A 72,089-nucleotide genomic window follows, 5' to 3' on the forward strand; every position below is an offset into this window, starting at 1 on the left:
TAAGATATGCCCCTTGGCAGCAAATATGGTTAAAGTAGAATTTATTTCTATTGTTTAAAAATAACTTTTAATTATATTTTTTATTTTATCATATCATATCATATAAATGCATCATTTTATTATTCTTATTAATCTCTTAGATATGTCAATACAATTTTACAGTCTAAAAGTTTTTCTGTATTATATTTAGGGCACTTGTGATATTTTATTCATAGATATTTAAATTTGTGGCATTTTAAAAAGTTTATAATAAAATCCATATCCATGGCACCATATATTTTAATTTCAATTATTAAACTGTTATAAACATAATCGCATAATTGTTCTGAACAATATTTTGCATTTATTTAAATAAAAATTTATAATTTAAATAAAATTAATTATATTTATTTGAATAAAAATATATATTCAGATAAATATAATTATTACTTTATTTGCTTTATAAAAATAACAATTAATTTTGGACTAATATAGCAATATACTATGAATTTTTTTAAAGGCATTTCAATTCTGACATTACTTAAAATAAAAATGAACTTTTAATATCATAAATAATAATTCTTAGTCTTATTTTTAAAAAATTTGTTATATAAAACTTAACAAAATTTAAAACTTTACATTAATGGTATGGTTGTTAACTGAAAGAAAATTTAAAGACTAGACTTGTAAGTTAAATATTTTAAAAAATGAAAATCAGAAATGATGAAATCTTACACATAGACAAAGTTTAATTTTTAATTTTACTGTAGCAGTTTAAAATTTTAAGTACCTAATTGTATTTTTGCCAGAACTATTATATAGTATTTCTACTTGTAAATAAATATTTTTGTATGTGTGTTATTAATATTCTTATCATATTGCATTTTAATAAATATTGACATTACATGAAAAAAAGTAAATTCACTTTTTTTTCTTGCATTATTTCTTTATATTCATATCCACTATGAAGTAGTTTCAAAATTTTCTTTTCTTCATAAACTTGTCAAATATACTATATTACAAAAAAAATATGATTTAAATATGTTATATTTTTTAATTGCAATATTGAAATTATATAGTTACAAAGAAATTTTTATAACAACAGTTAATAAGTAGAAAATAAAACAATCTTAAAGTGTAAAAACTCAACAAAATAACTGTTTATGCAGGAAGCCAGAAATATTAACAACTGAAATATTTTTGCAATTATCGGGTCAGTGCATATTTTTGGAAAATTTTGAAACAAGGCATATTAAAAAAAAAAAAAAAAAAGGAATTATGTTTTATCAGTGATATATGTTCCTTTATTATCAACTTGTTGTGCTATCGTATTGGAAATTTTAATGCCATTTTAATAGGTCTCTGATTTTGTTTTTTATTTCATCTTTTAATTTTTTCCTGATGAAAAATTCTGAAGGCTTAGAAATAAATGGTAGTCACTTGAGATAATACCTGGCAAGTAAGGAAGATGAGGCAGAGACTCCCAATTAAAGTCTAATTTTTTTTCTAACTTTAAGTGTTATGTGCAGTCTAGCATTAAATAGTTTTTGTTCCACTGACATAATGTTTGCTAATTGCAAGTGTTTTTTAATCAATTAAGAATGAAAGCTGTTGACAACACACACCTGCATTTTTATCGAGTTCTAACAGTTAAAGTAAAGTAAATGATACCATACAGATAAGAACATCCTTTTTTTTTTTTTTTGTACAACCCTCCATTTACTGTTGGTGAGGACTTTTTATCCTTATCTGTCTACAGTCTTTTTCTTGTGATAGTGTGATACATTATCCATTTTTCATCGTCTGTCATAATGCAGTAAAGAAACAGCATGTTAAAAGAGAAGTGCTGATGTTTATTCACTGCAGACAATTGATTTCTAATAGTTTGTGTGCCACCCACTTTCCAAGCTTTGATACTTATAGGTGCCAAAATACAGTTCCAAGATATGAATTTAGTTTTTCTGTAATCTGATCCACCATTAGTTCCAGCTCTGCATCGATAAGACTACATTCCAAACAGCCCAATATTTTGAATAATTTCATTTTTTTACCACCAGAGGGATTAGTTGTAATTTTACCCACCAATTTCATTCTAAATCATATTGTCATTACATATTTTAACAGTTGACATTTCAAGGCTTATTTGTAAAAAATTTTGTTTGATTCTTTACAGTTGTTTTTTTTTTGTGTCCCATCAAACATGGAAAATCAAAAGCAGCATTTTTGGCATATTTTGCTTTTTTATTATCGAAAAGGTAAGAATAATGTTCAAGCAAGAAAAAATTATGTGACATATATGGAGATGATGTGTTAACAGAACAACAATGCCAAAACTGATTTGCAAAATTTTGTTCCAGTGATTTCGATATTGAAGATGCACCATGTTCTGGAAGCTGATGCATCAGTTGAAGCTGATGAAAACAAAATAAAGGTATTGATCGAAGCAAATTGACAAATAACAACACAAGAAATCACTAAGAGATTTAATTTGTCGAATTCAACTGTTTATGATCACTTGAAACAACTTGGTTTCATTTCAAAGCTTGATATATGCAGTGATGGGCAACCTTTTCCTATGTAAGGTTGCATTTTAAGACTTAGGCTGCACACAAGAGAAAAGAGAAGAAAAAATATCGGTAAATCACAATTATTTATTCGTATGCATATGTATAATTATAAATTAGCATGGGTATATTTAACATGATGCAGGCCGCAAAAAATATTAATGCAGGCCGCAGGTTGCCCATCCCTGGATATATGGGTTCCATCTAGTTAGTGCTGTAAGACAGAAAGAGTTAAAATTTAGCAGAATTTGGCAGTTTGTTTGATTTGTACCTATCTATATTAAATGTAGGACATATTTCTGAATAAAGAGGCTTTTGATAACAAAATCATTGTGATAAAACATGATTAAAAGGCAATTGATGGTTATTTCAGAATACTGCAGAAGATAAGGATAACTATTACAGATATTCAATAGGGAAACATTTACAGACAAAGGTTTCTATTAAAAAAATGGGCCCAACATATCTGAGACAGACTACCTCCAAAAATTCCTGGAGTATTTTGACCACTGGATTTGTTTTCAGTTCCCCAAACTGATATGGTTGAGGTGGTAAGACCTATGGACAGCTATGATTAATGTTATCTCTCTCCAACCCATACTCCACCCCATACCACTCCAAAAACTTAAAACTGAATGTCTCTTAGATTTTGATTTATGGTAAACCATAGTTTTCTATGGAGAAGAAAATGGATTGTTGGCACAGGCATTGAAAACTTAAGGAACAAATTACATCTTTTCTCATTTCAATAAAAGACAAGGACAGTTTAGTTAAAATAAAGGAATATAACTTTTTTAACTAAATAAAACATATTTTACATTACCACATTTCACAAAATGTAGATATTTCTGAACATTTACTTTGTTGATTACCGTTTCAAACAAAGTATGCAAATGAATATTATACTATTCTTAATTTCTTTTCTTTATAATTTTATACTTTTTACTTAAAATAAAATGAATGATGTATACCAATCAGGATTTTACTGTTAAACATCGTCACAGTGCTGGGCTGCAATTTTTAATCATATTTTAAATTTATTTATCTTAAAATGTATGCTCCCCACCTCAACTTAGTAGTGGCTTGCCCCTGTACTTCATACTTTTCCTTTAACAATAGAGTTATGCCAATCATCAATCTAACACCTTTCAGGGGAAAATTTTTGAATTGAAATAACATGATTGCCAGTTTGCATCAAAATTTCATATATAGTTAATCAGGGCCTCCTGCCCCTAAGGTTTCTATATCTGGTCTCATCTTTCATCTATCCAACTTGGTTTTTAGATTAAGGAAAGACAGACAGATAACAGAGAGAATTTATAGGTAGAGGAAATCTATTGTTATAATACTTTCCTATTGTAATTGAAAATAAAATAAATAAATAAAATCTGTCAATTCTAGTTTATCCAGACATTTTAAGGCTATCCTATAATTCTAATATATCAAGAGTATTTTTGCCTTTACCAAATCTAGAAATTTTTAGATGTGCCTCAGAACTTGTTATTAAACAACCCAAAGCGTGCTCAGCAGAAAATAATAAACTATAACTAAATCAACACCTGTTCACTCGCTGAGAGATTTATTCTTAACACAAACGTTTTCAATCCAATCAATGGATCATCGTCAGGTAAATTAGAACATTTCAAAAAATAGAACAACAAGTTCAAAATACAAAAAATATAAATATTAATAACGGATAACCAATATATTACTAACAGCAATTATAATTTTAGCAGCATTTGTATTAATTATATTATTTAAAAACGTTATTTTGCTGTTAGTAATATATTGGTTATCCGTTATTAATATTTATATTTTTTGTATTTTGAACTTGTTGTTCTATTTTTTGAAATGTTCTAATTTACCTGACGATGATCCATTGATTGGATTGAAAACGTTTGTGTTAAGAATAAATCTCTCAGCGAGTGAACAGGTGTTGATTTAGTTATAGCTTGTTATTAAAATTATGTATTTTTAAAATTTGTTTGTTGCATATAAGAAACTAATAATATTCATTAACTATTGTCCAAGAAAATGCCTGTTTCCCTTAAGTAAAGAAAAAGAGCCCTTATCTAACTTGTTTGAGATTGAAGATTGAGAACCACTGCAAGGGGGAAAGAAAAAAAATCAATACTTGAATGCAGGTTAGATATATTAAGTGAATCTAAATGTCCACTAAATATATTTAAGATTTAATATTGTATAATAATTATAAAGAAACATAACATAGAACCAGAATATCCAGGAAAAAAGTATTTTAATCTCAAATTAACATTTTCAACCACTTTAAATGGTTATCATCAGATTAATTACATTTTATTAAAGAATAGAAATTAGAACATAAATTTTAAAATAGATAGAAAACATATGTTGTTAGTTGAGGCAGTGAATGTCACTGTGGCTGTTTACATATCAAAAAAGGATTTCCAGGCCTGTGAGATAATATCAGCATCTTTATAATTTTTGGCCATAGCTTTTCTTGTTGCTTTGTACATTTCAAGTCTTTCTAAACATTTCTATCTTGGTTGGATGTAATATGAATCTCAAATACTACACCCGAACAGGGACAGGGCCCACATTCAACATTCTAATTTGTGTTCATTAATAGAATGTATTTAACTTAACTATGACTATTTAAAGCAGTCAAATTGTTAGTTTTATGATTAAAATATTTTTTATGGATATTCTAGTTCTATGTTGTGTTACTTTATAATTTCATCCAGATCTTGTGCTATATAGCATTTTTATGTAAGATAATTTTTTATAATATAAAATGCATTATTGCTTGTTGTTATTTTGATTTTGTGATTAGTTAAAATTTCAAATATACAGTGGGTGATTGGTTAACAAACAGTTCAGACAACAAACACCTCACAGAACAAACATAAGAAGTGATGCTGTGTTTAAGATTTGTAAAACTATATTTTAATGGCATCTATACATGGTTTATGAAATGAAACTTTCACAGGTGTATACATAACCTTTTTTGCACTAGTTAATTTCTGTTCTCTGAATTTTTTGTAAGTGCTTATCAGTTTTTTTAAGTAAAAAGTTTAGAAAATATTATGGGCCTAAAAAGAGTGGAGTGTCAAGAACTACATTCACTATAGAAACTAAGCAAGAGATAATAGCCATGGTAGAGAGTGGGCAGATGATGTCTGATATTGTAAGCAGATGACTTCAACAAGTCTATAGTAGATACAATCTTAGCTAAGAAAGATATCTGCTTGAGTCTTTTTGATTAATGAGAAAGAAAAATTGCATCTGAGAAACACAGATGATACCATTTCATTCTGGAGACCATTTGCCAGTGGTCTCCAGAACGAATTAATCAAATTCCCACAAAAATCTATGGTAAATTCATAATCAGTTAATAAACAATTCAGATAGCAAACATGGTCTTGGAAAGGATTATGTTCGTTAACTGATCACCCACTGCAGAGTAATGATGTTTTTTTATTTTTGAAATTGAAAGTAAGGTAAAAAAACAAAATTCAACAAATTTAAATTATTTATACTTATTAATATAAATATATAGAATTAATTACTGTAATTATAAAAATTTTATACCAAATACTGTTTAGCAGCCAGAATCACGAGCCAGGTTCTTTTAAAGCTTTTCTGCAGTTATAAAGCCATTTGATTACTCTTGCATTTTTTTCCACAATTGATGTTTCAATAGGTCCATGTTCTCGAAGATCCCTATTAGTTAAACCTTCTCGTGGAATTTCAGAAAATGAATCTTCACTACAGATACTTGATCGATGATCATCTGAATTAATGGAACTAACACTGTCAAAAAATCGTGGAGGACTTGATAGGTGTGTTGGAGATGTAATGTTATGCCATACCATTGTATCAAGTCCCATCATGTCAAAAAACCTTTCAAGTTCTGCTGTACAATAACTATTCCTCCTTGGCACATGTTCTGTCTGAATTTTAGAATACCTGTGACTTACATCAGATTTTGATCTACTAACAATGTTTCTACGAATAGTATCACTATTCCATTCTCTCCTTAAAGACTGTAATGTATCAGCACCATTATTAATTTCAGTTACAGGACAATCATTTCGAAGACAATCTACATACATTTCTTCCTGATCAATTAAAGAGTCATATTTATAAGATGAATTATTTGAAATAGGACATGATGATAAATTCATATCTAATTCTGCTTTATCTTGCCAGAAAAGAGAATCATCTGAACTTTCAGAAGATGGTGTTTCTTCTTTATCAAGTGGTTCATGTAATGATGGAGACAAATCAGGTAAACTTTTATGAATGTTATAATTTCTTTCTTGGGCATGTCTTGGCATAAGATTACTATCTTTTTTAATTGGATCTGAAAACCCACGATGGACTTTTGGTCCCTCTGTGTGTATTTTGGATGGAATGGAAAAATTTGAAGTTGAAATTAAATTAATATTTTCTTTTGAATTTGAAGATATGAGACGTTTTAACTGTGATTCCAAATCACCAAATTCATCGTTAGATTTTCCACTGCCATGACTAAGAAAGGAAAGTTTCCTCCTGTTTTGTGAATCTCTAACCTCTGATTGAGATTTAGCTCTTGCCCTAATGGGACCTTGTGATTTTGAATATATAATCATTTGCTGATGTTCTTGTGAATTTAAACTTTGGTTCTGATCAGGATCATGGATGGAGAAATTAGTTTGTGACTTTAGAAGAGATAAATCATGACTATGATAATGTTTTAATGGTCCCTTTCTCAAAACATTTAGTTGTGGCCCAATGCTTACTTGCAGATGTGAACTGTTTTTAAATTTTTGTTTTGAATCTAAAACACATTCTGATTTAACATAATTAGCTTTGCTTTCTTCAAGACGTTCAACAGCACTTTTCCGATGAGCTGAAAGAAAAACATAATTATGAAATTCATAAACTACAAAAGTATTATGAACAACTTATTAAAATTTCAGTTAGTTAATCGTAAACAATGAAAATATTTATAGAATATGATTTCTCATTTTAGCAATCAAAATAATGAACAAAGATTTTAAGAAATTTAAATAAAAAATTTTATTGATCAGTATATTTTATAAATTCAAATTATCATCTTTAGATCAACAAGTATAATTTTTATAGAAAAGAATAACTTTTAAAATATCATTTATATTGAACTGGATACAAAAGAATTTAAAAACAGTATCAAAGTAACTTATAAAATCATAATTATCTTCTAGGACGGGTGGCCAACAGTTTTTGCCCGGGCCAGATTGGAAAGAAAACTTTTTCCACGGGCTGAACCAGAGGCTGCCCTAGGAAGATTTTGAGATGGTGCAAGATCTCATCGTGGTGTCACCCTGTAGAGACTAAATTGTACATAGAGATTACAGATACATTTTTCACATTATCTTGCTTTATCAACATTCTATGCTGTACTTACAACGATTTGTAATGGAGGATTAACACTCTAAATGCACAGTGAGTTGTTGTTGTTGACTTTTTTTTTTTTAGGCGTCAGAATTTTTTATCGAGCTATTCGGACTTCAGTAGCTAGTATCGAAAGAATGTTCGCGGGCCACATAAATTCATTAGACAGGACATAAGTTGGCCATCCCTGCTCTTTCCTCTTCAAAAATTTTAAAAACAGTTCTTTTTTATGCATATTATTGTATTCTTTTGCCTATACACTATAACTTGAACTCATCAATAAGTGTTTTCAATTCAAATTTCTTAAAAACATTTTTTTTATTCATTATGTTGAGGTGTTGAAAGTCATATTTTGCTTTTACCTATTTTATGGTACGCATTGTCTTAGAATATTCTGAATATTAATTTGTATCACATTGTAATAAAATTTTGATATTTTTAGCATTAATTATATTAGTAATTATTTTAAAAAATTCATAAATTAAATTATCAAATATTCTTTTCTTGTAGTTAAATTTTCATGACTAAAAATAATAATTATTTAACTTATTTTTTTTATAACAAATTAATTTTTGGTATGCATAAAAAAAAATAACTTTGAAATACAAATATGATAATCAATTGATTTATCACTCACAAAATTGTAATCTTCCAATCAGAATTATATATTATGAAGTTCATAAGAAAAATGTTAAAAATAAATGTTGTTTTTTCAAATTTCTTAATATAAAATAAATATAATATATAAATGTCTTGCTTTGTGAAATATAAAACAAAAGAAATAGTGTGTACTTTTTCCTTAGGAAGTATCAATATTTTATAATAAACTACCTAAATTATATTAATCCAAATTGATTACAATAACAATATTAAAAGTAGTTTTCATAATGAATTTTGCAACAGAAATATCTATCTTTCTACAGCATTCTAAATAAACTAATAAAATATACTCTTATCAACAAAATTTGTTTGGCTTAATAAATGTTTCAGCTAAAAACAAAAAATAAACCACAGATTATTTTTAAAACAAGAGGAATTTGTAAAATTACACATATTTTAACAAATACAACCATGTGTGCTCAACAGAGTATTCTTTCATGTTCCTGATTTTCTCTTTTATGTTTTACATTAGCAGGACTCCTGTTAACAAAGAACATTTTGCAGAACACTCAGTTTAATCGAGCATCATGTCAGTAGCATTTTTAGAGTAGCAGTCTGCATAAGGAAGATTGTAAGGAAATTCTAAGGACTATTCTAAAGAAGATTTATATAAGGGTGTATTCTTACATTCCATCACTGTCTAGGGCACATGGTGATAAAGCTCTCAACAGTATGTTATGTTATATTGGGCAAATCCTGACCAAAATTTTTGGGCATGCTGAAAGTTATAATAAGAATAATAGGCCTATCTCTAACATTAAACAATAAGCAGAAACGTTATTTGGTGTGAATAAAAAGTATGGACTATTATAAAGCCCATTATATCTACTCATGAAATATATTATAATGAAAAAGTATTAAAAATTTATGATAATCAATTTTTGTGGGCAAAGAGCTTAAGCCCTATTAGTCACTATGTAGATCTGCCCCTGTACACAATACATGTATGCTGAGTGGGTACCACGAGCTTTCAATACAATCTAGCTGCGTTAAATGCTTTGAATGACGTTATGCACGTGCACTTGTTTGCTGTGAAAAACCGCCATGTGAGCAAGCAATCAAGTTCCCGCAAGCATTGCACTGACTTATAAAGGCTAGCCGCTAGCTGCCAGTGTAAAAGGAAACAAATGATAAAAGAGTTTACATATTAGAATAAATTATTATTAACATATTTGTTCTCATATAAAAAATATATTGACAGTCAAAACTTAAGAAGATNAAGTATGGACTATTATAAAGCCCATTATATCTACTCATGAAATATATTATAATGAAAAAGTATTAAAAATTTATGATAATCAATTTTTGTGGGCACAGAGCTTAAGCCCTATTAGTCACTATGTAGATCTGCCCCTGTACACAATACATGTATGCTGAGTGGGTACCACAAGCTTTCAATACAATCTAGCTGTGTTAAATGCTTTGAATGACATTATGCACGTGCACTTGTTTGCTGTGAAAAACTGCCATGTGAGCAAGCAATCAAGTTCCCGCAAGCATTGCACTGACTTATAAAGGCTAGCCGCTAGCTGCCAGTGTAAAAGGAAATAAACGATAAAAGAGTTTACATATTAGAATAAATTATTATTGACATATTTGTTCTCATATAAAAAATATATTGACAGTCAAAACTTAAGAAGATAAAAATATGAAGAAAATAAGCAAGATGAAGAAAAGACTGAAGAAACTATACTGCAATATTTCACCAAAGTTAAGATGCAGCATATGCTAAGCAAGCCCAGAGAATTTGCCGGTGTTATGTGGAGATTTCTAATACATGGACAGTCAAAAGACCTCTTGCAGATATCATAATGAACAGGTTTTATTAGACACGCACATCATTTTCTTCTTCAAAAAAACTGGTTGTGTGGAATGAAAACACACAAAGCAAGTAAAAGGAATGTGTCCAATTGTTAAACATTGTTGTTCTGTTTGGTATTCATTATGGCATACCTGATGATGATAGAAACAAATGAAAACATTCATATCAGAAAATATTTTTATTCCTTTTACTGGTTTTTGGTATATTTGTGTGTTTTCATATGAGAAGCAAGCAATTACATATTAAAAAGGTGTCATAAAATATTCATATATATATGAATAAAACAAATACAGATCACATATATATATTATCTTGAAATACAAGGCAAGAAGTGATTAGCAACTAATTTTGGAGGTCACATGACTTCACTTTAAGGTGACATGTCACTTAATTGTTTTTGTACTGTGTGTCCAGTAGACAGCAGTCAGAAATTTGGAGCAGGGATGTTTGCATCTGTTTAGCTAGTCTGTCTACTGTATTTCTGGAAAGTGATAGTAGTAAATATACTGGTATTTACTGATTATTTGATAGGACAATAAAATTAATGATATACAGGGGATTAAACTTTCCCACTAACACAAAATAATAATTTCAATAAAGATCTAACTGCAGTCATAACTTCTCTGACTAATAATTGTAGATATTTGCAAAGATTGGATTATTTTGCTTTTTTATATAATTAACTGTAAAAAATATTTCCTATAATTGCATCTAAATGAGAGAAACAGATTACATGGATAAGAAATTTTAAGTTTTGTAATATTTCTCAATTTGTTTAAAGTAAAAATTCTATTAGATTTGAAAGCTTTTGTTTTTATATAACTTTATTAAACATTGAATTACTTCTCTGGGACAATTGGCATGATTTGAAAATCATTTCATTGATATTATAAGAATGTGCAGTTTCCATTCATTGTTAATGTTTCTGCATTGTTTCTCAAAAAATCCAAAAGTACTAGATAAAATATTAAACAAATTTTTTTTCATAATATTTATTACAACTATAGCATTATAGTATTAAAAAAATGCAGTAAAGTACTACATTTGGCAGCATTAATCACAGCTCTAAATTAAATATTCTCGTACAGTCAAGTGCCAACACTTAGGACAATTTTCAAATTCTAAGCTAAAGACCACACACGAAAAATAAAATTGAATAATAATAAATATATGTACAAATATCGGTCTCTGCCATTAGCTTTGGTAACACTAACTAAACATTTTACATCCCTATTATTTAAAAAAAAAAGTACAGTATTTTAAATGCCTCTTGTTGCAAGTTAGGGGAAATATCCTAACTTGGGACACTGTTTTAGCTTTTGTACCATGTTAAAGTGGCTATTTGACTCTTATACACAAAAATTAATCATCAGTGAAGAAACATGATATATAAGTTTTTAGAATTCATAAGAATTTATTTCTTAAAGAAATTTACTTTATATCACTTCTTAATTTTACAATATCCCAGAAAATACAGCCATTCTCTGCACAGAGAAATGCCAGATTACTGTGTATAGGACCAAAGCCTGCATAGTAGAGTAACCAGAATCAATATTAGGAAGGCCTGAATTAGAAGATGCAAACCTGCATTCACCCCTATACTATTGTGGATATAGCTACTACTGCTATGGATGATGAGTAAATTCTTAGATATTGTATATACATGTGTATAAATGCATTTATTGCATTCAAATCTTTACCTTTATTAAGAAAAAAAATCCAAATAAATTACATGAAAGAGAATCTAGACCTTTTTGGCTCCTTCCTAGTTGTACTACTAAACCTATCTAAAGGCAATGAATGATAGTACTGAAGAGCAATGACTCTTCTGGAGCTGTTTTGTTATTGTGAAATTATGTACAGCAATATATAAAATGTAAGTTTTATTTCTGTGTATAGTATTCTGTGCATGTTATAATAAATAAAGAATTAAAGTTGTGTAAACAGGAATACAGATGTGTGACATAACTAACATTTTCATGGAAATGGAAGCATATATCCAACACATTCCCCAGTATGATTGTTTAATTGAGAAGCTGGATTAGCAAGTGTTCTGTATTCATTTCAGACTATTGTCCTCCATTTTTTTTCTAGATATTAAAAAATATATTTCTAAGATTAACAATAATTAAATAGTTGAAATTCATCTGATTGACAAATTATACTGAAAAAAAAGTATGATTTTCACAATTAATGTCCTTCCAAGATGACAGTATTTTTAATGACTGTCCAATGTCAAATATATTTAAGAAAGTGTTGACTCTAATAATTGTAATGAAACACACACAAAAAAAGAAAATCTTTCTTATTGACACTTACAATAACTTAACTTTATTTAATTTTTTTTTATTAATAATTATAATCAATCTACAAGTAGTATTGAGAGTGAATGTAAAGGAACAGTAGGCTAAAATATATAATTATTTATATGGTAAATCTAAAATTAATCTCCTTTACAAATAACAAAGTTTTAATAAATTTATTGAATTTACTAGTTCTTAATTGACAATTAATTTAGGACTAGTAAATACAGAAGCTAGAACTAAATAAAAGCAGTTCCAATATCAAATATTGCTAGTATTTGATTGCTTGCTGTTCTCTCAATTAATTAATTTATGCTAAGTTCCAAAGAACATACAAGTTGCTATTGAGAACAAATCATACTGGAACACTGATTTTGATGGAAAAAGATGATTTATTTTCTATAATTTATTTATAATAAATTATAGAAAATAAATCATCTTTTTCCATCAAAATGAGTGTTCCAGTATGATTTGTTCTCAATAGCAACTTTATGTATGCTAAGTTCCAAAGAACATACATCAAATTTTACTTTACATTGATAAATAGTAATATTAAAGTTGTAAATTAAAAATACAATCATCAAAAAAAAATTTATGCATCCAGATATGTATGTCAGATACTGTAGTTAAGTGAATGATTACAGTTATAGTCCAACTGCACACCAAGTAATGATGTCAGAATGTCTTAAAATCATTATCCTTAGTAAGTATCCTGTAAAAAAAAGCTTGCAAAGATTTACAATGTTCAAGATTTTTGATGTCCCTATTTAAAGGACTTCAAATGCAATGCATGTCTAAATTATACTGTCGTCATATTGGCAAAATGGCAATTCTGTATCTGGGCTATTTTGATCTGACTGAGGTGATGCTAGGAACAGTGGATATGTCAGAGCACATAAGTCTGGAAGACCACTAGTGAAATCCCACCTTTACTATTGAGTAGTGCACTACACCACTATTGGAATGCTAGTCTGGGGAGCCATCTTATGTGACAGTCACACCTAATAGTGGTATGAAGGATATTGACAGTAAAGTGGTACAATTTTGCTCCCTCGTGTATTGCCTTTCATAGCAGCGTGGTAAACAGCCATTTTTCATCAAGGTTGTGAACTCTAGCCATGTGTGACCGAGCACTAAGAATATATGTCATGTTTCCACATTTTTTTGGCCTACCTGGTCTCCAGATTTGATTGGATGAGATGCCACCTTTGATCATCTACAATGCATGAGGAATATGAAATGGTAGTTGCAATATCTGTCACCAAATAAAACAGGGTGCCTGTATACTTCTATGCCCAATCATATCACCACATGTATCTGGGAAATTGTCCCTTTTAATTACAATATTGTATTCATTTAATACCATTGTCATTATGTTTGCACCAATAAAGTTTTATTTGAATCCAATACCTCATTCTTAATGAATAACTTTTTTTTTGTCAATGAATGTATATTGTCATATCTTGTTTAATTTTACTAACCAAAATTTTTCTATAATAGCAACATTAGTTTTAATATATTTAGTATGTTTAATATATAACTTCATTAGTTTTATATTCAGATTTAAAATAAATAATTAATTATATTTTTAATTAAAGTTATAACTACAAGTTAATTAAATAATACAAATATTAATAAATAAATGGTATCTATAGTGTAATCCTATTTAAAAGCAAATTAAAGAGAAGAAAGTAATGTCCATCAAAAGAATGAAATCTAGATTCATATAGAAAAACATTTATCTCAAATGCAAACTGAATTCCTTCCTCTGCTAATATGCTAAATACTCTATTTATTTATGGTATGACTTGGCCAAGACAGCTGTTGCACCAATAAAATTTCAACTAACTCTAATAGTAATTATCATGACATGCATATTCTTTTTGTATTAAAGATAAAATATTGATTTATTTTAAGCTATATTTGTAATCAAAATATAGAAACCAAAGGTTTTAAAACAACAAAAGTCATTTAAAAATCATTTAAAAATACAATATAGTTAAACAAGTTACTTTTCAATTTTGATAAATTATAATCAAAAACTTAACAAAAATACTTCATTAAAAGTTACTTTTTTTTGCCTCTTATATTATTTTGTTACAATATTTATATAAATATTGTATCTATTTAGTTTAATAATTCAAAATAATTTTTCTTTCCCGTTTTAAATTATCATAATTCTCAGTATTACAAACAGATATATTTTTCTATCATTAATATTTAGTATTGTTATCGTCTTATCCTATAATATAACAAGGAAAAACTTAAATTTACATGCAAGAATGTCATGATTTATAGATATTTATTCTGATAAAAATAATTTATATAAGAAAAACTCAATGGCTTATAGCAGAAATATCACATTTCATATTCATTATATTTATTATATTAAATATTTACATATATAGTGGATAAATAATTTATCATCTCATTAATTATATGAACAGCATCAATTATGCAAATTATTCCATACTGTAAAAAAACAAGTAAGTAAAACATAATATAAAATAAATTTTATAAATTAATATCTACATCTTAGATTAGAATTTTAAAATTATATTGTATAAATGTAAAATAATTCTACAATTTTACATAAATAATTTCATCATTAATTACCATCTTACTTTCATATTTATCATCAATGTAAAAATCTGAATTTTTCTATGGCAAAACAAATGTTCTAAAATTACCCTGTAAATTAAGATGAGTAAAATGCTATTGATTAGAAAATATTAATAATTTAGTATTAATAAAACGCTAAAATTTATAAAATCCAGCATATTTCAGCAGGAGATTTATTTAAAAAAAACGATAATTCTATATATAATTTGATCAATTATTTCTCATAAACCAAAAGCCCACCTTGATATAAGAACATGACGCATCCAAAATGCTACTAAACAAAACATACGCTGTGTTACTGACTCAACACGTGTTCCGCTAGTAGTACTATTTATTCCAAGACGATACTTCTTCCGGTCCCGTGACCTATACAAGGTGATCTGTAAGGTGCGAACTGGTTCGAACTCCACCCGTCACGCTTGCGTCGGCATGTCTTTAACGTGAATCACGCGTGACGCAATCATAGAAGAAATTGGAAGAGAAGAGAAGGGAAAAAAAAATATTGTAGAAAATGAATTCTTTTTATATTGAAACGATACAAATCAAGTCGTACAGAAAATCTATTGTAGGTGAGAAAAACCAATGAAAGTCGTCAAATAAGTAAGACAGAAGTAACGAGGTGTAAAGTATTCTTAACCACGCGAAACGTACTGACGAAAACTAGTTACTAAAAATTTATTATAATAAAAATAACAACTAGTAAATAATAATAAACGATATGCAAACTGTTTATTTATTATTAATTAAATTTTTTAGCCAATAAAATCCGATTTAACAAAGTAACCTTGCGGGATACGGTCATAAACCGCAAAAAAATTTTTAATCCCTCCTATAACAATCTAAATACATTTCTAGACGTATTTCGAAATCGGAATCAAAATTTATGAACGTCTGTACTAAGAGTTTTCGTGATATACGGACATTTACGTGGTTGCTAAGCGACTCTTTCATTGAACAAATGGAATCAATGAGTTAAAAAAAATGGAACCGGTCGTCAGTGCGGCGCACTCTATTTGTATGTCTGAAAATTTTTGTTCATTAAGTTCGTTACGCTACGCTCTATCAAGTCTATCATAATGACCAAGAGTGTCAAAATAAAAACATTCTGAAGGATTCATAATTGGCTATGCTTATTAATTCGAGATCAGTTCCTATCAAGAGCAACACAAGGTGATATTTCTGTATCAAAGGACAATAAAATTTGTACCAAACTTTTCTCAAATAATTTTTAATAAATCAACTTGACTGTTATGCCGAGGTTTTATATTAAAAATTGTGATTAAAAAAATTTCTTAAATTCTATATAATTTTATCCTGATCAAATTTTTGGAATAAAATTTAATAGAATGCTTGGAAAGGTCAAGTTTTGTAACATACAATGGCAACTTTGCCATTTTGAATAACGTTGACTTCATTAAATACTGTGGTTGTCTTTTCTGTGTTAAGTCTGTGTACAGGTTTCGATTCTTCGTGCAATAACTTTTTAATTTTTTGTGGTTTTTACCTAGTAGCCGGTTGCAGTTTTACGTATTCTATTAAATTCTCAGGAAATCTCTTTCACACATTCTGCTTTTGCTCCTTCCACGATTACATCTTTCCTTATTTAGAAGTGAGATAAATAAAGAATTATGTTGTCTGGAGATAATATCACTAACCAAATAAAACGTGAAGTAGTAGTCGAACAGAAAGTAATTTTTTTTAACTTAAAGCTGATCGCATAAATTTTTAATTCGTACATTAATATACGAAAACATGAAATGATTTCACAGTCCAAAAAAAGCTAACGAGAAGAAGAAGGCGCCAAACTTAAGAACTTTCAGACAGTTAACAAATTATGTACAGTTCGAAGACGTGCTACATCTGTACACCTTTCGTTATAAATAACGAAGTGTTAATAAAATACATAGAACTGTGGACGGAAACTTTATTTCGTTAACTCTGTTTAGCTATAAGAATAATTATATTTTTCATAAATTTTGAATTTAAAAATTATAAAGAACGGCCAAAATACAATATAGAACTTGAGGGGTGGGTCAGCGAACGCGTAAAAACTGGTTGAGTCGCCTGGGTCGTCGACTCGTCTCGCAGTGGACTTACTAGCCAGTCAATAAATAAATCGCCCGACTGTAATTTATTCTATCAATGACTTAATCGTTAAATAGATAATAATTACCTAAAGCAGTAATCATTGTAATTTATTACGTAAGATTAACAGGACTTCCAAGACTTTTATTGTAGTTAATGCTATAAAATAATTACTGTCGATTATATGAAAAAATTTTTCTTCTTTCAATTCTAGAAAGCGAAAATGAATTAAGTTTTCTCTATCGGGAATATAGAAATATTCTATAAAAACTCTCAGCCAACGAATAAAAATTTATTCAAAAACTTTACTGCAGTATAAATATAATATTGAAGAGAAGAAGAAAACTATAATACATAAATTAATGGAATTAGGCAAATTCGGACTTGTGTGTTAATGCTGGACAGTTCGTGGATAATTTAACATCAAAAATGCATTAATTCGTCAAAATTATAATTAAATGAGCTAATTTATTTAATACACGTGTCTTTAGTACGTATATATAACTCAAAGAAACCGATAACATGATATATTGAAAGGGGAAGTATTACAATTACATTTATGTAACAAAAATAGAACGGATTACAAGAAATATTATTCCCGAAATACAGCAGAAAGGAAATTTTTATTATATTGTAATATATTAACCTCTATAAAAATAAGCTTTAGTCACAATATATGGTTGGCCACATATTACTTGATCGATATTTATGATTTTAACGTGAGAACGATTTGGCATCAAACCGGTGATATCGAACAATGTTAATATTACGCGACTCGTCGACTCCGATTTTCAAACATGATTTGTTAATTTAGATTTTTCGCAAAGTTCTATGTATTATTAATTATACGTTAATAAATTTAATTGCATTTTAGTCGTTTGTTTAATTTTCATTAAAGCGATTTTCAAATATCTACGAGTAAGTGAAAAACTGAAGTACAGTCATTTTCGTGTGGATTTTATTGTCATTGTCATGAGCAAAAAAAAGAAGAAAAAAAAAAATCGGATAAATGACGTTTTATTTCGAAATTTTTAACAGTTGCTTCATCTCGGCTATTTGGATACGAAGGGTGCTTCCGTCGTTTCGGCTAATTTACCATAATTATCATCTGCAAGATTCGCATCTGTACTTCGGTCCGTTACATTAGTGGGACAGTTCCGCAAAAAAATACCTTATTTTCAGATTTTAAATTCCTTTTATAAATAAGTATATATATATATATCTTCGAAATCATAAAATTATCTGACGTTTTTTTTGGAATGTAAAAAACGCGCTTAAGCCGAAAATCAAATGAAGATCTATGATGGTCGCGATTAGCTAAAATATTTTATCGCATTGTTTTGCATCAGGCAATAAACTATTTTTTTTTTTTTTATAAACAAGGTTAAACATTACTCTTGATATGTAGAGCGCATCTAAATTAACTTTAAAGACCGAACGATACTAAAAGTTCATTTCGATTACTTGATAGGTTAAAATATCGTACGTCATAAGTTTTGCATCACAATTCCGGGCTAATGTATCTAAAATACAATGAGAAAATCTGCTTATTGCAATCGCAAATAAACAGGTTTAAATCCGAATATCATTACAAACAGATTTTTACACAAGTAATACTTGATGATTAAACAAAATTGTGTAATATAATTTCCTAATTACAAAACTAAACTCTATTAAAATTAATTTTGCCTATTTTCTAATTAAAAACAAAAATGGAGATCGTTTAGTATTAATTTAAATGAGAGTAAAAAAAAAATTAGTTTATATTAATTAGCCTACTTTAATTCACTATTTAGTTAAATCCAGATAATTTTTCTTCTTAAAAAGAAGAGATTCATTTTTAAATATATTTTTCTTATTTAAATTATTAATGAATTTTTTTTTATATTAATCATTATTCTCTTCTTATGATTAAAACCTGATGTATATCAGTATTTACAACCAATAATAACTGAAAAAAACAATAACCAATGAGAATAGTTTTAATTAAGAGAACACTAATTAATATCTAAAACTATTCTGGTTAAACGCAATAAAAAAAAAGTTATATCAACTTTAATTAAATTGTTTATTGATTTTTAATTAAATTAATTTAATTAAATTTAATAAATTTTAGGTAATTATTAATTTTAAAAATAATGCTAAACACTAACTACATGATAAATTCTCAATATAATATATATATCTATATTTTTTAAATATAAATTAGATTTCAAATTGTATGAATTAATTTAATATACTATTATATGATAGAAACGCATTACAATGCACAATAAAAAAAAACATATTTTTTTATTGTACATTATAACGCATTCCTATCATATAATATAATACTAATATATGAAATAAATGGTTTATTATTCCTAATTTTTAAAAATCTTCAAGGTTTTAACTTAGCCTTACTTAAAATAATAAACCATTTAAGTTAAAACCTTGAAAATTTTTAAAAATTAGGAATTTATAATGACTTGTAGGAAAGGAACAAGATCCTTTCCCCGAAAGAAAAAATTAATATGAACTTGAAATCGAGAACTTTTTTTAATTTCTTCAAAGAGCCAAAAAGATATTTTTAGCTTTTTAAATCCTTACTTATAATGCTAAAAACATCTTTTGTCTTCTCCCAATGCAGACGTATAGAAGGAAATAAAAAAAAACAAGCCAACCAACTGGAAAATCAAACTATCCAGTGTAAAACTAAGTCAAAAATACGCCTTCAGGGTTTATGTCAGTCTAGTTCTGGAAGGCTTGTTTCTAAAACTCAAATATAGTTTATATTTCTAGGCTTCGAAGGCGACAAAATTTATTTATTTATTTTATTATTTACAAATTGCTAAAGGACAACTGAACACCATCCCTAACGTTTTAACACAAAAGCGTTTAACATTTAGTAGTTTTACTTTAATTCTAGAGTATTCTTGTCAACAGGAAACACAATTAAAATATCTAAATTAATCTATTTCGCAGTATTTCTTAATATAATTATAAAAAAAATTTTGTGTTTAATTATTTTTATTATAATAAATATAATTAAAATTCTTATCTAAATAATTTCCGTATATACAGTAGAAAGAATATTTAAAGGTCGTAGTAATATATTAGAAGTACTGTACATTAAAAAAGGAATAAGCTTCGAGAAGATTTGTTATACTGTTATATTTATTATATAAGAGTATAATAAACAATCTTCCTAGAAGTCTGTCCTCTGGGAAACATAGAAATGGAAATAATTTATCCAAGTATTTTTAATTTCAAAGAAACAGAAGCTATTCCAGAGAATAATAGTAATAACAAAAGTTCCAGTGTACGGTATATCGATTATTTTAAAAATATTTTATTTAAATAATAAAATATGATATAACTATAAATAATTATTTACCCACTAACACAAAATTATTTACAAATAATCGTAAAAAATTTTATATAAAGATGATAAAAATATTTTTCGTTTTTACATAGAACCATCTTCTCCAAAGATTAATTATGTTCATATATGGTCCATATTTCCTAGTTTAATACTAGAATTTTACACGTTTAAAATATGCACATTAAAAATTAATCTAAACTATAAATTATAAGAGTAATTCACTTCTCTTACGATCAATATATTAAGTACGGAAAATTTTTTCTTGTACGATTCACTAAAAATTCTAATTAGAAGTTTTAAAAATTCGGCATCTTAAAATTTTATTTAAGGGTTGTTATTTTTAGCTCTTCCATCCAGTACAAGTAATTTAACGTTCATCCGGTCAAGTAATGTAACGTTATTTCAGAGTTAACAATCATTATTCAAGTTCTGATAGTTTTAATAATGGAATTAGATCAAATATCTATCTTAGAATTTGTAATCACAACATTGACGCAGCCAGGAATTAAGTTTGGTAGGGACTAACAAACTTAAATTACAGTAATCATGTGTATTCTTATAATACAATATCAAGCTTACAAGACTTCTGTTGGATTATATTTAGAATATCTTCTCCAGAAACTTTTTTACCGAGACTTTAACGCCTTAACTCCCCCATAGTTACACCATTGGATCGTAAAAATAACACAGCAAAAGTATTTTAATCGAAATTTCGGAAGTGGCGGATCGATTTTGTTTTTATCAAACACTAGTTTTCTTTTTAATCATGTAGAAATAAATTATTTTTTAATGGTGCCTGTCTATTTATCAAATTTGTTCATAAATCACTTCAACGCAATTTTTCGATTTGTGTCGTTGAATTATTATTTACAACGGGGGGGGAAATAAAACAACCAAAAATAATCTGATTAAATTACAGAAATGAAATCCTTCAAATGCTATTTTCCCCACAATCGATGATTCTTGGAATATTGTCGCATTTAATCAGTAGCATGTGAAAATAACCATTTTCGTTACAGTTATGTTCAAGTAAAATCTTTTTAATTTTTTGTTAATGAAATTCGCGACGATAATGAGTTTTGATGGACAATCAGTCAGGCTTGTAAGTTTTAATTTGTCAGTTTAATCTCCGTTCAATAATCAAGTATGTTGTCTCTTGTAAAAATAACCTCTACGTAAATCGATAATAAGTCAATTAACGTTATGCTTAGTAGAAGCTGTAGATGATTAATTTAATTCAATTAATGTTAATTGCTATATTAATATCAACGTTAAAAAATAAACAAACAAACTGATGGTGTAAATTGTTCATTCAACGTAAAACTAACGTAAATAAAGCTTAGTATTGAAGCCACTTTTATACGATTTTCTCCAATCTATAATATTGCTTTTTTTTCTATTTTTATTTGATTTCTAAACTGAATAAAGTGTTTTGTCGATAAATAATACGTGATATCGTAGAAAAACTCCCATGTTTTATTAATTTTAACGCACAAGTTTTCAAATCTCACAGATAAATATTTAAACAGAAACATAAAAAAACCACACAACACACACACACACAGAGAGAGAGAGAGAGAAAGAGAGACACACACACGAAATTTATTGATGCATGTTATGTTAAGAGGACAAATTATTATTACTATTTTATTTGATCCAAAATAAAAAAGCAAAAAACTTCAATAATAAAAAAAACAATAATTATCACTGCGTGAAAATAATGAATCATTTTTAAATGAAACTTGTTTCATACTTAAAAATGTTTTCAATTAAGTTAACTGTAGTGAGTTTGGTCTCATACATTAGAAGTATCTTCAATTATCTAAATTAAAAAAAAAATGTTTAAAATATTTAGAAATAAGTTTGCCACATGATTTTTTAATGTGAATCTCAATGGAAACCATTTCGTTACTATAAATCAGGTGCGAAAAATGTCAAAATCAATTATATAAATACAAACAAAAACAATGCATAAAATAGATTTTTTATGATGCATCAAATGGATCGCGATAGGCCTATATTTTAACACAAAAATCATGCATATATAAATATTTGAATCTGTACTTTAGCAATTAGATTTTAAATACATTTTGATAAATTTATTTTTATTTTCATTTCATTTTCATTGAATTAAAAACGATAAAAGTGGAAAATGTTATAACAAATTTGCAAGAAATATTCGAAGTGTCTAAGATATGTATATATATATATATGTCCATTCTGACGATCTTTATAACATATATAGGCCTATAATACTGTAAAGATCGTCAGAATAAAAATTCTGAAATTAAAAAATTGAACTATGTAAGAAATAGAATTTAATTAATTGGAAGGCTAATTGTTAACTGACGCTGATGAAAACTAAACTGTGACAGCAATTATATCTCTCATATAATTCTTTTATATGATTAAAATGTGAAATCTGAAATATGGATTCTAGACAGGATATGATTAGCACATTTTCACATGAAGTTTGGCATTTGAGTATCATGAATGATGAACTCTAAGTCTAAATATATTGGATGGGCTCAAAATGGGACTAAAAAATAAATATAAATCAATCAAATCCGGGGTTAATATTATACATTCACGTAAACATTTAGATTAAGTTACGAAATATAATTGTCTAATACCAAAATATTATAAATACCAAATGTTTTTCAGTACAACGGTTAGTACAGTTTTAAATCGCTACTAAAACAATGTGGTACTCTAAAGAAATGTTCCACAAATTAAAATGTACTTGTAACTTTTGCATCTTTCTTTTACTAAACTAGGATATTCAAACTATAAAATCATTGATTAATAATGTGCTAAAAACGATTAGTCGCCATTAAAGAGCGCATTGTGTTGCAAACTGTATTTCTTCTAAATGCATTTCTTATAAATTCGTCAAACTTCTTCCAGATCCGAATTTCTAGCGTGGACCTCGTGCACATTCAAAATAGCTACGTGATTCGAAAAAAACAAACGGCGGGACAATATTGTTGAAGTACGCTACCAAACCTAAATTACAAAGAAATAAATTATCCTGTGAACTTAAATTATTAGGTGGGTCCGAGCCCCAAGAGCCCATATAAGTTGGCGCCACTGAAGACAGTGTCGTCATGTATGAAATTATAGTGTATTACATATTATAGTGGACAGTATCGTCAATTGCAGATAGCACACATGGATCGTCATTCAATGAGGATTACAGTATAATATAGGGTACTCTATAAAGCTAATAATCTTCTTAGCACAGCTTAATATAAAAAACAAGAAAGAACTCATAATTCAAACTTTATCCAAACATAACGAGATTTTCTTCAGATAGATTTCGTGAACATTCGATCAAATAAAACAGTCTCCTATTTAAATCACTGGAAATCAAAACTTCTCTAACAGCTGAGGGATGGTCCAATATAGATGATAGAAAAAAAATCAAGTAATGAAATCGTGAGGGACCATATCAGATTCGATACTGCTCTCTATAGGAATTTTTGCATGATTTCATCGATCGATGTGTTTCTTCAAATGATTAATTAAGTTAAACATAATGCGTACTCTTAGACAGTTCAAACCATCTCATCCAAGCTGGATCAGTTTCGGTTTCGGTTCAAAACTCTAGGCATTTTTTAAACGTTATATTTAAAAATTTGAAGAATAATAATCCAGATAATGGACAAAAATATATACGTAATACTAATTAAATTTTCATTTTATATTGTTAATTCGTTGTTCTGAAAATTAAAACACGAAAACCAAAAGCTGTGAATCATGCTGTATATTACAAATTGACATAAATCTTTGAATGAATTCATGTTATCAGTTCCTTATACGAATTTTATCTTTTCTTTTTATTCTTTCCGCCCTATAGGCACCAAGAAGACAAGTTCTATCTTCTTTATCAATTTAACTAGTTTAAAAAGACTTGATATTGTAGCGAGATAAAAAAAAATAAAATTTCAACACTAATTTTGTGCGCGCTCAAATGCAATTAATTTAACAGAAAAAAAACTAACAAGATGTCTAGAACTCAAAAACTCGTTGAATATGACGAATAAAGACAATCAAATTAATCAATTTTTCATCTCAATATACCATTGAAATTTAAAAAAATCCATCGAACTCAAATGGAATAAATGTATCCTCTAATATAATAAAGAGCTACAGACTATCTTTTGATTCTTATTTAAAAATTGTATACCATATCTTTCATGGTGTAAGTGTCTGTGCGGAAGTCTATAAAACGTCGTGAAGTTTTCAAAATGTTTCATGATTATTAATTAATTAACAAACATTACATAAAAATATAAAGCTGGTTAACTATTTAAACTTCTTGTCAGCAGCTAACTGCAATAAAGAGAGAAATGAATATTTAATAAGATTATTAGATTTGCGTGTTAACATTTGCAAATTAGCGGCTTGAAGCAATGGAAAGTCTACCAAGAATATTCTTTATCGGATCATCGAAACAATACATTTATGAAAAAATAATAATAAATCTATTCAGATCCGCTTATCATAATTTTTCCAATGAACTTATTATTCATATTTTTTTCTTTAATGATTTTTCTTACATTTTGATGTATATCTCTCCTTTGTTTAACTACTTCCTTCCAGCTCTTTCGACTTCCTAACAAAGTTTTATTAGTTCACTATTTTGAAATTAAGATTTAAGAGAATTAGCGCACAATCTTTAGTAATTTCAGCGTTACTAAAAATAACATTAGATTAAATGATAATGTATTTAAAGTATATACACTGGATTCATTATTTAATCTAAATAATGCGTTTGGAAGTGTATCTATCGTTACATAATATTCAAATTTTTATTGTATCGAAACAATTTAATATATGTAAAACATAATGATCTAATTCCGAAACCTATGTTATCGAAGTTTTGTAAATAGGATATAGTTATCTATGTATGTCAATAACTTAAGCGTTACAATAAATATAAAATAAATTTAGGATTATAATTAATCATCAAATAAAAAATAATTTACTAAAGTAAAGTTTTAGCTTCCAACTTGCAATTTTTTTTCATTCTAAAATAAAGATAAAATTAATATTTAGCCTCAACTTTCAATAGCTTTTTTAATACAGAGTATGAATAAATTAAAGTTAATAAAAATTGGGCACTGTTTCCTTAAATAAATTTCATTCATTAACTCTCACAGATTTCATTATAATTAATCCCAAACATTTCAGTTATATGTAAATAGAACATATAAACAGACACCACCATTAATAGAAATTTCAATTTTGATACTAGAATGAAAATTTGTTGCCATCAGTCATTTTATTGATATAGAACAGCTTAAATGTCAGAAATATAGCTTAACAAAATCCATAAAAATAAACTGAAATGAAAATCAAATTACAACGGATCAAATTTTCGTTAATGACCGATGGTAACATTATCGCTAAGTCAATTGTCAATAGATGAATTTGTTACGATCAATTAAAGTTCATCAAAGTTCAAATATTTCATTCAAAGTTTAAATACTGTATTAATTTTAAGCATTTTATTTTAAGAAGTTGAAAGAAAATATAAATTAGAAATTATTAATAATTTTAAGATTTTGGATGCTTTTCTATAGTAGTATTTTATTAATTCCACAAAAAGTCGGCATTCTGTTATTAAATTACAATTAACATAGGATAAATGTCGTTATAACTATAATTACAAAATATACCTATCAAAATAAGTTTTAAAGTTTTGAAATAATTTGCTTAATAATTCTGCTGATTTATGCTGTTAAAAAGTTATCCTTATTTGAACTATCTAAATTTTCAGAAATATTTTTAATATTTTTATTAAACATTTAAATAATACATTATGATATTTTCTAATAATCTTATTTATTTAGTTTTAATTTAATCTACAGTTAAAGAATAATTATTTCGATCTNATTGATTAGAAAATATTAATAATTTAGTATTAATAAAACGCTAAAATTTATAAAATCCAGCATATTTCAGCAGGAGATTTATTTAAAAAAAACGATAATTCTATATATAATTTGATCAATTATTTCTCATAAACCAAAAGCCCACCTTGATATAAGAACATGACGCATCCAAAATGCTACTAAACAAAACATACGCTGTGTTACTGACTCAACACGTGTTCCGCTAGTAGTACTATTTATTCCAAGACGATACTTCTTCCGGTCCCGTGACCTATACAAGGTGATCTGTAAGGTGCGAACTGGTTCGAACTCCACCCGTCACGCTTGCGTCGGCATGTCTTTAACGTGAATCACGCGTGACGCAATCATAGAAGAAATTGGAAGAGAAGAGAAGGGAAAAAAAAATATTGTAGAAAATGAATTCTTTTTATATTGAAACGATACAAATCAAGTCGTACAGAAAATCTATTGTAGGTGAGAAAAACCAATGAAAGTCGTCAAATAAGTAAGACAGAAGTAACGAGGTGTAAAGTATTCTTAACCACGCGAAACGTACTGACGAAAACTAGTTACTAAAAATTTATTAACGATATGCAAACTGTTTATTTATTATTAATTAAATTTTTTAGCCAATAAAATCCGATTTAACAAAGTAACCTTGCGGGATACGGTCATAAACCGCAAAAAAATTTTTAATCCCTCCTATAACAATCTAAATACATTTCTAGACGTATTTCGAAATCGGAATCAAAATTTATGAACGTCTGTACTAAGAGTTTTCGTGATATACGGACATTTACGTGGTTGCTAAGCGACTCTTTCATTGAACAAATGGAATCAATGAGTTAAAAAAAATGGAACCGGTCGTCAGTGCGGCGCACTCTATTTGTATGTCTGAAAATTTTTGTTCATTAAGTTCGTTACGCTACGCTCTATCAAGTCTATCATAATGACCAAGAGTGTCAAAATAAAAACATTCTGAAGGATTCATAATTGGCTATGCTTATTAATTCGAGATCAGTTCCTATCAAGAGCAACACAAGGTGATATTTCTGTATCAAAGGACAATAAAATTTGTACCAAACTTTTCTCAAATAATTTTTAATAAATCAACTTGACTGTTATGCCGAGGTTTTATATTAAAAATTGTGATTAAAAAAATTTCTTAAATTCTATATAATTTTATCCTGATCAAATTTTTGGAATAAAATTTAATAGAATGCTTGGAAAGGTCAAGTTTTGTAACATACAATGGCAACTTTGCCATTTTGAATAACGTTGACTTCATTAAATACTGTGGTTGTCTTTTCTGTGTTAAGTCTGTGTACAGGTTTCGATTCTTCGTGCAATAACTTTTTAATTTTTTGTGGTTTTTACCTAGTAGCCGGTTGCAGTTTTACGTATTCTATTAAATTCTCAGGAAATCTCTTTCACACATTCTGCTTTTGCTCCTTCCACGATTACATCTTTCCTTATTTAGAAGTGAGATAAATAAAGAATTATGTTGTCTGGAGATAATATCACTAACCAAATAAAACGTGAAGTAGTAGTCGAACAGAAAGTAATTTTTTTTAACTTAAAGCTGATCGCATAAATTTTTAATTCGTACATTAATATACGAAAACATGAAATGATTTCACAGTCCAAAAAAAGCTAACGAGAAGAAGAAGGCGCCAAACTTAAGAACTTTCAGACAGTTAACAAATTATGTACAGTTCGAAGACGTGCTACATCTGTACACCTTTCGTTATAAATAACGAAGTGTTAATAAAATACATAGAACTGTGGACGGAAACTTTATTTCGTTAACTCTGTTTAGCTATAAGAATAATTATATTTTTCATAAATTTTGAATTTAAAAATTATAAAGAACGGCCAAAATACAATATAGAACTTGAGGGGTGGGTCAGCGAACGCGTAAAAACTGGTTGAGTCGCCTGGGTCGTCGACTCGTCTCGCAGTGGACTTACTAGCCAGTCAATAAATAAATCGCCCGACTGTAATTTATTCTATCAATGACTTAATCGTTAAATAGATAATAATTACCTAAAGCAGTAATCATTGTAATTTATTACGTAAGATTAACAGGACTTCCAAGACTTTTATTGTAGTTAATGCTATAAAATAATTACTGTCGATTATATGAAAAAATTTTTCTTCTTTCAATTCTAGAAAGCGAAAATGAATTAAGTTTTCTCTATCGGGAATATAGAAATATTCTATAAAAACTCTCAGCCAACGAATAAAAATTTATTCAAAAACTTTACTGCAGTATAAATATAATATTGAAGAGAAGAAGAAAACTATAATACATAAATTAATGGAATTAGGCAAATTCGGACTTGTGTGTTAATGCTGGACAGTTCGTGGATAATTTAACATCAAAAATGCATTAATTCGTCAAAATTATAATTAAATGAGCTAATTTATTTAATACACGTGTCTTTAGTACGTATATATAACTCAAAGAAACCGATAACATGATATATTGAAAGGGGAAGTATTACAATTACATTTATGTAACAAAAATAGAACGGATTACAAGAAATATTATTCCCGAAATACAGCAGAAAGGAAATTTTTATTATATTGTAATATATTAACCTCTATAAAAATAAGCTTTAGTCACAATATATGGTTGGCCACATATTACTTGATCGATATTTATGATTTTAACGTGAGAACGATTTGGCATCAAACCGGTGATATCGAACAATGTTAATATTACGCGACTCGTCGACTCCGATTTTCAAACATGATTTGTTAATTTAGATTTTTCGCAAAGTTCTATGTATTATTAATTATACGTTAATAAATTTAATTGCATTTTAGTCGTTTGTTTAATTTTCATTAAAGCGATTTTCAAATATCTACGAGTAAGTGAAAAACTGAAGTACAGTCATTTTCGTGTGGATTTTATTGTCATTGTCATAAGCAAAAAAAAGAAGAAAAAAAAAAAATCGGATAAATGACGTTTTATTTCGAAATTTTTAACAGTTGCTTCATCTCGGCTATTTGGATACGAAGGGTGCTTCCGTCGTTTCGGCTAATTTACCATAATTATCATCTGCAAGATTCGCATCTGTACTTCGGTCCGTTACATTAGTGGGACAGTTCCGCAAAAAAATACCTTATTTTCAGATTTTAAATTCCTTTTATAAATAAGTATATATATATATCTTCGAAATCATAAAATTATCTGACGTTTTTTTTGGAATGTAAAAAACGCGCTTAAGCCGAAAATCAAATGAAGATCTATGATGGTCGCGATTAGCTAAAATATTTTATCGCATTGTTTTGCATCAGGCAATAAACTATTTTTTTTTTTTTTTTATAAACAAGGTTAAACATTACTCTTGATATGTAGAGCGCATCTAAATTAACTTTAAAGACCGAACGATACTAAAAGTTCATTTCGATTACTTGATAGGTTAAAATATCGTACGTCATAAGTTTTGCATCACAATTCCGGGCTAATGTATCTAAAATACAATGAGAAAATCTGCTTATTGCAATCGCAAATAAACAGGTTTAAATCCGAATATCATTACAAACAGATTTTTACACAAGTAATACTTGATGATTAAACAAAATTGTGTAATATAATTTCCTAATTACAAAACTAAACTCTATTAAAATTAATTTTGCCTATTTTCTAATTAAAAACAAAAATGGAGATCGTTTAGTATTAATTTAAATGAGAGTAAAAAAAAAATTAGTTTATATTAATTAGCCTACTTTAATTCACTATTTAGTTAAATCCAGATAATTTTTCTTCTTAAAAAGAAGAGATTCATTTTTAAATATATTTTTCTTATTTAAATTATTAATGAATTTTTTTTTATATTAATCATTATTCTCTTCTTATGATTAAAACCTGATGTATATCAGTATTTACAACCAATAATAACTGAAAAAAACAATAACCAATGAGAATAGTTTTAATTAAGAGAACACTAATTAATATCTAAAACTATTCTGGTTAAACGCAATAAAAAAAAAGTTATATCAACTTTAATTAAATTGTTTATTGATTTTTAATTAAATTAATTTAATTAAATTTAATAAATTTTAGGTAATTATTAATTTTAAAAATAATGCTAAACACTAACTACATGATAAATTCTCAATATAATATATATATCTATATTTTTTAAATATAAATTAGATTTCAAATTGTATGAATTAATTTAATATACTATTATATGATAGAAACGCATTACAATGCACAATAAAAAAAAACATATTTTTTTATTGTACATTATAACGCATTCCTATCATATAATATAATACTAATATATGAAATAAATGGTTTATTATTCCTAATTTTTAAAAATCTTCAAGGTTTTAACTTAGCCTTACTTAAAATAATAAACCATTTAAGTTAAAACCTTGAAAATTTTTAAAAATTAGGAATTTATAATGACTTGTAGGAAAGGAACAAGATCCTTTCCCCGAAAGAAAAAATTAATATGAACTTGAAATCGAGAACTTTTTTTAATTTCTTCAAAGAGCCAAAAAGATATTTTTAGCTTTTTAAATCCTTACTTATAATGCTAAAAACATCTTTTGTCTTCTCCCAATGCAGACGTATAGAAGGAAATAAAAAAAAACAAGCCAACCAACTGGAAAATCAAACTATCCAGTGTAAAACTAAGTCAAAAATACGCCTTCAGGGTTTATGTCAGTCTAGTTCTGGAAGGCTTGTTTCTAAAACTCAAATATAGTTTATATTTCTAGGCTTCGAAGGCGACAAAATTTATTTATTTATTTTATTATTTACAAATTGCTAAAGGACAACTGAACACCATCCCTAACGTTTTAACACAAAAGCGTTTAACATTTAGTAGTTTTACTTTAATTCTAGAGTATTCTTGTCAACAGGAAACACAATTAAAATATCTAAATTAATCTATTTCGCAGTATTTCTTAATATAATTATAAAAAAAATTTTGTGTTTAATTATTTTTATTATAATAAATATAATTAAAATTCTTATCTAAATAATTTCCGTATATACAGTAGAAAGAATATTTAAAGGTCGTAGTAATATATTAGAAGTACTGTACATTAAAAAAGGAATAAGCTTCGAGAAGATTTGTTATACTGTTATATTTATTATATAAGAGTATAATAAACAATCTTCCTAGAAGTCTGTCCTCTGGGAAACATAGAAATGGAAATAATTTATCCAAGTATTTTTAATTTCAAAGAAACAGAAGCTATTCCAGAGAATAATAGTAATAACAAAAGTTCCAGTGTACGGTATATCGATTATTTTAAAAATATTTTATTTAAATAATAAAATATGATATAACTATAAATAATTATTTACCCACTAACACAAAATTATTTACAAATAATCGTAAAAAATTTTATATAAAGATGATAAAAATATTTTTCGTTTTTACATAGAACCATCTTCTCCAAAGATTAATTATGTTCATATATGGTCCATATTTCCTAGTTTAATACTAGAATTTTACACGTTTAAAATATGCACATTAAAAATTAATCTAAACTATAAATTATAAGAGTAATTCACTTCTCTTACGATCAATATATTAAGTACGGAAAATTTTTTCTTGTACGATTCACTAAAAATTCTAATTAGAAGTTTTAAAAATTCGGCATCTTAAAATTTTATTTAAGGGTTGTTATTTTTAGCTCTTCCATCCAGTACAAGTAATTTAACGTTCATCCGGTCAAGTAATGTAACGTTATTTCAGAGTTAACAATCATTATTCAAGTTCTGATAGTTTTAATAATGGAATTAGATCAAATATCTATCTTAGAATTTGTAATCACAACATTGACGCAGCCAGGAATTAAGTTTGGTAGGGACTAACAAACTTAAATTACAGTAATCATGTGTATTCTTATAATACAATATCAAGCTTACAAGACTTCTGTTGGATTATATTTAGAATATCTTCTCCAGAAACTTTTTTACCGAGACTTTAACGCCTTAACTCCCCCATAGTTACACCATTGGATCGTAAAAATAACACAGCAAAAGTATTTTAATCGAAATTTCGGAAGTGGCGGATCGATTTTGTTTTTATCAAACACTAGTTTTCTTTTTAATCATGTAGAAATAAATTATTTTTTAATGGTGCCTGTCTATTTATCAAATTTGTTCATAAATCACTTCAACGCAATTTTTCGATTTGTGTCGTTGAATTATTATTTACAACGGGGGGGGAAATAAAACAACCAAAAATAATCTGATTAAATTACAGAAATGAAATCCTTCAAATGCTATTTTCCCCACAATCGATGATTCTTGGAATATTGTCGCATTTAATCAGTAGCATGTGAAAATAACCATTTTCGTTACAGTTATGTTCAAGTAAAATCTTTTTAATTTTTTGTTAATGAAATTCGCGACGATAATGAGTTTTGATGGACAATCAGTCAGGCTTGTAAGTTTTAATTTGTCAGTTTAATCTCCGTTCAATAATCAAGTATGTTGTCTCTTGTAAAAATAACCTCTACGTAAATCGATAATAAGTCAATTAACGTTATGCTTAGTAGAAGCTGTAGATGATTAATTTAATTCAATTAATGTTAATTGCTATATTAATATCAACGTTAAAAAATAAACAAACAAACTGATGGTGTAAATTGTTCATTCAACGTAAAACTAACGTAAATAAAGCTTAGTATTGAAGCCACTTTTATACGATTTTCTCCAATCTATAATATTGCTTTTTTTTCTATTTTTATTTGATTTCTAAACTGAATAAAGTGTTTTGTCGATAAATAATACGTGATATCGTAGAAAAACTCCCATGTTTTATTAATTTTAACGCACAAGTTTTCAAATCTCACAGATAAATATTTAAACAGAAACATAAAAAAACCACACAACACACACACACACAGAGAGAGAGAGAGAGAAAGAGAGACACACACACGAAATTTATTGATGCATGTTATGTTAAGAGGACAAATTATTATTACTATTTTATTTGATCCAAAATAAAAAAGCAAAAAACTTCAATAATAAAAAAAACAATAATTATCACTGCGTGAAAATAATGAATCATTTTTAAATGAAACTTGTTTCATACTTAAAAATGTTTTCAATTAAGTTAACTGTAGTGAGTTTGGTCTCATACATTAGAAGTATCTTCAATTATCTAAATTAAAAAAAAAATGTTTAAAATATTTAGAAATAAGTTTGCCACATGATTTTTTAATGTGAATCTCAATGGAAACCATTTCGTTACTATAAATCAGGTGCGAAAAATGTCAAAATCAATTATATAAATACAAACAAAAACAATGCATAAAATAGATTTTTTATGATGCATCAAATGGATCGCGATAGGCCTATATTTTAACACAAAAATCATGCATATATAAATATTTGAATCTGTACTTTAGCAATTAGATTTTAAATACATTTTGATAAATTTATTTTTATTTTCATTTCATTTTCATTGAATTAAAAACGATAAAAGTGGAAAATGTTATAACAAATTTGCAAGAAATATTCGAAGTGTCTAAGATATGTATATATATATATATGTCCATTCTGACGATCTTTATAACATATATAGGCCTATAATACTGTAAAGATCGTCAGAATAAAAATTCTGAAATTAAAAAATTGAACTATGTAAGAAATAGAATTTAATTAATTGGAAGGCTAATTGTTAACTGACGCTGATGAAAACTAAACTGTGACAGCAATTATATCTCTCATATAATTCTTTTATATGATTAAAATGTGAAATCTGAAATATGGATTCTAGACAGGATATGATTAGCACATTTTCACATGAAGTTTGGCATTTGAGTATCATGAATGATGAACTCTAAGTCTAAATATATTGGATGGGCTCAAAATGGGACTAAAAAATAAATATAAATCAATCAAATCCGGGGTTAATATTATACATTCACGTAAACATTTAGATTAAGTTACGAAATATAATTGTCTAATACCAAAATATTATAAATACCAAATGTTTTTCAGTACAACGGTTAGTACAGTTTTAAATCGCTACTAAAACAATGTGGTACTCTAAAGAAATGTTCCACAAATTAAAATGTACTTGTAACTTTTGCATCTTTCTTTTACTAAACTAGGATATTCAAACTATAAAATCATTGATTAATAATGTGCTAAAAACGATTAGTCGCCATTAAAGAGCGCGTTGTGTTGCAAACTGTATTTCTTCTAAATGCATTTCTTATAAATTCGTCAAACTTCTTCCAGATCCGAATTTCTAGCGTGGACCTCGTGCACATTCAAAATAGCTACGTGATTCGAAAAAAACAAACGGCGGGACAATATTATTGAAGTACGCTACCACACCTAAATTACAAAGAAATAAATTATCCTGTGAACTTAAATTATTAGGTGGGTCCGAGCCCCAAGAGCCCATATAAGTTGGCGCCACTGAAGACAGTGTCGTCATGTATGAAATTATAGTGTATTACATATTATAGTGGACAGTATCGTCAATTGCAGATAGCACACATGGATCGTCATTCAATGAGGATTACAGTATAATATAGGGTACTCTATAAAGCTAATAATCTTCTTAGCACAGCTTAATATAAAAAAACAAGAAAGAACTCATAATTCAAACTTTATCCAAACATAACGAGATTTTTTTCAGATAGATTTCGTGAACATTCGATCAAATAAAACAGTCTCCTATTTAAATCACTGGAAATCAAGACTTCTCTAACAGCTGAGGGATGGTCCAATATAGATGATAGAAAAGAAATCAAGTAATGAAATCGTGAGGGACCATATCAGATTCGACACAGCTCTCTATAGGAATTTTCGCATGATTTCATCGATCGATGTGTTTCTTCAAATGATTAATTAAGGTAAACATAATGCGTACTCTTAGACAGTTCAAACCATCTCATCCAAGCTGGATCAGTTTCGGTTTCGGTTCAAAACTCTAGGCATTTTTTAAACGTTATATTTAAAAATTTGAAGAATAATAATCCAGATAATGGACAAAAATATATACGTAATACTAATTAAATTTTCATTTTATATTGTTAATTCGTTGTTCTGAAAATTAAAACACGAAAACCAAAAGCTGTGAATCATGCTGTATATTACAAATTGACATAAATCTTTGAATGAATTCATGTTATCAGTTCCTTATACGAATTTTATCTTTTCTTTTTATTCTTTCCGCCCTATAGGCACCAAGAAGACAAGTTCTATCTTCTTTATCAATTTAACTAGTTTAAAAAGACTTGATATTGTAGCGAGATAAAAAAAAATAAAATTTCAACACTAATTTTGTGCGCGCTCAAATGCAATTAATTTAACAGAAAAAAAACTAACAAGATGTCTAGAACTCAAAAACTCGTTGAATATGACGAATAAAGACAATCAAATTAATCAATTTTTCATCTCAATATACCATTGAAATTTAAAAAAAATCCATCGAACTCAAATCGAATAAATGTATCCTCTAATATAATAAAGAGCTACAGACTATCTTTTGATTCTTATTTAAAAATTGTATACCATATCTTTCATGGTGTAAGTGTCTCTGCGGAAGTCTATAAAACGTCGTGAAGTTTTCAAAATGTTTCATGATTATTAATTAATTAACAAACATTACATAAAAATATAAAGCTGGTTAACTATTTAAACTTCTTGTCAGCAGCTAACTGCAATAAAGAGAGAAATGAATATTTAATAAGATTATTAGATTTGCGTGTTAACATTTGCAAATTAGCGGCTTGAAGCAATGGAAAGTCTACCAAGAATATTCTTTATCGGATCATCGAAACAATACATTTATGAAAAAATAATAATAAATCTATTCAGATCCGCTTATCATAATTTTTCCAATGAACTTATTATTCATATTTTTTTCTTTAATGATTTTTCTTACATTTTGATGTATATCTCTCCTTTGTTTAACTACTTCCTTCCAGCTCTTTCGACTTCCTAACAAAGTTTTATTAGTTCACTATTTTGAAATTAAGATTTAAGAGAATTAGCGCACAATCTTTAGTAATTTCAGCGTTACTAAAAATAACATTAGATTAAATGATAATGTATTTAAAGTATATACACTGGATTCATTATTTAATCTAAATAATGCGTTTGGAAGTGTATCTATCGTTACATAATATTCAAATTTTTATTGTATCGAAACAATTTAATATATGTAAAACATAATGATCTAATTCCGAAACCTATGTTATCGAAGTTTTGTAAATAGGATATAGTTATCTATGTATGTCAATAACTTAAGCGTTACAATAAATATAAAATAAATTTAGGATTATAATTAATCATCAAATAAAAAATAATTTACTAAAGTAAAGTTTTAGCTTCCAACTTGCAATTTTTTTTTCATTCTAAAATAAAGATAAAATTAATATTTAGCCTCAACTTTCAATAGCTTTTTTAATACAGAGTATGAATAAATTAAAGTTAATAAAAATTGGGCACTGTTTCCTTAAATAAATTTCATTCATTAACTCTCACAGATTTCATTATAATTAATCCCAAACATTTCAGTTATATGTAAATAGAACATATAAACAGACACCACCATTAATAGAAATTTCAATTTTGATACTAGAATGAAAATTTGTTGCCATCAGTCATTTTATTGATATAGAACAGCTTAAATGTCAGAAATATAGCTTAACAAAATCCATAAAAATAAACTGAAATGAAAATCAAATTACAACGGATCAAATTTTCGTTAATGACCGATGGTAACATTATCGCTAAGTCAATTGTCAATAGATGAATTTGTTACGATCAATTAAAGTTCATCAAAGTTCAAATATTTCATTCAAAGTTTAAATACTGTATTAATTTTAAGCATTTTATTTTAAGAAGTTGAAAGAAAATATAAATTAGAAATTATTAATAATTTTAAGATTTTGGATGCTTTTCTATAGTAGTATTTTATTAATTCCACAAAAAGTCGGCATTCTGTTATTAAATTACAATTAACATAGGATAAATGTCGTTATAACTATAATTACAAAATATACCTATCAAAATAAGTTTTAAAGTTTTGAAATAATTTGCTTAATAATTCTGCTGATTTATGCTGTTAAAAAGTTATCCTTATTTGAACTATCTAAATTTTCAGAAATATTTTTAATATTTTTATTAAACATTTAAATAATACATTATGATATTTTCTAATAATCTTATTTATTTAGTTTTAATTTAATCTACAGTTAAAGAATAATTATTTCGATCTTTAATTTTATTACTTCTCTAAATAAGCTTAATATATTTCACAGTAAAAAACTATTTTTGCTCTACATTAATTTTTTTTTTTAAATTTTACATATAAGAATAATAGATATATATATGTGTATGCAAACTGCATTTGACCCTGTATTTTCCCACTTAACCGCGTGTTGAAACTGAACGAGATAATTTCTATATATAACCTACATATAACTAGCATGTTCTGTCGCGTATCCTCGCTTCCTGAAAAACTATAAAAGATACTTTATAAAACATACTTTTAAACCTATATAAAGATATGTTTTATATAAAATAATGTCATTTCAAAGATACTATATTATTACTAAAATTTTAATTTAGCAAGGGTATTATAAACAGTATAATTTTAATTATTATTTAGTTAAGATTTCAAATGCGTATTATTTAAATTTTATTATATATATAGTTTCAAAGATAATATCTAATTTTTTTTCATTTTAATTAAATTTGTTTTTTAATTTATATGATTATTTATAAATTTTTAAGCTTTTAATTAGTATAGTGTTAATTAAGAAGAGGATATAAGTAATAAAATAAATTGTATTTTGCATACTATTAATTGCTATTATATTAATATATCTATATTTTATTACTCATATCCTCTTTTGGATTAAAAAAAAGTCATTTTCAGTAAGCACAATTCGTGGAAAATACAAATGATATTCAAAAAATAAGCACAATTACCATTGCATGTATTTAACGAGATTGCAATATGATACAGAGAATCCGGTAATTAGCATTATTTACGTTTCGAAATATCCTTAACCAATTACTTATTAAAAATTCAGATTGTTATAATAACGACTACAGACATCAAAACATTTTAAATTAGAATAAAAACATAATAAATATTTAATGATTAATTTACTGTATAAGAATTATCAGATTTTTAAAAAATAGGAAAATATCTTTATTGCGTGATGTAAGTTTTAAAATAATAATAATAAAGCTGTACTGTTAACGGATAAATTATGAATTTTTACTGTTAAAATAATTATGTCTAACCATGTTAATAAAAAAAAATCAATTTTTATTTTAAAAAATAACCTAACCATAAATAAGGAAATTAAAAATTTTTTATAACATTTTTCTCTCTTTTTATAATCTAAAACGACAGATAACATTAATTAATTTTAAAATTATAGTACTGAAATTTTTACCTTAAAATTATTTAGATTAATTAAAGATTAATTTCATTTTTTTTCCTTTAATTTTTAGAGAAACAATTTCTTCTTCTTATTTTCTTCAAAATCAGGAAAAATATTTCTTCGGAAACATAATAATACAGGAAGACATAAACATAATCATTATTCAACCGGCTGATCGATTACAATAGAAGAAAATTTGTCATATAAATTTTCATTCAATGTATCTGAGTAGTTGTAGTAAATGAAAGTTTTCATTATACAACTTTTTTTTTTCTTGAAAATATAAAAAAAGTTTTACTACTAGTATCTTCTATACACTATTTTCTGCAATTTACTTTGCATTTTTTGTTGTTATTTTATTTATTTATTGTAAAATTATCAAAAAATTCCAACTAAAATATTAATTTAAAATAATTACTTTTATAAATAAATAAATAAGAAATAAGATAAAAGAGGATCAGATCACTGTTTTAATTTTTAAAATGATCCATAGTACATATAAACATTATTATATTAATAATGTATAAAGTTTTATTAAAAATTACAAATAAAAGTTGAGCTTTTAATAGTTTTTTTTTAAAAAAACACTAAATTTTATTTTATTTTTATAATAATCCAAAAACAATTTGCGAAATTTCAAAAATTATTATTTTTTACCTGAATTAGGTCTTGGCATACTCGAATATCCATAACGTAGGAAGTTTGGACTCCTGGTAGATGACTTGAGAGGTATCTCGTGTTTACAAGTGTTGCTGGGAAGACAAGTTTGGATGGAAGTTGCCATGACTACGAGAAATCTTGTTGCTACGGCAAGAGCATCAAAATCTCCGATGCGGTTGAACAGTCGTTAATGTTAAACTGTCAAAAATTAAAAAGGAAAAGAGAAAAAATTACTTTCAATTCTTTTGAGAATTAAATCGAAATTTATACACATTGTTACGAGAGTCAATAGTAGACATTCAAAGTATAGGATCGCATGACAAAGCGCTACACACAACCAGCTGCTTCTTTTGAATTTGTGCAGATGTTCTGTATCGGAAGATCCTATATGTAGACAGTAACACATTACTTTCTATTATTATATCCACTCTTCCTTAATATAAATTTTCGTCTTCAAATATACCATAATTAGATTTAATGCTGAATTAAAGTGAATTATAAATCTGTCGGTATTCGTCTATATTATTAACTTTATTACCGCACTTGAATAAGTAAAGCTAGCTTATCAGTAATATACTGACAAGTATATTTCATTACAAAATTAATATAATAAAATATTTATGGAATTATAACAAAAAACACAATTGCGCCTGTTGGACTCACTAAGAATTAACAAGACGCACCGTAAGGTAAATTATCAATGTTTACGCTTATTAGAAAAATTAGTAAAATATATTAGAACATATGGCGGTTTCTGTTACAAAAAAGCAGACAAAGAGCTAACATTAAAAGGCTGATAACAACGTTAGGACAACGACATTAATCCGGGTCACATCAAATATTCTAACAGATTATTATTTATATTAAGCTTATTAAATTGTAACCTAATCAAAATGATATATCATTAAAGCATAAAAATTTTAACAAACCATAACTAAACATCAAAAGAATTTAAAATATTTTATTGTTTGACATATTGAGATGTAGCTTTTATCAGTGTTTCAAGTGGATCATTTGATAAGTCTTTCATAGCCAATTATAGTTAAGTGACATTTCTGTTATAAAGAAAGCCCTTTAACACTTTTCTAAAGGAGTAATTCGTTTATTTAAAGACAGATTCGAATAAAAAATATGTTTTTTCCCCTTTCTTTTCAATTATTCTTCAAAACATTTCAATAAATATATTTTATAGATGTCTTCAGTAAATAGAATCTATAGAAATCAACGTAAATACTTTATTATTTCGCATCAAAATGTAAAATTTTCTAAATAGAAAAAACAATAAAGGAAATAATAGATTTCTAAACAATTCTAAAATGTATTGATATATATTTTTTTATCATTAACGTCAATACAATTGGTTACGTGAAATAAGCATGCGAATCAATAGAATTTTCTTTAAATTTGTAGAAATGCGTTAGAAAACTTTGAGAATTTACATTTTTATTCAATTCGATAAAACGAAACAATGTAAAAGCGTGACGCGCATTTTAACGAAAAATATTCAATAAACAGACTAAAATTTTATTCAATATCATTCAGAATTATCGAATTTACATCAATATTAAAAACTGAAATAACTGCCATTTATTTTTTGTTGTAACAAAATGAAATGATTATATTAAGTAACGCTTATCTACAGAGCTAAATATAATCTTTAATTCACGTGTAAAGGATTCACGGTTAATTGGAAGCGGATTACTCAAGAGAGTCATGAAATTGGCTAGAATATTTTAATCTCAAATACAAATTTTACACAAAAATATTTTTTAAAAAAGAAATACATACAAATCTAAAACATTGTATTTATATTGTTAAGAAATATCCTTGTTTAGTTTACTTTTCTTGAAACTAGGAAAATCAAACAAGCGTAATTTTCATAATTATCAGTTACGAAACACGTAGTTTCAATAAAACCAAACTCAAAAAAAAAATAAATAAATAATAAAGACAAGGAAAATGCCCGTCTTCACAATTGCATACGCACATATAAATCCTAAATATCTTAAAAATTTAATACAGTATATTTAAATTCTTTGGAGTTTCAATTATCAATAGGAGTCATTTATTACCATTCTAAATACTCGAGAATCTATAATACATTTAAAACATTAGAATTAACACTAATTTAAAAAACTGAAATAAGCACGGTTTTAATAATTAGTTATTCCAATCGTCACTATAATTATTTTTAGGTAATTATTTTTTAAAAACTTATGAGTTACGCGTATGTTAAATGTAAATAATTATTAAACACATTCTGTAATTTCTTATTTTATTATGTAAATCAGTAAAACTATATAAGAACTGAAGAGGGGCATAGAGCCCGAAATGCATATACGTTCTAAATTATAAAAAATATGAGGAACACTCATTTTCCATGAAAATGAGTGTTCCTCATATTTTTTATATATTTGTATATTATCCTCATATTTTTTATATATTTTATATATTTTTTATATATTTTCCTCATATCATACAGGAACAAATCATACAGGAACACTCATTGAGAACAAATCATACAGGAACACTCATTGAGAACAAATCATACAGGAACACTCATTGAGAACAAATCATACAGGAACACTCATTTTCCATGAAAATGAGTGTTCCTGTATGATTTGTTCTCAATAGCAACTTTATGCTAAGTTCCAAAGAACATACAACTAATTGAGAGAACAGCAAGCAATCAATACTGAAATAAGCAGTTTTCTGGTCAAATGCTGCGAGAAAAATAACTTTTAAATCATTAATGTTTATCGCTCCAACACACATACTCCAACAGTATCAGAATATCAAAATCAAACCTTAATGATACAGAAATTATAAATTTCGCTCTAAGACAGTATCTTTACGTAATATAGTCTGATTATTACATTTCTGGTAGCTATTTATTGCCAGTAACTATACAAATGAATACAGGTGATAAATGAATGTGAATGACATTGTTAGTCATTAGCATTCATTTATTCATTTGTTCCAGTAATCTTTAGTGTTTTAAAGATATGGAAATTGAACTGTCAACGGATTCAAAGATGTACTGTTAAAGTTCTTATTATATAATCATTAATTAATCGAATGAAACAGATAATTTGACAAAAGTTTCATTACAAAATTCTAATATATAGAAGTGTCTTCTTTATTTCATGACGTCCTTTTCACACTTCGGGAACAAACAGTCCTTATGGCGAGTCGACCTTTCTTTCCCGAAGTGTGAAAAGGACGTCATGAAATAAAGAAGACACTTATGTGGTACTTCTATGTATTAGAATTTTGTAATGCAATATTTATCGTCTTGGAATTTTAATTAATTTATTTTCAATAATGTTTAATTGACAAAAGTTATTCGTTTCGCCCAATATAAATATACCTAAAACTTACATTTAAATTCAGCGTAAAATAAAGCTAAATACATTATGTCACATACAGTATTATTTATTTTTTAAAAATTTAGGATATCATTCGCATTACCGATGAACTAATGACGACTGGATTTTTTTCAATATCACAAATTAATCCTTTATCTAGTTATTAAATAAAAAAACTGACTTATTTATAAATGAAATGGTACACAGCTCATTCATTCAAAAATATATGTATGATAAATAAGAAGTTCAAAACATTTATATAAATTTCATCTGAGGGCTGTCAACGCATTATTTTCAACAGATAGATAAATTATATAACTTATAGGCTATTATATCCGTATAAAATACGAGTATAAATTAATTAGGTATAACAATATTCAAACTCACTAAAAATTATCTAGTTAATACTAATATCTAATATTAAAAATTACTCATTTCTTTAATTACGGTAAATTTTCGTCAGTATCCTTCTTACAATAGAGTTGATTTCATAAACTTTTTATTACTTTTCCGGTTATTAAAGTAACAGAGAAAGTATTGTAATCGCTCAAATTTTGGGTTTTTTGCATTTCTCGTCGTTTTAAGGTCCTGATTCCAAAACATCAAATAACGGGAAAATTTTGCATGCAGGTAGGTACCATTATGTATGTATATATGTTCTGGCTTGTATTTCGCTTTATATCTTTGGAACACGTGGATAAAAAAATTTTGAAAGCTGGCAGGCGTACTTCTATACTGTATAAGTTATGGAATATTGATGGTATTACATTTCGACGATTCGACGAGTATATCAAGAAGAATGCGAGAGACATGGCCATCGAAAGGTAGTGAGAGTTGGAGATTTTCTCCTAGGGTCTAAAGAAAACTTAGGGCTCGTAGTGGTTCATATATAGTAAATGTTATTTTTACGACGACTTTTTATTAAGAAAGAAACATTCTGTGTTTTATTTGTTCAATAAAAAATATGGCGAAATGGGCCTGCTTTACCCCCATATAAGCTCTGTACGACTCTGGAAAGGGTCATATCTCGAGTAAGATCCATAGAATCGGACAGCTCAGTTCAAAACCGGACGGTTGGTAACTCCAGCTACTACAGGCAGCGGCGGCCTTATCCATTGCGAGGCTCTGGGCGGCAGATCTTTGCGAGGCCCTTGTCCTTTGTGCAAAGTATGTGAATTGAAATAGTAGGCACTTATTAATATTAATATATACTGCATTATAAATTAAATTTATTTTATTGTTATAACTAATAGCCAAGGATAAAATAAAAAGTTTTAAATATCAACTTTTTTCTACTTGGTTGTTGCGCGAGGCCCCGGGCCATTGCCCTGCTCACCACCCCCTAAGGCCGCCACTGACTACAGGTACAGTACAGTACGTTATGTTAGTTACACTGATAACCCGACAATAGGAGACCAACTGCTGGAAGCATGAAGGGAGCAGAAGCGAAAATGCATAGCTCTCAAGCATTTTTAATTTAAGAATCCCATTAGTCAATGAACGTAGTTGTTAAAGCTGATTCAAATTGCACATAAATAAGACAATTACTGGTAGTCCTCTTATAACGCGGTAGTTAGGGTTCCGTTATGCGAGACTCACATATAAAAAGTGAGTTTACGTTCCAAAACAATTTTCTTAATATGAATTTTGTTTATCTTGTAAGAAAAAAGTTTTATTTCATTTAACAAAATACGAATTACAAAACGAAACCAAACTTAATAAAATTCGTAAAATACGAGTTTGATCATTCAGGATTGATATACACTTACTGTATGTCTTTAACTAACTTGTCCACTTTAACTTATCTAATTTAATGCTATTTTCAAGAACGCAAGTGAAAAAGAAAATTATAGGCAGCATGCAGCTTACACAAAAAATGCCAAAGGGAATTTCCGGTGTATAAAATTACATAGTTGTTAGCATAGAATAGTATTTTGAATTTTTCTAACTAGATTCCCATGAAAAATTAAAAACTTTCATCATTACAAATAAATATTTTCACTATATAAGAGGAAACTGCACAATCTACATTGGTGAAGTATGTAATAGTAACTGATGAATATTTAATAGAATAAGATAAACATATGATTTCACATATGAAATCACTCTCATCTAAATCGCATTTTATAAGTACAGCGTTATGAGGGGTTACCTGTAGCCAATCATGCAGTTCGTCTTGTCTTTCATTTCAAGCAAACAGCCCCACTAGAACACAATGTGGACAGGTTGCTAAGCAAAACAGACTGATTTCCTTTATGTGAATGTAAAAGCATACTAATTCCTTTTTATTACAGTGGTATGATAATGCTGTTTACCTGCTAGTATACTGAATAAACCAATAGGAACTGTGGTGTTTCTTATTGACCAATGGTCACAAAGGAAAAAATAACAAAACAATCAAAGCCTTTGTATACAAATCGAATCTCTGACAATTAAAATTTATAGTAGTAAAGCAACCTGATGGAGGACAATATTTTTTATGTAATTCATTTTTCATACAAGTTTAAATCGTAAATAAATAACCTAATAAAATATTTATATATTTAATTATCAGATACTAAAGCAAAATTTAAAAAGGTTGTATAAATACTAAAATTTTAAAAAATTTAAAATTTTATAAGATATTTTTCAAACATCTGACAACAAACGATTATACAATCCCAATTAATTGTTCATCGTTAATCGACTAACTTCATAATCATCCCATCATTACATTAAATATACCCCTGTTAATTTAACTATGCTAATCAATACAATTTCTTTTATTTCAATGCATTCTAACTATATATCTTAAGCTAATAAAAGAAATGTACTCANAACATGAAATTCGCATTGTGGATGGTTTAAAGAGACCACAACGCATTGTGGACTTTTTTTTTGCTCAATTAGCATTATCATTCTTTGAGCCTAACATATGTGTGTACACTGTTTTTTTTTCAAGCTCTGATGGTTCATATATATATATATATATATATATATATAAGAAAATCCAAAAATAATTTATCTTACATGGAAAACTTTCCAACTAGTGGTGGGATTCAGCAGGTTTGTACCAGTTTGCCATAACTATTTCCTAAAGTATTTTTAGTTTTGTGAACCAGTTGTTAAAATTGTACTTGTAATATTTATCTAAGCAATTTATTACAAAAGTTTATATTTGCATAAGACTGTCAACTTTTTTAACAGCTCAATGCAGACTGGAGCAGAATAAAACTGAAAGACTAAGCAATAGAACATAAGTGCAAATGAGAACTCACCACTGTTATAATTGCTATTGATCTGCAACCATCTGCAATCAAGTATCTGATGTTTTTGGCTAAACTCATGGGTACAAGTGATAAGCTGTAGGCACAATCATGTGTTTCTGAATACAGTAAATTCTGGACAAGAAATACAATTCTGGCCAATTTTATGTATCAATATTAAAACTTTAATTTCTATTACTAGCTTATCTGGGGTAAAGAGGATAAGGATTAATCAAACAGTGAATGATCTCTAGATAAAAGCAAAGCAAATTTCAAAAGATGATGCTAATTAAACAGCAATAAAGAAATATCTTAAACCATAGTTAGTTTAAGATATTTCTATAAAAGATATTTCTGATAAAAAGCAACTATTGCTGCTTTTTATCAGAAATATTTAAACTTTTTATGCAATATTTTTATAACCCTTTTTGTGGTTATGTTATGTAACCTTTGTTACATTAAAAAATATTTTTAATCAATTGTTGGAAAATGTTGATTTGTTCTCATTCAGGTATTTGCAACTGATGGACACAATGAAGTCTAGCCATTTTCAATATTTGTTTTAAGATGTTATATTGTGTGTTTTAGTTTATTTTTAATATTGTTATATTTTGTATATTTTTTCAATGTGCAGGGAGCACATGGTGTGAAAAAATACTGTATGATCCTACACATAAACATACCAAATCCAGTGCATTATATTTTATTTATATAATGTATTTATAAAATGAAGGGTTCAGATGTAAACAATGGTGAGTGCCATTTCCATTAGTACATTATAATATATGCTGACAGCTAAACAACAATGTATTTCAATTTAAATATTATATGTACATTTTAACAACAACATGCACCTTATTCTGATTAAAGTAAACAAAGTAAAAAATTCTTAAGACATTTAATTTTCCCATTTTCTTTAAACTTTTATTATGGTGCTTACCTCCTTTTAAATCCAAACCTTTCAAATATAACAGTACCTTCTAATGTAATTATTATTTCTTATTTTTATGGTTGTTTCAATCATCATTATATAATTATTTCTCTACATGTAAACTCAAATCAGAAATTAAAATGACCTTTGAAACCTATAACAAATTAACTAGAAAAAATACATGCATACATAGAATTACAGATACATCTAATGTATGTATCTGTAATTCCACTATGTATGCATGTATTTTTTCTATGAATAACAAGTAGATTAATCAATTATATTCAATCTTCTCTTAAATAATAAATAATTATAACTGATTGATTAGAATTGTACAGCATGACACAACTTGTGCTACAGTCAAATGTAATAGTCATTAAGATATAACAGATGCCACAATTACTGCAGCATGACAAAAGTCATTGACAACTGTTGTCATCTGAAACATATGAAAAATATTTGTTTAAAATTCTGATTGCCTAAAAATATATTTATGTTGAATTTCTTAAATTTTAATAAATTTTTTAAATGTTTATAAAACTAATACTGTATCTGAATAGGCATTTTATCATATAACAATTCTGTCTTTTATCCATAAAAAAAGATATCCCCATTAATTTAAAAAACATAAATGAAAATAAATATGTTAATTTCATCCATTTTATACAAAATTTGCTTTTTTAATGCATCTATTGATGACAACTTTACTATATTATATTTTCTGTAAACATGATACAATGTAAGTCCATTTATATATATATATATATATAAGAAAATCCAAAAATAATTTATCTTACATGGAAAACTTTCCAACTAGTGGTGGGATTCAGCAGGTTTGTACCAGTTTGCCATAACTATTTCCTAAAGTATTTTTAGTTTTGTGAACCAGTTGTTAAAATTGTACTTGTAATATTTATCTAAGCAATTTATTACAAAAGTTTATATTTGCATAAGACTGTCAACTTTTTTAACAGCTCAATGCAGACTGGAGCAGAATAAAACTGANGTAAATGTCTTCTTTTAAACTCTTTTTTTTCCCGATAAATAAGTGTGCATTTTAATTTTTACTTTTTTTAACCAAAATACAGTAAAAGAATTTTGGGGTTGCATGCCAAAGACATGGTATGACTTAAATAAACTAAATACTTTTTTCCTAAATATTCTGTGTTGAAAAAGCAATGCATCTTATATACCATAAAATATGGTAATTGTATAGCTAGCTGACTGCTAAGAATACAAACTATAGTTCTCTACTCTTTAGAGATTTTAGATATTTGATTAAAATATACTCATATCTGGCTAATGGCTACCATATTTTATAGTGGAATGCAGTGAGATTAGGAATAAGCATGTAAATAAATTTTTGATTTTGATAACAACAAGCAGAAAAAATAATCATAAGATGGTGTCATATGTGCAATATCTGTGTCTACATATAAAGTTGCAAATACTGTATACCTATTTGTATTGTGAGACATTTTCACTCAAAGTCAATCTTGTACAAATGTGACCATCACCAAACTCAAATTAAAACATTAATTGACTCATACCTCACCCTGCACTATAGTATCACATGCCATGGGATTACAGCCTGAGATCAATCCTGTCAATAGTGTTACCATATATCTTTATGAAAGTCAATGTGTCAATATCATACAGTATTTAAAAAAAAAAAGTTTCCAGTGTGAAATTTAAAACTTGTGATTATGTGAAATTTATTCTCTTCTCAAATTCTTTTAAAAGTTCTACTGATCCTAGTGGTCAGTAGCTTTAGTGCAAAATAGAAAAAATTGGAAAAATAAAAATATTTTATGTAAATGAAATAGTTGAATTCGTACAAATTTAGAATTTAATTAAAACTGTAGTAAAGTCTATTTACTTATTTTTGTATTTTTAACAAATGGCTGTTTGCAGCAAAATTATCTAAATTAAGTACCGAATTTTGTTACTTATTGAAAGAATTAATAAAAATAAACTTAGGATAAAATATACATTGTTATTTTAACCTTTTATGTGATACTGATAGTTTCATTTATTTACATCAACTTTTACATTTTAAACAGTGCTCAAGATATGTAGTCATTTTAAAATTTTTTATTTAAATTACCCACTTTTCAGTATGTTTTTGAGAAAAACTGTTATAACAAATAAATGTGACTGAAAAATAAAACATATAAAAAATATTTCAGTCAATTCATCAAATTAAATATAGATATTATACTTTTTCAATAAAAATATTGCAATTTTTAACAGCATATATGAATTTAATTAAAATTAATTGTTTTTAATTTTTAATGTAGTATACATTTATGTAATTTCCTTACCTAATTGTTACTCAAATGATTCTTAAAATTTCAGTAATATCTATTATTTCTTAATTAATATTTATAATAGCTAATCTTTCCTAACTTATGGAAATTAGCATAAATATAATGAATATTCTAAACTACTCATATTATAATTTTTTAAACCAATTTCAATATTCAGTTAATTTTAGTTCATAGGTAAATTTTTATATGGAAGAAAAGTTTGCAAAAAATCCAAAAATATTTAATTTAGATAAAATATCTTGATTTGGAAAAACATGTTTGGCTGTGTAATTATAGTAATTTTATACAAATTAATATTTAACAGCATTAATTTGTGTATTTAAAACTTTCTGAAAAATGTTTCCAGATAACATCCAGAATAGGATATGAACGTAGTAATATTATCAGTAATTACAAAAGGTATAAAAATGAATCTTATAGAAAATTATATTACACATAAAAACATACTGATAAAAATAATTTACACTTCACACCAGGAATGTTATTGAAGAGAAATCACACTAAAATGGCATTAATGCTATTTTAGTGTGATTTCTCTTCAATATTTAATTATGAATGAGCAAATAAAGTTCATTACTTATAACAAAAGAAATTCTATAATATTAAATTCATTTTTGCAATAGTTAATAACTTTAAAGTAAACAATATGGGCATGGGACGTGTATAACAATATTTTCTTTAAGCTCTAAAAATAATTCAAACTAAAGCTATAAGAGTTGATTTAAAATATTAAGTTATTCCAAAAGTTAAATAATTCAGTTCTTTTCTTTAAAAATTTGAATAGCCTAATATATTTATTGAAATAGGAAATTCCAACTGGAAAATAATTTTAAAATATTATGCAAGCAACATTTTCACTTTCCAGTACAATTATTTTCACATATTGAACCAACATAATTCATACAATAAAAAAACTGAAACATACAAAAAACATAGCCACAACCTATGGATATTCAGCATCACTCATACATTTAACCCAAAGATATATCAGTAATAATGGTGAACAAAACCAACCTAACACTAATGTACAGCAGCAATGTACTCCAGCTGAGTCTGGAATATGGTAGTGGACTACAAAATAAGGCTCAAATCATTATATGAAGAAATAACAAGGAAAGTAGGAGCTAAATTTCAATATCAATGTAGTAGCATAATTTACCAACTTTGGTGCAACAATCAGGACAAAGTTATCTAGAGCACCAGGAATATATCAAGTCTTAATACAAGATAATAAATTTGATCATGATCTTGTTTACATTGGGGATACAAATAGACTAAATGAACATAAATACAATATTGAGAAGAAAAACCATCCACCATGCCCCAGAACCAGAAGTAGAGGCTTGTTTGAAGATGTAAAATTGATCAAAGTGAACTTTAAAAGTGACAAGACAAGAACTTTAAAGATACTTGAAATTTGTGATGCAACAATAAACAAAATCTGTATCAATCACAATGATTGTGATTCATTATGGATTGCTTGGAGTTTATTAATTCCTTTGGAGTTATTACCACAACCCCAAAGGTATGCATAAACTGGGAGCCAAACATAACAGCATTCATAACATCTTGTCCTCCCCTCTTTTTTGTTGGTTCTTTATATACAATATATAATTATTTTAGATATTAATGGATTGCTTAGTATATATAAAAAGAATGAAACTTAAATTTTTTATGTAAATTCCAAAATTTAAAAACTATTGTAAACATCTTTAGAACATTCCAATGTTTCAAAAATAAAATGCAAAATAAGTTAATGTTTTTGTAGATCTAAAGTTCAGCTGTAAAGCAGTACAAAAATATTTATTCAAATATTAAAAAATTGTTTTGAAAAGTGAAAAGATCATTTATGTGAAATTTTTGGTAATATTGAAACTAAACATTTCTAAAGTAGTTGGGCTGCTATCTTCAAAACATTGTCACAAAAAATATCTTGAAATTAACTTCAACATATTTTTGAAAATAACATAAGAACACGATTTACAACTAAAATGTTTTAAAAAACAATTATAAAATTTTTTTCTAATCTGACTTAAAAAGCATCATTTAAGCATTAATGTTTTTTCACTTTACTCTGAATTACAAATTTTCAGTATATATCCAAATAGTTTAAAATTTTAATCTAGAATATCCTAGTCTAAATATCAGCATTATAAAGATTTTAAAAGTTAGGAAAGCTCCTGCTTTAAAATCATTTCTCCATTTTTTTCCTAAAAGCTTTCTTATCTATATTTTCTTAATGCATTATGTTTCAACTTTTCTAATTAAATATATACCATTTCTTATTCTTTTTGTTTTTTACTTTACAAATCTATTCCATTATCCAAGTGTTTAACTATAGCATTGAAGTTGACAATAAAAATGAAATTATTTTAATATTTTGGAAATGAATGGGTTCATTTCTGTAGACTAGCTACAAATTCTGAAAAATCTTAAGGTCTACATCCTGTAAATAATGATATGGTACTTTTCAAATTTAGCAAATTTTTTAAAGAACAAAACAAGTAACATCCATTTTAATTAATCTTCTAAAAACATATTAAATTTTATCCTTTAGCTATTAATGTGTAATCAAAGTTTAATTACTTTAATGTTAAAAGAAAATCTACTAAATTTAAAACTTTAGCTTTTTTATTTATTCTATTTAATCCATTATTAAGTTATTCCACATCATTGATTATTTTCAAATAAGTATAGTTATATAATTACCACATACTATTAAATTAGTTTTTTTATAATAGCCATCTATTTAAAATTAATAAATTCAGAAACAGCATCCTTTTTTCATGTATAATGAATTTTTCAGTATAAAGTGCTCATAGCATAAATTTCGTAACTAGAAAATAAAATAACCTAATATAACACACAATAATATATTAATTATAATATTAGTCAGACAGTTAATATATAAACATGTACAGTACAATATATTGTGTATAAATACAATTACCTACATACAATATTTTACATCTATGTATTATGTAGATATAATATATTATTAATTATTATACTAAATATTTAATATACAATATAATAATAGCCATATAATTCAATAAATCTATTTATTATATTATATAGATAAGATAGAATATATATATTCCTCTGCTAACTGCTGATGATAGTTGTAAAGTGTAAAAGTATGAGTTTTCTAAAAAGTTTTTACTTTGAGAAAAACAGTTTGAATTGATGTTTGAGGAGCTTCCTTAATAAATATATACATTATTTATATATTAGTGTGCATATATATATGCATGCATATGTAGTAATTTTAAAATTTCACTATATGACATAAAATTGAATATATTATTAATTTGTATTTTAAATCAGTATATATAATTTATATATGTAGATAAATATATATTCTAGTATACATAATTATGCGTAAAGAACATACTTTAAAAAATTTTTAATTTATTTTTACAGATCTAAATTTTTCATTCATGTGATAACACTATCATTTTCATTGAAATGTACAGTACATATTGTCTTTTAAAGAGAATACACTAATACCTACATTCAAGTATTTTATTTCATATAAAATTTAGATAATGCAACAGTTATATATGAATGCAAGATTTATATGTAATACAAAATCAAAATATATAATTTGCAAACTGTTTTATTTCAATCAAGAAATAAAATTACCTTATTATTATTATTGACATTGTCATCAAGACCAGTAGCATTAATTTTACAATTTATCAATTAAGTTCTCTTATTTTATAATTTGGAAGTTTTCTTGAAATTAATAACATAACACAAATTAAAAAAGAAAAAACAAAATTAAAATCTCTATCATCATCTAATTATAATCTGCTGTTTCTAATAGCAAGGAGGTCACACTTCAGAGGAAAAGAATTTCTTAGATGTCTCAGAATATGCAAAAAGAAAAATTGCAACTAAAAGACATTCATAAAATTTATTTTTACATCTTTAGATTGCATCACCTTACTATAAGTATCGTATCATATGAAGTAAAAAGAATGCAAGTTAGAAAAACAAAATAACATATTTAATTAATCAAATTTATCATCACATCACTACCCACTTTACTGCAGAAAGTTAAGAAATCAAAGAACTCTTTTACATTTTAAAAATTGTAAAGTCATAACTAGAAATCAAATTTTAAATGAAAAAAAAGTGCATAAAAATCTTGTCACATTTTTATCTAAACTATATTTAAAATTTGCTAATAAAAACACGCATCTTTTCATTTTTTTTTAACAATTACTAATTTTACACGTTATAATTTGAAACTTCAAAAACAAAGAAAATTGCCATATAAAGTACTGAAGTATTTCATATATTACCAAAAACAAGCAAAAATTTTATCAAATACTTTAAGTCTATTCATTCATTTTTATGGCAGGATTTCTATTTAACCACAAAATCTCAATAAATGAATTAGACACTTATGGTACTCAGAGAGAGAGAGAGAGAGACCTACCACAGATGATAATAGAAAATATTTATTAGAGTCATAAAATAAAGCAATAATTGAAACAATATAAAAAACATTAAAAAACTTTTTAAAGCAAGTTAACTTATCTAAATTCAAATGTGTAAATGAAAATCATTTTCCAGTTATGCCATTATCTTATCTAAACCATTAGTAAATATAAAATATAGAGTTTAAATCATGCAAAATTATAATTTTATATATTTACATTTATATATATCATACTTTAAATTACAACTTACGTATTTAATTATTATTATTTTGGCTATGAAAGGCTCGATATTGGAAGAAGATATACAAATAATGACGGTTAAACACGGATGTATTCTATAAAATGCTTGTAAATATAGAAAATAAGCGAGTGTAACATGTAAGAATTAGGAGCCAAGTGCAAAAATGTTTTCATATCAACATTAAGAAACTGAGTTTATAATCATAATAAATCGATTGGATTAGTGTAAGCGGCAATAACAACTCGCCATCAGCTGTTGTCAGTACAACATACGATCAATATCAAAAAAAGTTTACGTTAAAAATTTCTATTTATTTCCCATCATCAATTAAGCATACGTCATACAATTATAATATATAAACTTACCGGCATTTTAACGGAAAAAATAAATAAATAAAAAAAAGCATTCGCCGCACACAAAAGTAGACCACGTCTCTCTTCCTTCGTATATTCAGACTGAGAAACAAGACACTAGACACGAAACCTGGATATGACGTAGTTCAAGCGTCGTCCAATCATTGTTAAGTAAATCTTCAATGTTTCTTCGCTTAACGACCAATCAATTTCGACCTTACAATTGATAATTTTGTTATTATGTATTAAAGTATTTAATTAAATTGTCGTAATGGTAGAATTTAATTAAATAAATAAACAATAATTGATTGAAGTTGAAAATTGAATTAAAAACTGATTTTTCGAACATTACGGAGAGATTGGAACGATGTCTAAACACGTGCAGTATTTTATAATAATGTGTTAAAGGCTATGTGTTTAGCAGAGGATATTTTCAAACACGAAAACTCATATTATGAAATCAATTAATTATATAATTTTCATGTAATTAATTTACTTATAACTTAATTAATTAATATGTCCAACGTTGTTATTATTAATAACAAAGTCAATTGTTTAAGTTGNAAATTTATTTTTACATCTTTGGATTGCATCACCTTACTATAAGTATCGTATCATATGAAGTAAAAAGAATGCAAGTTAGAAAAACAAAATAACATATTTAATTAATCAAATTTATCATCACATCACTACCCACTTTACTGCAGAAAGTTAAGAAATCAAAGAACTCTTTTACATTTTAAAAATTGTAAAGTCATAACTAGAAATCAAATTTTAAATGAAAAAAAAGTGCATAAAAATCTTGTCACATTTTTATCTAAACTATATTTAAAATTTGCTAATAAAAACACGCATCTTTTCATTTTTTTTTAACAATTACTAATTTTACACGTTATAATTTGAAACTTCAAAAACAAAGAAAATTGCCATATAAAGTACTGAAGTATTTCATATATTACCAAAAACAAGCAAAAATTTTATCAAATACTTTAAGTCTATTCATTCATTTTTATGGCAGGATTTCTATTTAACCACAAAATCTCAATAAATGAATTAGACACTTATGGTACTCAGAGAGAGAGAGAGAGAGACCTACCACAGATGATAATAGAAAATATTTATTAGAGTCATAAAATAAAGCAATAATTGAAACAATATAAAAAACATTAAAAAACTTTTTAAAGCAAGTTAACTTATCTAAATTCAAATGTGTAAATGAAAATCATTTTCCAGTTATGCCATTATCTTATCTAAACCATTAGTAAATATAAAATATAGAGTTTAAATCATGCAAAATTATAATTTTATATATTTACATTTATATATATCATACTTTAAATTACAACTTACGTATTTAATTATTATTATTTTGGCTATGAAAGGCTCGATATTGGAAGAAGATATACAAATAATGACGGTTAAACACGGATGTATTCTATAAAATGCTTGTAAATATAGAAAATAAGCGAGTGTAACATGTAAGAATTAGGAGCCAAGTGCAAAAATGTTTTCATATCAACATTAAGAAACTGAGTTTATAATCATAATAAATCGATTGGATTAGTGTAAGCGGCAATAACAACTCGCCATCAGCTGTTGTCAGTACAACATACGATCAATATCAAAAAAAGTTTACGTTAAAAATTTCTATTTATTTCCCATCATCAATTAAGCATACGTCATACAATTATAATATATAAACTTACCGGCATTTTAACGGAAAAAATAAATAAATAAAAAAAAGCATTCGCCGCACACAAAAGTAGACCACGTCTCTCTTCCTTCGTATATTCAGACTGAGAAACAAGACACTAGACACGAAACCTGGATATGACGTAGTTCAAGCGTCGTCCAATCATTGTTAAGTAAATCTTCAATGTTTCTTCGCTTAACGACCAATCAATTTCGACCTTACAATTGATAATTTTGTTATTATGTATTAAAGTATTTAATTAAATTGTCGTAATGGTAGAATTTAATTAAATAAATAAACAATAATTGATTGAAGTTGAAAATTGAATTAAAAACTGATTTTTCGAACATTACGGAGAGATTGGAACGATGTCTAAACACGTGCAGTATTTTATAATAATGTGTTAAAGGCTATGTGTTTAGCAGAGGATATTTTCAAACACGAAAACTCATATTATGAAATCAATTAATTATATAATTTTCATGTAATTAATTTACTTATAACTTAATTAATTAATATGTCCAACGTTGTTATTATTAATAACAAAGTCAATTGTTTAAGTTGCGAATCGTTATTAAATAAAATGAAGTGTTTTATATCAGAGCTTATAATACATGATTGAATATAATATATACTGTATACTGTATTAGAAAAAAATACATTTTTATGTTCTATTCATTTTGTACGTATCCAGTTGAACTGTTTTCGACACGTATACAAATGATTAAAAAATGTTTCAAGAAATATAGTCGACCTCCTATAACACTGTTGATAATTCCGTTTTATATGAATTCCATGTTGTACGAGTCACTTAGATTTTACAAATATATGTGACAGGCTGTGAATGGCTCACGAATTTGTAAAATCTAAGTGACTCGTACAACATGGAATTCATATAAAACGGAATTATCAACAGTGTTATAGGGGGTCGACTGTATAAATGTATATTATACAGTTTTTCTACATTAAAATTTTAAACGCATTGCATTAGCCTATTATTGGTACAATCTTTATTTCTTTATTTTTAATTCTAAATGTTTTTTCCATATTTTTAATGTTTATTCACTGTTAATCAAATTTTATGTCCTTCCTTCCATTTTTTGACTTTAATTATACTTTTTTGCTATGTCACAGTAAATAATAACTCAAATTTAACATATATATTTAATATATGCTTATACGCGTTCAGCCGGAAATGATTAGCGCGTTTAGCCCAGCTGAATCATGTTAATATTCTGTAAAATCACTGCTTTAATGGTAAAAAATATAGAGATATACAACATGAATTTTTTTATTAAAATATCATTTGCGACAAAAAAATCAAGAATTTTTCTGCATTTTGTGTACAAATTTACATAAATCCCGTATTTTATTGACGTTTTAGTGCGTATGTAGGCTATATAAATATGAAAAAATACTTGTCAAAATATGCTATTAATTTCATATTCATTATTTATCATCGATAATTTTACGTAGAGGCAGTAGCGCCAACTTATACGGGCTCGTGGAGCTCGGGCCCACTCAATAATTTAAGTTCACAGAATACCAGTAATTTATTTATTCGTAATTTTGAACCATTTGCGTGGTAGTGTACTGTACAGCAGGGCTGTGGAGTTGGAAAAAATGTGTCGACTCGGACTCCGGCATTTTAAATTTTATTTAAATGAATGAAAATTTATTATATATTTATTAATTTTTTAAAAACTTTTTGTATTTTGTTATAATTAATTTATTCTAAATACAAAAGACAGCAATATAAAATAATTTAACTATTAAACACAAATACATAAGTAACACTACATATTTAATTGTAGTGTTACTTATGTATTTGTGTTTAATAGTTAAATTATTTTGACCCAATTGAATTTGAATAGTTTTGAATCATTCCTTTATTATCCCTGCTCTAAATAAGTACTCATTTCTCTGAATGAGCTAGACCAGGCATGGCCAACATACGGCCCGCGGGCCAGATCCGGCCCGTCTAATGAATTTATGTGGCCCGCGATCAATCTTTCAATATTAGGTACTGAAGTCCGAATAGCTCGATGAAACATTCTGACGCCTAAAAAAAAAAGGTCAACAACTCACTGTGCGTTTAGAGTTAACACTCCATTACAAATGTCGTAAGTACAGCGTAGAGCAGGGGTCGCCAAACTTTTTTGATCGTCAACCCCCTACAACTTTTCGACACCTCACATCGACCCCCACCAAAANAAAAAAAAAAAAAAAGGGTTAACAATTCACTGTGCGTTTAGAGTTAACCCTCCATTACAAATGTCGTAAGTACAGCGTAGAATGTTGATAAAGCAAGATAATGTGAAAAATGTATCTGTAATCTTTCTCTACAATTCAGTCTACAATTGTACTCATTGAAAAATGTATCTGTAATCTTTCTCTACAATTCGGCCCGTGGAAGAAGTTTTCTTACCAATTCGGCCCGGGACAAAAACTGTTGGCCACCCCTGAGCTAGACGAATTGATCAGAGTATATATTTTTCTTTTCTGAACAAGGAGCTGAAGTAGCTAGATCGCATACTGTTTAGTTGGACTAACTTTTCTGGAAGATGAAAATTGAAGTGCAAATTCTGCAGAATAATGATATGTAGATGTAGAATTTTATCGCTCCCCCTTTTTCCTCTTATTAAATATTTGTTAAAATTAATCTTTTTATACAAATAAATATTAATGTAAGTTAAATATTAAAAATACTAACTATAAAAGTATTTGGGTAAACGCTCGGGCTCCTTTCAAAGTTCAGAATAGGGTAACCCTATGAACGCCTCTGCCCCATAAAATGACTTGGTATTTAATTTTGCCAGAGTTGGAGTCGGTCTACTAAAATTATCAGGAGTCGGAATTGAGTGTTTTTTTTTTTTTTTACCGACTTCGCAGCCCTGGTGTACAGAGTACTTCAACTACAGTGTTCCGCCGTTTGTTTTATCGAATACGTGCTTATTTTGAACAAACACAAGTCTCACGCGAAAATTTGTTTAAAAGAAGTCTGTGATGAATTTGCGGGAAGAAGCGCCGCTAAGAGAAATAGAATTTGCAATACAATATGCCCTTTAATGACGACTAATCATTCTTCAGTACATTATTAATAGGNAATTTTTGCAAAATAAAAGTTCGTTAACCGATTTGGTCGTTAACCAGGACGTTCGTTAACCGGGGTTCCACTGTATTTAATTTTGCCGGAGTCGGAGTCGGTCTACTAAAATTATCAGGAGTCAGAGTTGAGTGTTTTTTTTTACCGACTTCGCAGCCCTGGTGTACAGAGTACTTCAACTACAGTGTTCTGCCGTTTGTTTTACCGAATACGTGCCTATTTTGAACAAACACGAGTCTCACGCGAAAATTTGTTTAAAAGAAGTCTGTGATGAATTTGCGGGAAGAAGCGCCGCTAAGAGAAATAGAATTTGCAATACAATATGCCCTTTAATGACGACTAATCATTCTTCAGTACATTATTAATAGGCCGGATGCCATCAATTTTAATCAATTTTTTGAATATCCTGGTTGGGTCAGACTCACAACGAGAGTGACTAGTTTGTAAAAGACAAAGCCTGACATATTCCGGGCAGATCACTTTCCGATAAAACCACTGGCCGAGTGGATAAAACCACTAAACACCGGTCGTAAACAATGGGCTTGACCATTTGGAGTTTCTGGGGTTTTATAACACTAAAATAGGAGCCAGTTTCTCATAAATGTCCTCCCGAGGGCATCTCTCCTCGACAGATCATCCACGTGTCTCCAAATAAGTCGCCAAATAAACGAAACCTGAAAAACTGGGGTTTTGTCAACCTCTCAAATTCAATCCCGAGTCTTCCTGAGCAGCAGATTAAAGTCTTAATTGTTTCAGTCATGCGGTCAACCAGATAAATTGTATTCCATTTCTTAACACTCAACAGACTATTAACGGCCTGTTTGAATTCATGATGAGTGCGGGAGAAGACCTTCTAAGTATCACAAAACGGAAAGAAGTTTAAAGAATCTCCGAAAATTAATCAGTACGTAAATTTTTCTTTATTAACAATCTAAAATAAAATATTTAATGATATTAATTTATTTTAAATTAAGTGTCGCCGAATCTATAGTTTATACTGTAGAAGCTTTGCCTATATTGAGACAATAATAATAAATAAATACAGTCGACCCCCCATTACACTGTTGATAATTCCGTTTTATATGAATTCCATGTTGTAGGAGTCACTTAGATTTTACAAATATCTGAGCCGTTCACAGCCCGACACACGTATTTGTAAAATCTAAGTGACTCGTACAACATGGAATTCATATAAAACGGAATTATCAACAGTGTTATNAAAAAAAAAAAAAAAAAAAAAAAAAAAAAAAAAAAAAAAAAAAAAAAAAAAAAAAAAAAAAAAAAAAAAAAAAAAAAAAAAAAAAAAAAAAAAAAAAAAAAAAAAAAAAAAAAAAAAAAAAAAAAAAAAAAAAAAAAAAAAAAAAAAAAAAAAAAAAAAAAAAAAAAAAAAAAAAAAAAAAAAAAAAAAAAAAAAAAAAAAAAAAAAAAAAAAAAAAAAAAAAAAAAAAAAAAAAAAAAAAAAAAAAAAAAAAAAAAAAAAAAAAAAAAAAAAAAAAAAAAAAAAAAAAAAAAAAAAAAAAAAAAAAAAAAAAAAAAAAAAAAAAAAAAAAAAAAAAAAAAAAAAAAAAAAAAAAAAAAAAAAAAAAAAAAAAAAAAAAAAAAAAAAAAAAAAAAAAAAAAAAAAAAAAAAAAAAAAAAAAAAAAAAAAAAAAAAAAAAAAAAAAAAAAAAAAAAAAAAAAAAAAAAAAAAAAAAAAAAAAAAAAAAAAAAAAAAAAAAAAAAAAAAAAAAAAAAAAAAAAAAAAAAAAAAAAAAAAAAAAAAAAAAAAAAAAAAAAAAAAAAAAAAAAAAAAAAAAAAAAAAAAAAAAAAAAAAAAAAAAAAAAAAAAAAAAAAAAAAAAAAAAAAAAAAAAAAAAAAAAAAAAAAAAAAAAAAAAAAAAAAAAAAAAAAAAAAAAAAAAAAAAAAAAAAAAAAAAAAAAAAAAAAAAAAAAAAAAAAAAAAAAAAAAATACTACTTACACCGCAGTATTTACTTCTTTTATTCCAAAGTAATTCTAAGAAACTATTAATGCTTGGAATTTTAAAAATAAAGCAATAATTAAAAAAATCAATTTATTATAAATAATTTAACAAATATAAATTATTATTTAAAAAAATGCTAATCACAAAAAAAATTATAAAATATTTGGTGTTCCACGAGTATAAAAAGGTTAAGAACCACTGTTCTATGGGAAACTAACCCTTATTTAGATGTTAGACTAGGAAAATTCTACATTGTCAGTCCGTTGGTCACGTGCTAATCTACAATAAAACTATCAGTAGACCGGATGATAAAAGGAACCCAATGAGAACATTAGTGTCATAACTCCGAAAATGCCATTTTGAGATAATTGCTTTTATAGTTTTTGTCGAAACTTGGTTGAGCAGAAATAAAAACTTGAAGCTATCCAATTGATTATTTTTATAATAGCAAGGACACTTTCAAGTAGATGTTCTAGCTATAAAAAGTTCGTTTTTCTTGTCTTTTAAGTTATTATGTAATTTTTTTTTTAATTCTAGTTACACTAAAGCATAAAAATTTCAGTAAGTGTTAAACATTTTGTGGAATAATGACATAACACACACATTTTACTGTAAATGGTTGGAAGTCTCATGGTGTTAATAACTCAAAATCGACATTTCGGAGTTATGTCACTAACGTTCTCAGCAGGTTATAGAATGTCTCCATCACATTTCCACACTTCTTTGACTTGCCCGGTCTTCAGATTTGTTACACATCAATCATTTGTGATACCAGATGAGATACCAACTTCAGCCATCTACAAGTATATAGAATCAAAAATAGCAGTTGCAACGTCTGTGGGCAAATCTGCCGCAGGATAACATACGGTATCTGTAAGCCTCCATACTCGACCCTATCACCCCGCATGTATCCATGCAAGATGAAGTTCTACGGATAATAAAGGTTCCTTTAAATTGTACTATTGTTCCACTTGAAATTATTTCTGTTATGATATTGTAGTCACTTATACCCTTGTTATTATGTTCGCACTAATAAAGCTTTATTCGATTCCAATGCCTCCGTCTTGGTGCGTAACTTTTATCTACACATGCATACATTTTTAATCAATAACTGTATTTCGTTTTCCGTTTACTTTTTCAAATTTAATTTCGTTTTCTAACTCTGGTACAGTGCATCCAGTGCACCCCGCATTTGCAGGGATTATAATAATAATACCACGATGTTAATAAATATGTAATATGATGCATATAATTTTTTATTATATATCGATTTTGAATTCTAAAAATAATCTATATTGTATATTATCATTCCAAAACAAAAAATAATTACACGCAGTCATTTGAATTACATAGTTGTATAATTACCGATATGTATTAATAAGACATCAACAATTTGTATAAAATATTAATAAAAGTTACTTTTTTAATTCTGAAAATATTAATACGACATAAAATAATCGTAATAAAATTTCAGTTATTTTTATTTTATATGTTTTACATTTATTCTTTCAGTTATTTCATAAATATATTTCTTAAAAAGTATTTGTATAGCTGGCAACACTTATTAAATGGAAGACACGTGAATATTGTATATTTGATATTTGTGAACGTGTTTTTGTATTTTCTAATTGAAAAGATATCAACATTGTTTGATATCTTTTCAATTAATAACTGTATACCATAACAGCTTAAAAAATAAAATGGATACAGTAGATTCAGGAAATCAACAAGTCTCTGAAATGAGAGACGAACACCCTTTAAACGAAAACATCGAAGATGTTAAAGAAGAAGAAGAAAAAGAAGCTGAAAAAATTATTGATCCTTATTTTTATACAAAGAGAGATGAATTTACTTCAGAAATTTTTAAAATTGAAATAGGTAATCTTCCGCCTTTTATTAGATATGGACCATTGAAAAAACTTTTAGGGACTAAACTAAAGTTAAATCCTCATAAAATAAAGACGATTGGAAATTCGCCATTATATTCATTCGTTACATTCAAATGTGAAGAAGACAGAGAAAAAGCTCTCAATGTTTTGCAAGGATATGAGTGGAAGGGAAGAAAACTGCAAGTTAAGAAAGCAAATCCTATGGCAGATCCTTTAGTAAAAAAAAGAAAGCAAGGTAATGCAGAAGATTCACCTGCAGTAAAAAAAGCTAGAATGGAAGGAAGTGATATACCTATATCAATTCAAATAAAAAATGCTGTTCATCCATTATGGAATTTGCCTTATGAAGAACAACTTAAATCTAAGATGAATCAGATATCTCAGTTTTTAATAAAATTATGTGTACGTATTGAAAAGACAAATACGTACTTAAGGCATTGGAGTCAAAAACAAAAGAAGCTATATGAAGGCATGTGTTGTGAACTATTGCCAATTAAACCTTCTCCAGTCACTAGTGCTTATCGAAATAAATGTGAATTTACTGTTGGAAAGCATCTTGATACTGGAGAGAAAACTGTAGGTTTCAGATTAAATTGCTATAAAAGTGGTTCAATGAGTGTTGCAGAACCTGACGAATGCATAAATATTCCAGAATCAATGTTAAAAGCTGTAAAATCATTTCAAGATTACATAAGATCTTCAGATAAGGATGTTTTCAATCCTGAAACTCATGAAGGTTATTGGAGGCAACTTACTGTGAGGACTGGCAAAACTGATGTTTTATTAGTTGTAGTAATGCACCCTCAAAAATTGGAAGAGGAAGAATTACAAAAAGAGAAAGAAGCTTTAGTGGAATATTTTCAGAATGGATTGGGTAAGATGTGTGGAGTGACTTCTCTTTATTTTCAGTCATTTGTGAAAAGAGAATCTAATAAAGATTTAATTATGACACATCTTTGGGGGAAAAAATACATTGAAGAAAATGTATTAGGATTAAAATTTCAAATTAATCCTGAGGCCTTTTTTCAAATAAATACATCTGGAGCCGAAGTTCTATATTCAACAATAGCAGAATTAGCTGAAATTGATAATGAAACAACTATTTTAGATATTTGCTGTGGCACTGGTACAATTGGATTATGTTTAGCAAAAATTGCACCTAAAGTTATTGGTATTGAAATGTGTTCTCAAGCAATAGAAAATGCAAAATCAAATGCACAGATAAATAATATAAATAATGTTGAGTTTGTATGTGGGAAAGCTGAAGATTTTATTCAAACTGTCCTTCAAAAAGCAGATACAGAAAATATTGTTGCCATTGTAGATCCACCTAGAGCAGGACTTAATTCCAAAGTTCTTAAATTCATAAGGGCAAATGAGAAGCTTAAAAAACTTATATACATTGCTTGTAATCCAGATGGTGCTATTCAGAATTTTGTTGATTTGTGTCGTCCTGTATCTAATAATTACAGAGGAGAATCATTTGTCCCAACTAGAGCAGTGGTTGTTGATTTGTTTCCACATACTAATCATTGTGAATTGGTAATTGTGTTTGAAAGATACAGCAAAACTAAGGAGAATAATGCTTAATGTCATTTTACAAGTTTATTAGAAATTTTTATATCATATTATTGAATCAGCATATTATTCAATAATATATTTAGAATTTTTATAATTTAACACAAATTTTTAAATATGTTCAGATCATAAATTGTATGANGTATACTGTATTAGAAAAAAATACATTTTTATGTTCTATTCATTTTGTACGTATCCAGTTGAACTGTTTTCGACACGTATACAAATGATTAAAAAATGTTTCAAGAAATATAGTCGACCTCCTATAACACTGTTGATAATTCCGTTTTATATGAATTCCATGTTGTACGAGTCACTTAGATTTTACAAATATATGTGACAGGCTGTGAATGGCTCACGAATTTGTAAAATCTAAGTGACTCGTACAACATGGAATTCATATAAAACGGAATTATCAACAGTGTTATAGGGGGTCGACTGTATAAATGTATATTATACAGTTTTTCTACATTAAAATTTTAAACGCATTGCATTAGCCTATTATTGGTACAATCTTTATTTCTTTATTTTTAATTCTAAATGTTTTTTCCATATTTTTAATGTTTATTCACTGTTAATCAAATTTTATGTCCTTCCTTCCATTTTTTGACTTTAATTATACTTTTTTGCTATGTCACAGTAAATAATAACTCAAATTTAACATATATATTTAATATATGCTTATACGCGTTCAGCCGGAAATGATTAGCGCGTTCAGCCGGAAATGATTAGCGCGTTTAGCCCAGCTGAATCATGTTAATATTCTGTAAAATCACTGCTTTAATGGTAAAAAATATAGAGATATACAACATGAATTTTTTTATTAAAATATCATTTGCGACAAAAAAATCAAGAATTTTTCTGCATTTTGTGTACAAATTTACATAAATCCCGTATTTTATTGACGTTTTAGTGCGTATGTAGGCTATATAAATATGAAAAAATACTTGTCAAAATATGCTATTAATTTCATATTCATTATTTATCATCGATAATTTTACGTAGAGGCAGTAGCGCCAACTTATACGGGCTCGTGGAGCTCGGGCCCACTCAATAATTTAAGTTCACAGAATACCAGTAATTTATTTATTCGTAATTTTGAACCATTTGCGTGGTAGTGTACTGTACAGCAGGGCTGTGGAGTTGGAAAAAATGTGTCGACTCGGACTTCGGCATTTTAAATTTTATTTAAATGAATGAAAAGTAATTTATATTTATTAATTTTTTTCAATTTCTTAAAGTTTATTTTAATCACATATTTCAAGTGATCATAGTTAAAGTATCCCTATGCAATGCTGTCAAGGGAGATTTAATAGTCTAAATCCTACCAAATTTGGTATGGTAACAATTCAGGATAGGAAAGACATTTCTGTAAAAAAAAAAAATTAGTACCAAAATTCATCACTATAGCACTTACTGTAGTGCTGCAAGTAACCAACTTATATGACACTAATACAAAGATCTTGTATTGCTCTACGTGGTTCCCATTCTGAAAGTAAAATCTGAAGGCAATGAACAATGTATTTAATAGACAATGACTGTAATTGATTTTCTGATGTTTCTTGCATAAAGTGAGGTACTGTCTCCCAAGACTGCCAAATTTGTAGTCCAACACACACTTCAGTGTCCCCTCAGTAAAAAGTCAAATTAAGATCATATGACTTGCAGTGCCAAAGTGCCATAATAATATCTTCTAGTTTAATTACCAGTACCAATGAACACCATTACTAAACCATTAATTCTGGTAACAGCATTTAATACACTATCAAACGAATGCTTTCAACCTTACCAAAGTGCCATAATAGTGAGTTTTTGGATACTTAAATTACAATCACCTGTTGTATATAAAAGACAGTTAAAGAAATGAAATTTATCTAGTCATTTTTCCTATAAAAAATAAAACGTTTTCCTATTATGATTCTACTTGCTATGGAGATTTTCAGAAATTCATTGTGCTGCTAAGACTAAGTGTTAAAGAACAATAACTACTAATAATTTTTTACACTACTGTATCTTCTTTTCACATAAATCAAACTAAAGAACAAAGATTGAGTGTAATAAAATGGATTCTTTATTTCAAACTTATACTGTGTTTCAGATAATAAGTGATGATAATATTTTGAAATGAAACATGAAAATGTGTTATATTTTGAAATATATTTTAATATAATAGTGATTTAAGAGAGTTTGACAGTCTAGATTGAAATGCAAAAGGATTGTCATGTTTCTTTCAAAAGGGTTCATATTCTAGTTATCTCTCTAGTTTATTTTTATCTTTGTTCAGTATGACTATCTTAAATATAATAAAGCATGGAGGAGACAATCATTTTTTGCAGTCTAGTTTTTTTAGATTGTAAGCTTTATTTAGTTAGAACTGCAATAAGAAAACTTGAGAAAAAAAGCAAAAATAACTTAGTAAATATTGATCTCAATTGATTCATTAAACCTTTATTAATCGATGTAACTATTACAAGATTAACAAAGTAATTAAATAGTTTTAAAAAAATTAAAACTTGCATATTAAACAAATTGGACAGGTGATATAAAAAACTTTCTAGTTGAAAATCACTAATGGTAGAATACTTCAAGAATAAAATACAACAGTTAAAATGTGCAAAAAACCTAAGTAAAATACTTTAAGTTGTCATAAAGTGATTGGGCTGCAATTCGAAAAAATTGTAGACCTTAAATTCCAACTGTTGTTCATCTACAGTATCTGTCTGTCCTTTCTTTATCTTGAGAATAGTGTTAGATAGATGAACGTTGAGATCAGATATGGAAAGCTTATGAACAGGAGGCTCCAGCTCCAATTAACTATATACAAACTTCTGGTCTAGATTGGGAGTCAAGTTTTCAACTCAAAAATTATCCCAGAATGGAGTTACATAGATGACCAGCATGACTTGTTATCAGGAAAAGTATGATGTACAGGGGCAAGATATTATTAATTTGAGACTGAGAGCATATATTTTTAGATAGATAAATTAAAAATTGCAGCTCGGCATTCTGACAATGTCACAGTAATTTTTGCTCATCACGTTTTGTCCAAATGTCAGTTTTTTATTTTGGTTTCCGAAAGTACACAAAATAACTTTGACCTACATTATGCTTTGCATGCTATTGTTTATGTGAAATAAGAAAACAGCTTTCAGCATGAAGTATCAAATTAGATGCATATAAAACACATTTCAGATGGATTTGTCATCTTAATTATTAATAATTTTTATTTTTAACTTTTTTATGTAACTAAACAGAATTTATTACATATTTTTATTTCAGCTTCCTAATAAATACTTAGAATAATGAAAAGATTTATGGAATCATAAACTTTTAGTCTCAAATTGTCATAAATAAAATTTAAAATTCTTGATCTGGTAAATATGAAAAATTGTTTCCTTAATACTCCTTACACATTATTTCACATAGCATTTTACAATTTTCTTCACAAAACTAAAGAAGTTCTTACTTAAAAAGGATTTTAAAAAATAATTTTATATTTTATATAAGAAGCTATATGTTTTGAAATGACAGTTTGATTTACATAATTCTTCCAAGTTTCAAAATATAATTAAACTAGCTTGTTACACCTGGTTTCACCCAAGTTTATAAAATATGTCTCAGTAATTGTTGCACCCAGTATTATTAATTGTAAATTTTAAAAATGTATATGGCACAACCCATTTTAAAAGCATTATCAGAATATCTATAAACTATGTGGAAAGTATGTTCTTGTAAATGCAAGTTTTATAGAAAAATTGTAGAATTAGTTTGGCTTATTTTGTTATGTTGGTGATCTGTCAAGGAGAATGCCTCACAGGAAGACTTATGGAAAACTGGCCCCTACTTAGGTCTTATTAACATGAAGAAAACTCCAGGTGGCTTGTCTGTTAGAGATGAGCAAACCCACAACCGATTACCAGTGTTCGGTGGTTTTATCCACTCAGCCACTGGTGGACACTTATTACAATTAAGAAAGTACCATTCAGATATGAAAAACCAAAGTTGTTAGATTTGAAAAATTAAATACTTATATAGCAGGGGTGGGCAAGCAAGAGTTCAGTGGGAGCCGAAATGTAGGTTTTGCAAAATTCATGGGAGCCGCAGTTCTGTACTTTTTTATTCTGTATTGCAGTTCTGTAGCACGATTTTATTATATAATATAAATATTATATAAAACAAATATTGAATTTCCACAATTTTGTGAAAATATGTTTATTAAAAAACATATTTTCACAAAATTGTAAAAATAATAATAAAAAGCAGAAATTAACATTTTCAGCAAGAGCCGCATGTAACTCAAAAAGAGTCACATTTGCCCATGTCGGTTATATANAAATGTGTTTCCTAAAGACAAAAAAGCATTCGCATTTTTTTCACACGATTTGTATCTTTCGACTTTCGGTCCTTCTTACTTAATGTCTAAAGACGAATTATATACAGTATATCAAACATTTGTCGTCTCTAAACATTTTCCTTATAAGGAAGCTATGGAAAAAATGTAAGTATTAATTATATATAATTTAAATATATATATAATTTAATTATATCCTTTTTTATATGAATTATATTTAATTTATTATTTATTTAAAAAATCTTTTTGCCAATAGATAATGCTACATATAAAACCAGTAAATTGCATGTACTGTACACAGAAATTAATTGATATATAGAAATCCAATCAATACTTTTGGATGGAATATATCACATTATCTAAGTTAGATGTATGTTGCCAAGTTTTGTAGCAATTGGTAAAATAGCTAGGTGTGAGGCTCCGGAAGTAGGTCGAAATTCGCGCAAGATAATGTTTTAATTTCGTATAAAAAAAAAGTGTTTTTTTTTTATTATAATAATAATATATTGTAAAAAGAAACCGTCTAACGCAAGGTGAATATATTATGTCCATATATAGTCCTATCTGTAGAAATTTCTGAGAAAAGACGAATTTCTCAGAAAGAAACAATAGATGAATTTGAGTTCTTAGATCGAACATCTTCGATAGGAATCAAATTGTCCGTCGGGGGGGACTCACCCCCTCAATCTGGGCTCCGATCCCGTTACAATTCGTAACGAGGAAGGGAGACCAATTAGAGAACGGGGGCAGATCGACATCGCCCTATCGGAAGGTTCGATCTGGGACTCAGAAAAACTTATAAAAATCGCGCAAAAATAGGATGTGACGTTCTTGGTTACTAAGTTCGGTGTGCTCCGCTTCTGGATTTTTCCTGCGGTTCGTCGTCCCGAAAGAAGTTTTCACCATCCTGTCCCAGCAACTTTCGCCAAGGATAATCTACTGTGAGAATCACCCCTTCAAGTTGTGCTGTGCACCCCGGAGCCTACGTTTTCCTCATCATCTTCGCCAAAAGAAGAGAAGATCGTAAGATTGAACTTTGAACTGATTCACTCTGTGGATAGGCCTTACGCCGAAGAAAACAGTAGTTGTAAGAGAAATTTTTATATTTAATAAATAGTTTGCGATGGAAGACCTGTCTCAGTAAGTTTTTCCACTCCCACACGACAGTGCTGACCACTCGACTGTCGCGACACTTTTTCCCCAATCGGCAAACCTCGCATAGGAGTGTATAGCAAACAAAGAAATAAACATCCACATTTATATATAAAGATATTTTTTTTTAAAAAGGAATTTAATATACTGAGTGATCATGATTAAAGTACCTCTATTGAACCCTATAAGAAAAGAAAGTAGATTTTTTTCTTTGCATTTAAGTTCAAATGCAACCAAAAATCTATTAAGATCTAGTATGGTAATTATTTCAGAGGACATGTGGAAGGCATTTCCATAAAAAAAATTAGTATCAAAACTTGCCACTATGGTCCTTTTGGTACTGCAAGCAATGAAAAACAGTTTCCATTACATAAGCATGTGTTGCAGTCGAATTTCTCACTGATGAATATTATTTTAATCAGCTAGCTATGATGGTTATCACCTACTTGGAATGCACATTTCTTGTAAAGCTGTTTTATGAAAACAATGGTAATGCTGTGGCTGCACTTTGGAAATTTTGCTATTGTAAGAATTTATGCCAAGAACCATTGTCTCTTCAAGCACTCAGGTGAATAATCACTCAATTCATGGAAAATGGATGTCTGGAAGTTCAATCTGGCCAAAGATCCAAACCTGTCACCTCACAAGTTGATTAAGATGTCACCACAACTGTTTTTGGACAATTAATGAATAGTGTTACAGCTACAGTAGTGCACATGCAGTGCCATGGCAGTTGAGTGTACCATACCTATTGTACTGTATAGGGTAGAAGAAACTGAGAAAGTTGAAACATTGTTGTTTGCATAAGATTAGTTACATCATCAAGCAGTTGCTTGCTGCTAACAGGAAAACCTTTGTATCATACAAAGGTCAGTTGGGTATTCTTATTAGTATCCAATTTGTGGGTTCCCAGATGAGGTTTGAACTCAAGTAAACCGTAAAATTCTCACGCAATGCCACATGTAAACAATGAGACTCAGAACTGTTCGAGTATGTGTCAAACTATCTGTAAGGTCAAAGTGGAAGACAAACTCTAGCACAAGCGCTCCTTAACAGGTAGATCATTGACTCGTGAGTCTATAAAATGTTGGCCGAGATAAATCTTCTTGAACAAAAAAGGGAAATTTTTGATAGATGAAAATGATTGTTAAAATTCTTAGATGTCAAAAAAGGGTATAAATAACGGCCTGAATTATGAGTGCAGATGTTATTGTTTTATAAACAATCACCAGGCAGAGTCGACAAAGTGGTATCAAATGGACACCTCGAATCGGACCTTTCCCACAACCCAAAGAGGTTTTGTCTTGCACCTGGAAACAGACGCGAGACCAATCGGGAAGCGAGGAATGGAACGAGGGACCAATCTGAAATGCGAATAGCAGGAGAAAAACTATAAAAAATCGGAATTTCAAGGTTGAAGGACAGTATCCTCTGGATTAAGCTCACGGTGTGTTTTATATAGTGAATTGTGTTGTTGTCCAAAACAACTCAATTCACTATATAACTCTACTAACTCTATGACTCTCCGATCATCTCCTACATCCTGCAATCCCATCTCGTCCACTCCGGGGCTTTGACGGAAAAAAAATCCTCGCCATCTCGAATGACGGAAAAGAAGTGGAACTGAACTGTCAATTATTGATGTAAGCATAAATGTTACCAAATAAACGGCTTTTTC

At 27.4% G+C, this 72,089-nt stretch overlaps 2 protein-coding genes across 3 annotated transcripts; one reads left to right on the forward strand and one right to left on the reverse strand.

The window, feature by feature from the left end:
* Positions 1-931: 931 nt before the first annotated feature.
* LOC111627425 lies at positions 932-56,560 on the reverse strand. 2 transcript variants are annotated; one of them, XM_023370990.1, is made up of 4 exons: positions 56,387-56,560; positions 39,759-39,959; positions 6,114-7,416; positions 932-991 (listed from the first exon to the last, which is right to left on the reverse strand). In XM_023370990.1, exons 2-3 carry the CDS (start codon positions 39,883-39,885, stop codon positions 6,137-6,139), a joined length of 1,407 nt encoding a protein of 468 aa, XP_023226758.1. In that variant the 5' UTR covers positions 39,886-39,959; positions 56,387-56,560; the 3' UTR covers positions 932-991; positions 6,114-6,136. The 2 variants fall into 2 exon arrangements, with proteins under 2 accessions (XP_023226758.1, XP_023226760.1); XM_023370992.1 differs by lacking the exon at positions 56,387-56,560 and adding an exon at positions 54,693-54,866.
* A 6,449-nt stretch (positions 56,561-63,009) lies between these two features.
* On the forward strand, positions 63,010-65,028 carry LOC111627426 (tRNA (uracil-5-)-methyltransferase homolog A-like). The gene has a single exon (XM_023370993.1). It carries the CDS (start codon positions 63,142-63,144, stop codon positions 64,918-64,920), a length of 1,779 nt encoding a protein of 592 aa, XP_023226761.1. The 5' UTR covers positions 63,010-63,141; the 3' UTR covers positions 64,921-65,028.
* Positions 65,029-72,089: the final 7,061 nt, after the last annotated feature.

Source organism: Centruroides sculpturatus, unplaced genomic scaffold (genome assembly GCF_000671375.1).
Source record: "Centruroides sculpturatus isolate CEXI.00-Female unplaced genomic scaffold, Cexi_2.0 scaffold424, whole genome shotgun sequence".
Taxonomy (NCBI): Eukaryota; Metazoa; Arthropoda; class Arachnida; order Scorpiones; family Buthidae; genus Centruroides; species Centruroides sculpturatus.

Coding starts and splice junctions, on each gene's coding strand:
- LOC111627425 (XM_023370990.1), bottom strand. CDS start 39,885: ATGGCAACTTCCATCCAAACTTGTCTTCCCAGCAACACTTGTAAACAC. Junction 7,417..39,758: donor TATGCCAAGACCTAATTCAG/GTAAAAAATAAT, acceptor TTTTTCTTTCAG/CTCATCGGAAAAGTGCTGTT.
- LOC111627426 (XM_023370993.1), top strand. CDS start 63,142: ATGGATACAGTAGATTCAGGAAATCAACAAGTCTCTGAAATGAGAGAC.